Source organism: Microtus pennsylvanicus, chromosome 6, assembly GCF_037038515.1.
Source record: "Microtus pennsylvanicus isolate mMicPen1 chromosome 6, mMicPen1.hap1, whole genome shotgun sequence".
Classification (NCBI taxonomy): Eukaryota; Metazoa; Chordata; class Mammalia; order Rodentia; family Cricetidae; genus Microtus; species Microtus pennsylvanicus.
This window is the reverse complement of record NC_134584.1, coordinates 4,604,826-4,670,000: the sequence shown is the minus strand read 5'-3', so window position 1 is coordinate 4,670,000 and position 65,175 is coordinate 4,604,826. Positions and strand designations below refer to the sequence as shown.

The following is a 65,175-nucleotide window of genomic DNA, read 5'->3' as shown; positions in this document are numbered from 1 at the left end:
TCCCCTCATCAAAGAAACTTTGCAACTGACAGGTAGCATTACAGAGATCTCAACTAGATGGATACTGAAGACAAGTGATCATGGAGTACCCAAACCCAATAAATTCATCTCCAGCACAACCCCTGATGTAACCTAAGACTCAGGGAACAAATGCCATTCAACAGACAGCCCAAGGATAACACAGGGAGCCGGAAGACCAGCATAAAGGACATGAAGGCATAAATAACAGCCAGCCCGCCCCCATTTCCAAAGGGATTGGCTGAGCTGAATTCACTGATATCTCAGTCACAACCAATTAGCTTTGAGCAACTCTAGAGGCTTCTGGTGGGACCACAGAAACTGTTGCTTGGACAGGGCTCTCCATCTCAGTGCTGATGCAGCCCAATTGGTCTCAGCTGGCCTTATGGTGGTGCCTTGTTCATGCAGCTGCCTTTTAGTGCATCCAAGTGACTCAGCCCAAGACATATCCAGCAGAACCAAGTACAGGGGGTATATCATAAATACACCTAGGTTCCTGGAACTTCCATATGGAGGGTGTATGTTTGAGGCTCTGGCAGCCAGCCTTCTGGAACCAGTCCAGTCCCAGGGCAGAGGACACTCAGTAATGGGATCAAAATAAGGTTGGGAAATCCCAGGAACCAAAGTCACAGCTCTGCGGGAGATTGGAAATTTTCCACCCGGACTGGGCATACCCAGGTCTCTCTGGTGTGCAGTAACATCATGTCATCGGTCAACCCATTAGGTGCCAGAACCTTGTTTCTTAGTTCCAGCTCTCCTCAAGACCACTGGTATCCCTAACAAATTGTTACGCTCCCACTAAAAGGCTCATGTCCTGGCCCCAACTCATGAAGTTACTGAGTTCTTTCTTCAGTTGCCATGAAGACTGCCAGATCTGCCCCAGGTGAAACAGAAATGGTGAAGTTAAAAGGGCAGAGAGGAATCTAATTTAGGAGTTCTCCTAGATCTAAGCTGAAGCTTATGGGTCTGGTGGTAGTGGTGGCGTGTGTTCCCTTGCACGTGTAGAACCCGTGTGAGGAGGTCAGGTGTGATGGTGCATACTTGTAATCTCAGAACTGTCATGGTGGAGACCAATGGATGCCTAGCCTGAGTGGTGAGTTCTAGGCCAGTGAGAGAACCTGTCTAAAAACCAAATTAAGAATAATTCTTAAAATGGGCATGGCTCTTGAGGACGGACACTCTGACCTACACAGACACACACACACACAATCAGAGAAGAAAAGCTTGTGCTCAGGTCCTTTTTATTCCCATTCTTCTCTGATTCTGTGTGTATGTGTTTGTGGGGGTCCATATCTAGTTTAAAAGACGTAACTTCTCCATCTCTCCTCCTCTGGAAAGTGCTGAGTTTTTTTTCTTGTTTGTGTTATTTTTATCTCAAATTTCAAGAAAAAAACATTCTCAAGCTGCCTTCTGAGTCTATTTTTGATTATTTTACTAACAAGACAAAGAACCCAAAGGGAACCCCAATTTTCCTGACAGCAGAGCCACTTCTGTAGCCTGGCCAGAGCAGGTGCCCACAAAATTGGACAGTCTGTCTTATGCTTCCTGAATGCCAACCTCCCTAACCTCAGCAGGATATAGATGCTGATTGGATGATGGGGTGACCAAGCTCACAAACTCCCATGTGGCCCAGGCTGCTGGGTAGGGTCCTCAAACTGAGGGGTGGGTTGCAGCTCTTTAGGCTGATGTAGGAGGGTTTTTATCTATCTGTTGCTTTCATTGGTTAATTTATAAAGAAAACTTCTTGGCCTGATAGGGCAGAATTTAGGTAGGCTGAGTAGACCGAACAGAATGCTGGGAAGAAGGGAAGTCAAGCAGTCACCATACCTCTCCTCTCCAAGATGGATGCAGGTTAAGATCCTTCCTGGTAAGCCACCACCTCATGGTGCTACACAGATTATTAGAAATGTGTTAATCAAGATGTGACAATTAGCCAGTAAGAGGTTAGAGCTAATGGGCCAAGCAGGGTTTAAAAGAATACAGTTTCCGTGTAATTATTTTGGGTAAAGCTAGCCAGTGGCTGGGAGCCCTCCTGGGTGGCAGGAAGCATCCCACCGCTCCTACTACAGGCTGAATCCTGTTTACCAAGGCGGTAAACAGGAGGCACATCCAGGATTGGTAGAGTTTAGGTAATGTACCTATGCATGGCTGGGATACAGCTCTACCATGATGCCATAAGGAAGATGACTTCCATGGTCGGTTCTCCTGAAGCCAAAATGTAGCAGGGTCAGGTCCTTGCTTTACAGAAGCATGAAAGGAAAAACCCAGGTGGAACTTATCTTTGTGATGAGACAACGGCCTGGGATCATCTGTTTCATCTGCTTCAGGTTGTCCTCTCTGTAGACTCCCTAGCCATAAGAGTGGTGCCATTCACAATGAGTTTCATTTCCACCTTCTGTATGAGGGGCTTCTTCTCATACAGCAAGTTGGCTGGTCTGTCTGAGAATCTGTTCTCAGGATCACCTGGACTACAGAATTACTTTTCACCTTAGAGTGTAGAGGAACACCTCATCAATCCTAACCTTAGTTGTAGGATAGAGCTGGGCCGGAGAAAAACGCTGAGAGGAGAAGAGGCTCATACTATGGCTGAGGAAGACATGGACTCTGTTCGTCTCAGAGTTGACAGGCATTCATAGCAGCTTCATTTCCAGGTGGATACACTGGCCTGAGGAGTGGTGTGTTCCTTCAAGTTGGCAGGCCTAGCCTATGTTTTTCTCAAGGGAAGGGTCAACTTAAGGGTACCTTGCAGGTAGGTATGCTCCTGCAGGCTCAGGATGCTCACCTTTGCTCTGAAGTCCTGGCCCTTGTTCACCTCCTCCTGGACAGTGATTTGACGGCCACCCCAATGTTCCAGGCACTCATCGGAGGCTCCAAATAGTCAGCCTGTTTAACAGAGGCTGGCGTGCCTCTGATCTGTCTACCTGTCCATCTGTCAGCTGCCTATTTGGCATGCCTCCTGCCATCCTCCCTTTGGTGCAGATATCCTCATAGCTGCATCAAGAATGGACTGCTCTTGAAGAGATAAACACCCAAGCCCTTGTTGTCTGGAGTTAGACAGGACTCCATGTTCTGGGCTCTGGGATCAAGGGCACACGTGCTCTCATCTCAGCTCCTGGCAGAAAGCATATTCTTCCAAGGTGCCAGCAGAGCCTATGCTGCTATTATAATGTTCTACACCAAAAAAAAAAATCCCCTAACAATAGTCCCCTACAACACCCTAGTATTTTTGAAACACAATATGAACATGAAATACCCCTTGTATAAAGATAGGTAAACTCTTACATCCCCACTTATCAAGAGAATTTATCAATGGCAGAACGGGTGGGCATGGACAGTTTCCACAGTCCAGGATGCTTCACCAAGGTCAGGATTTAACCCTCCATAGGCTTGAGCACTTTGAGTTGGGCACCCTGGGGCTCATTCCGCATGTGGTGTTCAGCAAATCTGCAGGTGGGCATCTCCAGAAACCTGTGTTTACTTTTATCTGAGCTGGCCACGGCAAAAATGGCTTCCAGGAAGAGACATATATGCACACGTAAACCTTTCTTGCTTAAAATGTCAGCACCCTGGACAGTACCACATGACCCATTTCAACTTCAAGACACCAGTGTCTGTTGTGCCTGGGCAGTTACTGACATCACAAAGCCACTGGCTGGTGTAGATGGCTCTGTAGGGACTAATCAGAAGTGGACATTCTTGTCTAGGGCTCCAGGATTCCAATGACCTTGATTTCACAGTGTTGCTGCAAGGGGCAGAAAACAAGAGGATGGAAAAGGAGGGGAGAGGGGGATCTCAGCACCGAGAAACAGAGGGAAAGAGTCCTTCTGTGATTCTGAAGTCATGGCTATGCCTGAAGGCTTTGGAGGACTGGGTAGTAAAGAGTCACAGTGAGTGAACAGATGTGAGTTAAAAAAAATTATTATCATTCTCATGAGAGAGTAGAACTGACTGACCAGTAGCATTTTTGCACTTTCTTGACAAGCAAAAATTAGATGCTTGAAAGACAAAAAATGTAACATGTATGATGAGTCAGTGATACAGTCCTGGGCTTTTGAGCACCCCACCCCACCTCTGTGGCACTGGTTGTAGGCATGTGATACTGGGTTCTCTAATGATCTCTAATCTGTACTTGTGGGTCTCTTCATACATGTGGTGACTCCAGGCTGATATGGGACAAGGAAGAGGTTTTTTGCCTGTCAGGTTTTTCCCACTGATCTCAGCTTGCCTTTGAAGGCCAGCCATAGTACTGAATTCCTGGAATTAGTAATCTGGAGGTCATTCATAGAAAAGGGATTCCACAGTCCTGCCACTGCCAACCAAGCACACTCAGGACTACCCCACTCAGCATGGATTTCAGGGGAAGCCATGCACACACAGAGTGCACCCTAGGGAACTTGGAGAAATGGCATCACACAGATGCCCACTGGGCATCATGCAGCCCCCCTGAGCCTATAAGTTTCTGCCACGCAGAAAGCTGGGAACACAATAATCATGTGGTCTTGGTCATGGACGGAGTGTAATGAGGCTGGGTCTGAGTTGCACAGGTCTACTCCCCCACCCTGGTCTACTCTGGATTTGTTCTTCAGCAGTTTCTGCTCTCCTGTGGCTTCAGACCACTCTCTAGGTGTGCATCCTTCCACCTCCGTCTGTGCTGGTACAACAGATGACCCAGAGCAACTGCTGGAACCCACAGTGACGGCAGAAAGGACAGGAGCACACAGACAATCTGCACCCAGCCCGGGTAGAGCTTCTCCTCTCTTGAGGGGAAATGTTCCTGTGGAGACAGAAGGGCATGCTCAGATATATGTTCTGGCAGGGATCATACCACCCATCTCCAAGAGGAGCTAGGCTGATCCTTGGCCACCAACTTAAGTAAAATGGCAACTTCACTCCCCACTTCCTGAAACAGCGAGTACACAGATTCTTAAGAAAATGAAAGAAGTTTGGCCAGGACTACTTCTACCCCAACCTCTCCTGAGGGTGAGTACCCCCAAAAGGGCAGCTTTGCACAACCATCATTATGGGTCCCCATATTTCTCTTATGCAACATGGCAACACAGCTCACCCAACTTTCAGATGTTTCTTGTGTGCTTGCATGGGCAGGTATAAAATACATCTAACGGGACAGCTCTCATGCAAACTTCCCAAGTATATAGCCTTCTTTATAGCCCCTGCTGCTCTGGTCGGGTCTCTCTAGGATGGACTTAGAGAGGCTTGCTCTCATGATAATGAGAGACACAGATGCAGGTGAAGTTCTGAACCATGTGTGTGTGCCTCTGATGACCAGGCAGTTGGGTATAGGTCAAGAGTCACAGCTGGAAGTGACCCACAAAACTCAGGAGACTATGAAAAGCCTGGGGCCATATTGATAACTATACAACACCCTCTGCCCATCAATTATCTTGACATATATTAAAAAATGAGCAGTTTTCCATCTGCTTGTCCCAAAGTACACAGAGAAAGTGAAATGTCCCTAAGAAAGAGGCCAGTGGGACCTATGTCTCTAGAGCAGTGCTTCTGGATCTTCCTAATGCTTTGACCCCTTAATTTAATTCCTCATGCTTTGGTGACCCATCAACCATAAAATCATTTTCGTTGCTACTTCATAGCTGTAATTTTGCTACTGTTATGAATCATGATGTAAATATCTATGTTTTCCTATAGTCTTAGGTGACCCCTGTGAAAGATTGTTTGACCCCAAAAGGGGCTGCAAAGCACAGGTTGAGAACCACTGTCCTAGAGTCTAGAAACCACTGAAATCCACACTCTGCTCACGAAAGCCCTAGCCTTGGAATGTTAGTATCTGAGTATTATAGACAACCAACTATTTATACCCCTAATTTTCCAGTTACCAGAAGTGGTCAGACCACACTACCACAGATAGATCATCTAAGCCACGGGGAGCATCATGGATGCTAGGTAAAGCCTGAAGGATTCCCACAGCCTTGAGAAGGACCTACGTATTGGGGGTTCCAGGCCTTGTAGCTGGGCGGTCTCTGGGTCAGAAGGATGATGTAGGACAGGAAGATGCTGAGCAGCAGCATAGGGCTCACCACCTTCCATGTCACCTGCCAGTAGAGCCCGGGCCGCCGCCCAGTCATCCACTCAATGTCATCACAGAACCTGCAGAAGACACAGGAAGCACTTGCTCAGGTTCCCTTGTGTGGCCTCATTGGACAGCCCATCCTTTAAAGTCAGGAACTGTGGGCACCCGAGCCCACCCTGGATCTTAAGGTACCAGGGCAGAGCATTTCCCAGGATCCAGTACACCACCCATTCCATCCCCTACTTTGCCCTGAGAGGGGGCATGGGAGCAGCTTACCGCTTCATCCCATAAACATAGATGACCCCAACCACCTCCATGAAGGCAAAAAAGATCAGATTCAGAGAAGCTGCGAAGCTGTCAAAGATCTCCAGCCAGTAGTTTCCAGACTGCAGTGTGAAGCAGATGGCTGAGAGGAAACAGACAAGGCAGACCATCCCTGGGGACAAAGGTAAGCAGGATGAGAGGTGGTGTGGTGGAGCATCAGGAGGCCCTGGGCAGCAGGAGGCTTTTCAGGTTTCCTTGACCCCCATCCCTTGGTTCCTTTATCCCTATCTCTCCCAGTACTTTGCCAGGCAGCAGAGAGGACCTGCTAGAGATGGGGTTCTGTTTGCATAGGGGAAGGGAATCCCAACTGTTGCTCCTCCCTTCTCCCCACTCCTATCTACCTTCTCCCTATCCTTTCCTTCTTACTACTATTCCCCAAACAGAGGCCATTGGGGTTTTCCTGCTTCTAGAGGTGAGCCTGTCCCTGGCCTTCCCCAGGAACATGGACCCTGGACTTCTGCTTCCAAGTGTGTTGGTTGTTGAACAATGGGCAAGATGGACAAGAGCCCAGGGTGGACAGTGAGGACAGGCCCTCCACCCATCTACTTACCAGTCATGGCTTCTTTGGGGATGCTTCTGGGTAAGATCCCCATGTCAAATAGCGGTGTAATGACACTCTCCATGTTCCCGAACATGGAGGACAGACCCAGGGTAAACAACATCCCAAAAAAGAGCACGGACCACACAGAAGCGGCTGGCATGTGCAGGACAGCTTCTGTGAAAACGATGAAGGCCAGGCCTGGACCTGAGGCACTCTGCAACACAGAGGCTATGCTATGGTCATGTGCACAGCACACAACCCACATTATAACACATGCACACCCCATCCTGATACATGTGCATCCATACCTTTACCTGAATGTGCTAGCTGTAACATGTATACATATCACACAGTGACACGTGTATACACACCGACATGTGTGTACAGCACCATAATATGTACGCAACCCATACCATGACACATGTGCCCTGTACAGTGACATATCTGTGCTCCACACTGTAACACATACACACTCCCTCATTGTGGTACGTGTAATACACATGCACCCACACCATGACACATGCACAGCCTTACTATCTCACATGTGTACTCTACCCTATGATACATTCATGCCTCACATCGTGACATAGGCAAACCCTGCACTATGACATATACATCCCCAAACCTACCATGACATGTGTGTCCCATACTGTGATATGTACACACTCTACACCATGATCTATATACACACATGCTTTCTGGTGTCAGAAATGCTACACTGCTTTTCTGGGAAGACAGGCCACAGGCACACCTCTGAGGGAAGGGGGCACTTTTCCTTGAACATCAATCAGCTGAGCAGGAAATCTATGGCCTTGGGATCAGGGGTCAGGAACTACTGCCCTGAGGATCTTTCCCCCATCCCTAGTCTGGTACCTATGGGTCCCCAGCACCCACTGTCCTCTATGACAAGACTGTGGCCTCCATGTTCTGTGTCCCAGCAATGTTGTCATCCTAAATTTGTCCTGTCTGCTAGATGCAGGCAGACTGAGGTGCTTTTCTGGGGTTCCCTGTGGGATATGTCCCCAGCATTTTGCAGCTCAAAATTCTCTCTATGTGGCCCTGGTTTCCTAGGGACAGCCCTCCTGTCCTGTTCCTGTGGGTACCTTATCCAGAAAGTCTTCCAGATGGCAGGTCTTCAGTGGGAGCTGGGCCAACCTTTCAGCATGAGTGGCATTCAGGTGCATGAGGACAGCTGGGTACTCATCCCTAGAGATGCTAAGCTCTGGAAAGTCGAACTCATTGATGAGGCTCAAGATGTTTCTGCAGGAGCAGAAAGAGACTGGTGAGGAGAGGATTTGATGCTCTACAATGGCCAGCAAATGTTCCAATATCCCAGGGAAGTTCTGAAGCAAATAGCAGCACCCAGATGAGGACTCCAGCCTTTCTAGACCCTGTGGTGTCCCACGGATACCTGTGTCTGGCCAGCACTGGAAAGAGGAGGCTCTTTCTGCCTGTGGGCTAAGAATAGGAACACCTCTTCTGTGGGCATGAATGAGGAGGAGACAGATTCACCTGATACTGCTTTTGCAGACATGTAAAATATAGGAGTTATAGGACAGTTAAGACTGCCTGTTCCAGTACAGCTATGCTCACCCGTCCAGGCACCTCCCATAGTCATTGGTCGCCTTGAACCCCATGATGGAGAAGATGGTGATGGATGCATACAGGGACGTCATGCTGTTGACCAGCGCAATGGTCACGGCATCCTTCTCACAGTTGTTCCTGGACACAAGCACATGGCCATCATGGGACTTTCTGGGTCAGAACCAGCCTTCCTATGGGAGGAAACGGGAATGATTCCCTCCTTAGCACCTCTACAGCCTGAGGCAGGCTCACTCTAAACCTGGAGGTTATGGGGGTGATCTCATGCTCCCAGGATGACTTCAGCCTCTCCCCACACTCCTCCACTACAACCCAACTCAGAACCACCAAGAGTCTGGGATTCATGTAGTGGTGGGCATAGACGCAGGCTTTTGAGACTACTCTCCAAGGAGAATGCATACAAGTGCGCCTTGAGTGAATCCAGGCCAGTGAGTTACCACAAACACTCAGAGACCTCTGTCCTATAGAAAGGTGACTGGCCACATAAAGTTGGTTTGTTAGAGTCTGTCATGGTGTGGCCCGGTGGTTTAGATTAGTGGCACTGCACCCTGGTATCCGGCAGCAGCATCTGTATGTGTCAGCATCAGACCAGAAGATTTAACACTACATATATGCTTTTATGGTACATGTACACGTTATGCACATTTTGATCAGCATCCTGCCCAGCGTGAAAGACATGCGAACGCTGTCATCAAAAATGAAGTTTCTGGGGCTGGAGAGATAGTTCGGTGGTTAATAGTATTTGCTGCTCTTACAGAGGGCTGAAATTAAGTTCTCAGTATGTACAAACATCTGTAACTCCAGTCTCAGGAGATCTGGCCTCTTCTGGCCTTCTCAGGCACCAGACACATGGCAAAACACATGCATAGTAGGCAAAATACCCACACACATAAAAATAAATTAATAAAAATAAAAAATACCTACAGAAAAAGCTGACTGGAGCTGGTGAGAGCTCACTGACTCTTGACTGATAGTAGATGAACCTGCATAGGGCCAAATTAGGCCCACTAAATGTGGGGCACAGTTGTGAGGTTTGGACTATCTGTGGGGACACTGGCAGTGGGACCAGGATTTATCCCTAGGGCTTGAACTGGCATTTAGGAGCACATTCTTTTTGGAGGGATAGATATAGTGGGGAGGGCTTTAATCTTGCCTCGAAGTGAAGTGTCAGATTTTGCTGACTCCCCATGGGAAGCCTCACCCTTTCTGAAGAGTGGATGGGGAGATGGGGCAGGGAGAAGGTGAAGGAAGTGGGAGGAGGGGAGAGAGTGGGAACGGGGATAGCTACGTAAAATGAGAAAAGGTTGTGTTAAAAAAAACTCTTAATAAAAAAGGAAAAAGTAATTTAAAATAAGTCATAAAGAAAATGAAGCTACCTATGTCAGTCATAACAAAAAGCAAAACCAGAGGTCACGACAGAAAGGAGCTTGTGCACAATTGCCTAACAGTCAGTATTGCGGGGATTCTCCTGGACCACAACCTCACACAAGGTCCACCTTCTGCAAGAACAACTGTTAACCCTTTGCAATCAACTTCAGACTATTGGCCACTGCGCCAAGATAACCTGTAAAATTCTCGTATTCTTTGGGATCTGACCACAGTCTGCTGCGGCACTGGGCCCAGGCCTTTCCATTGCATTGCTCTGCTATTTCCAAATTTGGATGGATGCCAGGATTCTTCAAGCATCTTCAATTGTTTTTGTGGTATACCATTTCATCCCTGTTCGGCCTTGGGTGGGCTAGGTACTTGGTGGAGTCCAGATGCTGCCACCGAGGCCCAACCTGACCACCTTCAGAGGACACCCTGCATTATCTTCAGTAAAACAGTAATAGTTATGGAGGAGGGGGAAGGAAATGGGAGGTGGTGATGGGGAGGAGACAGAAATCTTTAATAAATAAATAAATAATAATAAAAACAAAAAAAGTAATAGTTATTCAGAAAGTCTTAAGAAGCTCCTATTCAGAATGAAATTTCCACTTGGAGTTCACAGGAGATTCCCCTTATCTGACAGCGTGATTCCAATTTGCTGTGTCTGTCTCGGGTTTGCTGACTCAGTGCTGACTGTAAAGGCATACACACACACACACACACACCCCACAAACAGTCTGCATACCTGGGCGGGTTGTAGCTTGCAAAAGCAATATGTCCTCCAAAGGCCAGAGACAGAGAGAAAAAAATCTGGGTGGCTGCATCCAGCCAGACCCGTGGGTTCTGGAGAATCTTCATCTGGAATGAACGGGGGTGGCTTCATTATGCAGTGGGCAGACCATACCCGCTTGTGCATCTGACTATTTCAGAACACTGGCACACTCATGAGCAGGAGTAACTCGTTCTAAAGTCTCAGAAGTGAGCAGCCTGGGGGTAGCAGCAGACCCAGTTCTGAGATGAGTCTGACAAGCCCCTGGCTCAAGAACTACAGACCTAGGGCTCTGAGTCTTTACCTCCTAGGCCTTAGTGTGACTTAAGGTGCTCTGAGGGGTATGAACTACCTTTATCCACTCTTTCTCTGATGCTCACACTAGGAGAAGTGTGCTGGAAAACTCCCAGGATCTTGGGGTTACCTAGAAGGGTCACAGGCTCTGGGTCTTGTATCTCACCGGTTATGGGGAGCATGGCAGAGGTTAGTACTTAATCCAGGGGTGGGTCACCTGATCCCCAGCCAGCCTCTCTCTGAACTACACTCAATTGCACCCCAACTTCCCTCATGTGTCTCCCCACTCAGTAATCTACTTGCCCCAAATGGAAGTCATGCATGCTTCGTCTAGCTACGATGCCCCTCCTGATCCCTGTGGTGGGTGTCTTCACTCCGCATTGACTTGGCAAGCTTTACTGACAATGTACCGTGGCCGTGACCCCTAGGTGCATAAGGTCTACTTACGTTGGGAGTGAACAGGTAGGTCAAGCCCTCTGTTGCTCCAGGCAGGGTCAAACCTCTGATGAGGAAGATGGTTAACACCAGGTAAGGGAACAGGGCTGTAAAGTAGATCACCTGAGGGCAACAAAGAACGACACACGGATAGGATTGTGCCACAAGAAAGCCTTTGTAGGAGCCGCTGAGAAGACGTCCAGGGCCCATGTCCCAGTACTCTTCTCAGACTAGGCCAGCAGGGGGTATTTGGGAATGTGGGGTCAGGGCAAGGTCAGACGCATGACTTTGGCTCATGGCCAACATCACACGAGCCTCCATTTTCACATCTGTGCCCTGTGGAGTCAGCTGAGGTAAGCCTTGAGGTCCTAGGATACACAGGTCTCTCTCAAGAACAAGGATTGGTTCCCATAAAGAGGTGTCCCCTCTTCAGGCTCTCTCTTCCTAGCCTTTGCTCCAGCCTTAACCTCTTACCCCTCGGCCTCTTCCTCTTTCATTTTTCAAGACAGGGTTTCCTCTGTGTAGCAGCAGCTCTGGCTGTCCTAGAACTCTTTCTCTGTAGACCAGGCTGGCCTCAGACTCATAGAGATCTGCCTGCCTCTGCCTCCAGAGTGTTGAGATTAAAGGTGTGCGCCACCACCACCCAGCCAGCCTCCTCTTTTTATCTTCTCCTCTCTCTGTCCCCATTCCCAGCCTTTGTCCTCATCCCCCAGGTTCCTCCTCATATCCTGGACTCCCTCCTTTAGCTTCCCCTCCCCTTCCACAGCCCACAGCCTCCCCCTCTCCAGATGCCTCTCCAGCCTCCTCCTGCTATGTCTCCCTTCTGCAAAAGCTATGATTGGACTCTACTCAGTCTTTCTTGGACAGCCTTGTTCCTGACCTTGTATCCTTCTGAGGCCCTCTTCAAACTCCTTCTAATCTTCATTCTGGGATCACTGGGTTCTTGCTATGTGGCCAGTGTCCTCTCTATACCATTCTCATTTCCCTGATACTCCAGCTGGCCACAGAGCTAGGCCCTGTCTACACTCTCCTACACTGCCTATAGTCTCCCCTCCTACACTGGGCCAGTACTGGTCCTCAGCTGGTGTTTCAGGCTTCTTCTCTCTAAGTGTCCACGTGAAAAGAATATGCAAGGGACAATAATCTCTGTGTGTGCCTAAACCCCATGAGACAGACCACAGGACCTGCTGGTACATTTTCAAGAGCTTGCTGAGAACATGAGAGGCTGTGTGGATTCTGTACAGATGCTCGGTACCCAGCAGTCAAAGGCAGAGCCAGGGTGTGAGGGTCCAAATGGCCACCTGAACAGAACCTGTGCATGATAACACGCGAGGCTTTCTCCTGTTCCAGAGAACCACAGTAACCAATAGTACCACTGTTCTCTGTCCCTGACAGACAATGACCTGTTCACAGCAGAGCCAGACAATGCTGGTGCTATTAACACTTTAGAAGCAAAAGCAGTGCCAAGCCAGGAAGGGAGAAGAGGGAAAGAGAAACAGGAGGAGGCTCTTAAAGTCACAGGTTATGTGGGGTCAGCTGCCGCTGAGTAGGAGAGGAGCAGTCAGTGCTCTTGGTGGCCCTGTAACAATCCAAGGAGGACATATAGGATGTGGCTTCCCAGAGAAAGAGTAACAGGATCAGAGGTTTGGGGACCCAGAGTAGACAACCCAATGGAAGAGTTAATCCCAGTCACACACACACCAGGTGTGAATGGTCTAAACACCCCAGTAAGGAGAAAGCATTCAGAGTGGGATGAAAGAAACCCAATGGGAGACTAGCAATAAGAGCTCACATTAAATAAATACACACAGAGGAGGGTGAACATGCTGTGTGAACACACAGAAGAAAGTCAGTCCCCATTAGATACATGTCAGTTCCAGGACAGGCAGGACCAGGAGAAGGAAACACTGAGAAGCCAAGAGGGGCCAGTTCTAGAAAGCATCTCGGGCACACAAGCTACCCACACAGTGTGCAGACAGCGCAACTCACCTTCCCTGTGCTCTCAATGCCTCTGATGACGCACAGGTACACAGTTGCCCAGCAGGCCACCAGGCAGAGGAACAGCTTCCACTGGATAGTGCCTGTGTTGTTGATGTCAGATGTGATGTTCAGAGTCTGCCGGTACCAGAAGTAGCTCACGGTGCCGCTGCCCTGGCACTCCTGCACAAATCCTGGAGCCAAGAGCACTGTTACAGGCTGGCCTCAGAGTCTGGAGACAGTCCATGCCATTCCCTAACCACTACCCATGAACTACAGGCGCCAGCATGGCAGACCTTTCACAGCCTGGAACTGCCCTGAAAGGGCTACTTGGGCTGTTTTTACCACCTCCCTTTTGGGCTCAGGATCCCCTTGTGTGTGTCTGTGTGCATTTGTGTATGTATGTGTATATATGTGTGGCTGTGGTGTGTGCACACACATGTGCATGTAGGGCAAAGGATAACTTCAGGTATCATTCTTAGAAATGCCATCCAACTTCTCTGAGACCAGGTCTTTTATTGTTCTGATATTCACCAACGAGGCTAGGCTGGCTGGTCAGTGAGCCCCTGAGATATTTCTTTCTCTGCCTCCCCAGGACTAGGATTATAAGCTCGCACCACATGCGGTCTGGGGATCAATGCTTGTGAGGCAAGCACTTTATCAACTCATCTCCTAAGTCCCCAGGATCCTTTTCTTGCTTCTCTTTGGTACCAAGGCCAAGATGAAGAACTCTGCAAGAGGCTATGTCCCTCTCTGGAAACAAAACTATCCAGGTGACTCTGACTGGATTTCAAATGTGCCCTTTAGGGAAGAGACCCGAGTGAGGTATGTGTTCTGTAGCTCTGCCTTCATCTGCTCCAGAGCCACACACAGAGCCTCCAAGTTCCCAGTGAAGTCTTACTGTTGGGAGCAGTGAGACCCAAGATCCTGAATTTCTTGTAATCCCCTGATCTGAGTGCCTACAGCTGCTCTGAGCATGAGACCTTCAGGAGTTTCTGATGGCAGGAGAGTGGTTTCTGGTGGGTTTGGCTGGGGCGTGGCTATCTCTATATAAGCTGCCCCTGAACACAATAAAGTGGCCGTTCTTGGGGAATTCAAGGATGATCTCTCTCTCTCTCTCTCTCTCTCTCTCTCTCTCTCTCTCTCTCTCTCTCTCTCTCTCTCTCTCTCTCTCTCTCTCTGTCTCTTCCTCCTCCTCCTCCTCCTCCTCCTCTCTCTTTCCCCTCTCTCCCCTCTCTCCTCTCACTCCCTCCCCCCTCTGTGTGTGTGTGTGTATTTTAACCTCCAGCCCCTTGCCCGAAGCTCATGAACTGTGTAATAGCACACCGAGCGCAGACACGGCTGCTCGGTGCACGGCATCTTACCTGTTCTGTTGAGATCCAATGGGCATGTACTCCAGGGCAGCGGGTGTTGGAAGGAGTTGAGGAAGAACCACAGGACCCACAGAAGAACTGTGTTGTAGTACAGGCTGATCAGGAAGGATACTGAGAAGCAGCCCAGGCCTGCAGACACAGTAACGCACCCAAAGTCAGGTAGAGAATAAAATGGAACCGTCCCGTTACACGTGGCCCGTCACAGCTGCTTCTGTATCTTTCCAACTATCTTTGTCCTGTTTTGTTATGCTTGCCCTGTCTCTTACCATAAAGTGCCCTGCTCCCCAGTTAAGAGGTCTCCAAGGGACCTGAGCGGGTGGCATGGTCTGGGAATGGGGCATACCTACTCCACCAAGGTAGGGAGAGATGGTCCGCCACACACCAATGCTGCCCCTTCGTAGGCGCTGGCCGATGGCGAGCTCAATGTAGAAGAGCGGGATCCCCTCAAAGACCAGGGCGATGAAATAGGGGATGAGGAAGGCCCCTGCAAGGACACAGAGTGAGCAGATAACCAGAGAGCCTCGGGTGCCCACGGCTGATCAGCGTAGTCGACAAAGTGATGGCATCATGAAGCCGTGCTCACGACAGTTTAAGCACAGTGTCTGTTCCCAGCATGTATTTGGGTCGTCCCACCAGAGTGAGGGACGGCAGAATGACAAGAAGATCCCACCCAGACCTTAGGGCCTTTGGTGCTTATTTTTTTTTTTAAGTAGTATCGTGGAAGCTAAGGACATAGCCTAGCGGTTAAAATGTTTGCTTTGCAAGCATGAGAATCTGAGTTCAAGCCCCAGAATCCTTGTAAAAAGCTGGGCATGGTTGTGCACACTTGTAATCTCAGCTCTGGAGGTGGGAGAGGTGGGCAGATCTCCGTAGCTTGTTAGACAGCGAGCCAAAGCCTACTTGGCAAATTCCAGGTCAGTGAGAGATCATGTATTAAAAAAATAAGGTAGATGGCTGATGTTGTGCTGTGGCCTACAAACACATACACACACATACACGCACATGCATGCACACACACACATATACAATATAGAAGCTAAGAAAATTTGGGGAACAAGTCAGCCTAATGTCCCAGCCAGGCCCCATAAGCTCACAACTGTCCTATTGGGAGCTGTTCCGTGTTAGCTCTCAAGACAGTATAGTCTATATTTGAAATCTCTCCTCCTGCACCCCCAGTATAGAGCTATCATCAGCGTGGCTTTTGTAGCTATGTGAAGGGAAACAGGTGTCTAAGGGAGAGAGGCTCTGTGAGTGTGTATGGGGGAGTGACTTTGCTCCTTTACTAAGTAATAGGCTGCCATGGGTAGAGTTTAATGATCAGTAAAATAGTGTCCATAGTCCTAGGTGTTCTGCAGAACCTCTTGACTCTCAGAACCCAAGCCTGTGCTGTGCCAAGGGTCGGCTGCCTTGGAGGTGGATCATTGATGAAGCCAAGCAGCTTGCTATAATATTATGCAAAGAACCAGGAAGAAACCAACCCTGAGTCTAGCGGGACACCAAGGTGGTGATGGGAGCCCAGAGTCCACTGCTTGCATCCAAGACCAAGACACACTGTGATTGGCAACAATGATGTCATATTCTACTCTTACTCAAGATCCCAGGAGGTTGGGTGCCAGGAGCGACTCAAAGGCACGAGGCTATTCTTTGGATAATGGCAAAATATAATTTCCAAGAAGAGACAGTTGCCACCTGAGGGCGGAAAAGGCTGGACAAGGAGCATGTTGGGAAGCAGGCGGCTTACCTCCCCCATAGGTCTGGCACAGGTAGGGGAACCTCCATATGTTACCCAGTCCCACGGCAAAGCCGATGCAGCTCAGGAGGTACTGAAGTTTGTTGTCCCACTTGGGCCTCTCATCCTCCATGTCCACAAGTGGGTCCATCCCCGAGCCCTGTGCCATGCCGAGCGGTCACCCTGGGTATGGCTGAGAGGTGTGGTTGTAGGATGGGCACCTTGCAGCACACTAGTCTGGCGAGCCTTCTGGAATCTGCTGAACTGAGGAAGCCAGAGCAGTCAGCCCCTCCTTACAATGTTTCTCCATTTATTTAAAGAAGCCCAGTTAATTGCTAACTGGAATCGAGTTCCTGCCTACTGCAGAGCCCATCTTTATACCTGAATCTACCAGCCTACCTGAGGTTTTCTTTATCATGTATTCGGTGAGTAGCACAACCTGCCAGCACCATACTCAATACAGACCAGGTGCTCCATAGGACCTGCAGAACTCCCAGAATGGCATGTCCAGTTGGCCATTAAACCTATTTATTCTGTAACTAAGCCTGTAGTGTAAGTAATACATGCTCGCTTTCCATAAAAGACAGCAGAGCAGACCCAAAGTGTTCTCTTACCCTAGGGTGACACCTTGAAGCTTATGGCGGTAAGTGAACAGAAGTACTGTGTTGGGAGCTATGAACCCCCAGACCCCGAATTTCTTGTAAACAACTTGTTTTCTCCTGATCTGAGTGCCTACAGCTGCTCTGAGCACGAGACCTTCAGGAGTTCCTGATGGCAGGAGAGTGGTTTCTGGTGCGTTTGGCTGGGGCATGGCTATCCCTACATAAGCTGTCCCTGGACCCAATAAAGGGGGCATTCTTGTGGCATTCTAGCATCAAGGATGACCTGTGTCTCTGTCTGTGAATCTTTGTGTGTTTCAATCTCCAGCCCCTTGCCTGGTTCATGAACCGTATGGTGGTGCATAGAGTGCAGATGGCGTGGTGTGTCACAGTGTTTGGTCAAAAACAATGTTCCAGGAGACAACCTGCTGCTCTTTCTATGATGCTCAGAGGCTCCCAGCAGCCCAAACTGCCCATAGTCTTTTCTTATGAAGGTTCTGTGAGTGGACTTGGAGCTCACAGCCTACACCTGCTGCCTTTCCCAAGTACAGGCCTGAATTCTTTGGATTCTCTTCCTGAGCAGTACATACTGATCACAATGCCCACCCCTGTCCAAACTACACATCCACTGCTCCAGCCCTATTGGGCTGTCCTGGGGCAGCTGCTACGAGGAGCTGACCTTGGCCTTGAGTGGGCATTGGGCATGGTCTTTATTTCCCTGGGATATGAAATCAAAAGAGTCCTACCAGGTATTGAGCCTTATTTCTGGTGTCAGTGGATTTGTGGCTAGTTCTAAACTGCCATGTTTTGAGTTTGTCGAGAAAACCCTGCCTGGACCCCCAGGCTGCACCTGCTGCAGGCCCGTGACACAGCCCAGAAGGCCCTGGCTGAGCATAGTCCACAGCTCTCTATGAACAAGAGTTTTGAGGGGTGAACACAGGACACTTCTTCTTCATGTGCTGGGGCTTGAAGGACTTCTTCCCACCTCCGTCCACCTCCATCCTCTGCAACAGTGGCCCCGATGTTGTCTTGGCAGAACAGAGTGATGCTACCATACATGTTTGTGACGCTCCCCAGATTCTCCGAGACTCCCCCTCATGACGCTTTCCCCTGAGGATGGGCTAAAGGCATCGTCGACTCTTGGGACCTGCAATCTTCATCCTCCTGGACATGATTTTGACGTCTATGCACCCACAATTCCAAATATGTAGGCTGCAGAAGCTCAGGCTCTAGGGGCTGCATTCCTAAGAGATCCTATTTTGAGCATGATGATAAAGGGAGTAAAAGCTTGAGAAGAGACAAGAAATAGAGGGAAGTGGAGGGTACAGAGGAGGGTCTCAAGTAGGGGATGCACCCCCTTGATGTCACCTCCACGCTGTGCTTGTTTCTGTGGTTCTCTCTCCCCCTGCTTTCCCCATCTTGCATCTTCTGTTTCCAGCTGACCTCATTCCCATGCAGCTCCATGTCCCAAGTCCAAAGACCTTCCGGTCACCTTCCAGTAAGCAATAAAGTGTGTAAGGCTACACTGTAGCCTTTGTCTGTCCCTCTGGGCTGTAGGAACGTCTTCAGAGAAATCCCCCAATCCAGAGCTGCCCGAGAGGTAGGACTGGGCTTACCGACCACATCATCCCTGCAAGTTCTTGGTGCCTGCCATGGGCCCTGCTCATCCCTCTATGCCTGAGTGACTTCTTTGCCCGAATAATGACTCTCAATCCAAGAACATAAAGTAGAAGTGCTTTATTGAGAAAGATGTAATGTAGACCCATTGACCAACCGGGATTTCTGTCACACTTACAAAGGCATGAGGCCCAAACACAAGGCATGGACCAGAGATAGCAGAAAATTTGGTTGGCCTCCAGCTGGGACACATGGGGCCACATCGGAATCCCCAGCATGCATACCACAGGACGTGTATTGATGAGCACCAGTCAGTATTTTTCCAGCTGAGGCTTCAGAGGTCCAGAGGTGGACCCACTGAAACGACTAGCCTGGGATCCTTCATATTCCCCCCCCTTCCCCAGGGCCACCCACCTTCCTCTGCCTCTGTATGGTTCTTTAAGTCATGGCACCCAGGTGACCAGTGTGTATATAAGGGTGCCTTGGAAGAGGATTCCATGTTTCATGTGGGTGACATGTGGCTGGTGTCACCAAGTAGGACGAACATGATATCAGGGCCCACCACAGTTTCTCACCTTTGTGAGAATTCTCAAAAAGTCCAGTTCTATGTGAATTTGGACTTTTCTGTAGAAAGAGGAGGGCAGTAGCTTGTTGTAATAAACACTACAAGTCCCAAGTACCTGTGACTCGGAGTAGATGAGAACCCAAAAACAACCAACCTGTTGGGGAAGGGGCAGGCATAGCCCTCTGTGACTTCACTGACTGCCACAAGACTGGGAATTTCTGGGCTTCACAGTCACTGGGGTGCCCAGGACTCTTGGAGTCTTCAACACAGTGGCCATAGCTGAGTTACCCTGTAACCCTCCTCCTCCAACATTTGGCTAAAGATTTACGGGCTCGTGCCCTCTTCAGAAGTGCACAGTGTGGCTCCCGCTTCAGCAGAGAAGGGAAAGTCAGCATGGCTGCTCAGCAGCCCATTCAGCAACCAAGGGTGTGCCAGGCCTGACCGAGACAAAGCTTCTGAACCTTGCAGCCCACCAGTTCCTGTGCTTCTCCTTAAGGAGCAGAAGGGCCCAGACTTCTAATTCAATGAACTTGGTCCAGCACTCACAGCAAGGGGCAGGGGATCAGCTGGGATTCAACAAGGACCACATGTCCAGGAGCCAAGCCAGCTTCATAGCCTCATCTCCTGCCCTCTACAGAGGGAAGGAGACCAGCCCAGGGCCTCCATATCTTCACTTTTGACCCTCTGCCAGGAATCTGCAGTGTAAGGTGGGTCCTGGGCTATGTGTTTCCCAGGCTGGAGTTCAAGCCCTACATTGAGGGCAAGAGGAGGACAACCAAGCCAGAGCACTTCCATGATGAGCATGTAAAAACATTTTTACATGTGTACCATGTGTGCAAAGATAGCATAGGTGTGTGCATATGCCTGTATGCAATGCACAAACATAAGTGTACATGTACATGCATGTGCATATGGAGCACGCAAATTTCACACATGAAGATATGCACATAAATATATGTACATAGGTTTATGCACGTATACAGATGTATATACATATCTATAGATGTGCATGTATGAACATATGTATCACATGTGTGCACACATGTTGGCACATGGGCATATATACATACAGATAACACTCATGTGGATATACACATGTATACACAAATATATGGGGACTTCCTAGTATATATGCACATATGCACAACATACACACACAAACTCACATTTATATATATACATATTTATGCGCACATATACCATATATGTACATACACCTCTATACATATATAGTGTGTGCAACTGCTATATACACATAAATATGCCTATTATTATGTGCCCCACATGTTTGTGTAGCATTTGTATACACTTCTGTATGATGTATGGATACATTCACACACATTACTGCCCACTTCCCCCAAGGGTCCTGTCTCTTGTTCTCCTCCGTGTATCATCGTCTGCCTTATACAGGCTAGACCCACTCAGTTCTTTAGGTCACCATTCACAGAGGCTGTGGACATTGTATTGACCAGCCCAAGGTGGTCCCCAGACTTCTGGCAACGGTTTCTGAGGAGCTTGTAGATGGCAAAGCCAGGGATGGCGAGGCAGGGTATCCCGGCCACAATGACCACCACCGCATACACCCAGTTGGGATATGCGATCTTCTGCATTTTGGGGAATTCCTCCTGGGGAGAGATTCACAGATAACGGAGAAAAGAGTCTACAGAGCCTATGATCTCACCTTCTGTTTTCTGAAATGGAGCCCTTCTACCACCCTCGTGCCCCACTGCTTGCCTCCTCCCCCTCAGCTCTCCTCCCTCTCCACACAGCCGCTGCCTGGGTACTTACATAGTCAGGGTCCCAGATGCTATACGTGAGTTGTTGGTTAACCTCAATAACAAAAAAGAAGAGGAAGATGACCAGCATGATCAGTGGACTGACCACTCTCCATGTAATTTGCCAGAAGATGTTGGGCTTGTGGCCAATCATGAATTCGATGTCCTTGTTGAACCTGCAGTAGAGGCCAGAGGGCAGGATCACTGGAAGCTCATGAAGGAAGATGACTGATCAGTTTTATATATGTGGACAATGGTTGTCATCTTGGGATACTGTAGTTGGGCAAAGATGTGCCGGCACTCAGAGGGGTCCTAGGCTGTCACTGTCAGCAGCTGCCACCAAGCTTCTTAGTGTCCCCACAGCACTGGGAGAGGAGTTTATCATCAGAGGTCTCGTACTCTCACCCACTTCCTGTTATACGACAATGAGGACAGCGGACCCTCAGACTCCCCTCCTAATGCACACAAGACTTGGCAGCTCTTGTGTGAGCAGCAGCCCCCTGAGTTCGGTGACACCCACAATTTCTTGACTTGCTCGAAGCCTGCTCTGTGGCAGCATCCCTTCAGTAGGCAGGGATTTGTGATCAGAATGAGACATACAGAACAAACCGACGAGTTATCCAGGGCCCCAGTAGACACTAGGACTTAGGTATAGGCTCAGTGAGGACCTCTGAGAAACCGGGCCATTTGAGCCCATCACTAGTCTGGTCTTTCTTTTTGGGCCTTTACCATGCTACTCACAGTTGTGTGGAATTCAGACCACTGTGCATGTCAGTTCATATGTTTCTTGTTGATGCTTCCAAACATCACAAAAGTCACGTGGCTGGCCCTGTGCTCCTCAGCCTGCTAGAGTCTGGTCTCCTCTCATGCTGATCTAACCTTGTCCATGTCCCCAGTGGACTTCACTTTACAGTGACTTCAGATAGGTTTCCCAGAACAGCACCTCCAGCAAATGTCATTGTAACGGATACTCACACTAAACCAGAGTGGTTGCAATACAGCTTCTCCTCAAGATGTAGCTTCCTGGATCCCTACCCAGCAATGATAACGATGCTCCGAGATGTTGGGTCAAGCTGACAGTTGGAAGTGGCTTTAATGGTGGTCTTCCCTGCCTTTTTGTGCATAAGTCTTAGATAGCTGCTGAGTCCCCCATTGTCTATGTGCAATTCCAGAAGTACCCCTGATGTAGACTCCAAGTAGACGAAAAGCATTGAGCTTCATCTTGCCTCAGGACATGTGAGGTCCATGTACTACAGAACCTGAGTCCCCTCCCTTTTCTTAGTTCCCACCTTTTCCCCTTCCTCACTTCCCACCTTCTCCCCTTCCTCACTTCCCACCTTCTCTCCTTCCTTACTCCCCACCTTCTCCCTACCTTTATTCTGGCCCCAGTGCTGCTTTTGGAGGTCCAGACTGGAAGTCATATTTAGAGTTAGATTATAGATTTTTTTAAGTTGCGTAGTCAGACGTGTCTGGGTGTTTCTTTTGCATTCTCTTTCTCTGGCACCCAAAGTTACTACATGTCAGTTTCTAGTACACCTGACTTTGGATAGGTAGCAGGGGCTATTGGGAGTTAGAGGTAATATTTAGATCACATCTAATAAGAAAGGAGGTACCATTTCAGCAAAGCCAACCATTCATCCTGTGGTCTCTCTCTACCTCTTGGACCAAGTGCCAGGATTAAGCCAATGCTAGCCCACTCCTAAGAAGGAACTCTGCACTCATTTGCACAATAGTGAAGGGTTTGTGCCGTGGCACACCTGCCTCCCTGATCCCTACCTGTCTGGCCCAGCTTAGCCTGGATTCTGTGACTCCGCTTTTCTGCTAAAGATGGTTTTTTGACACAAAGCCATCCCTCATACCTGTCCACTCCATACACGTAGACGACAGCGAACATCTCACAAAAGGCGATGATGAGCAGAGGGATGGAGCCAGCATAGTTGTCCAGAAGGGAGAGCCAGTACTGGCCCGAATTCAGTGTGAAAATGAAGGCAATGAGATACGTCCCCAAGCAGATGAGACCTGTGGCCAGACAGGAAGCAGAGCTGTGGCTACAAGGTTACACCCACCACTGCCATGTGGGGCATAAGCGGGTCTCCCTTAGACAGTAGGTGTCATACATACCTGTCATCAGTTCCTTGGGCCACTTCTTAGGGATGAGATTGAGGTCCTGAAGGGGCACAACCACCCCCTCCATGTTCCCAAACATGGAGGAGAGGCCCAGGCAGAAGAGCATGATAAAGAAGAGCACTGACCACAGCGGGGACACTGGCATCTTCGTGATGGCTTCAGTGAAGACAATGAAGGCCAGGCCTGTGCCCTCCACACCCTGCAGCGATCCACAAGGTCACCTAAGCTCTCTGCCCCTCTCCCTCCTCTTGTATCAGCTACTGCTGCTTCCCTTGATTGCCTCCCAGAAATTGAAAGTATGCCCCTATTGTTGAAGACACCATGCACTTTGGACACAGACTCAGAGGAGTCCAGCTGGATATGACCTGAAAATCTCCTCCACAAGGACCAACTTTCATAGCACCTAAAGGTACTGAGCAAGCTGCCAAGGGAGGAAAGCAAACAATCGTCCTCCTCGGCTTGTGAGCCACAGCAATGATCCCGAAAGGTTCAACAGTAGCATTCATCTCTTGTCATTAATCAACCACTGTTTCACTGGACTGAAGGCCCATTCAAGAGGAGGAAAATCATGGCTGGCATTGGACCAAGCCAACTCCCCCAGACTAGTGAAGGCTTGAATCTAAAAGAAGAACCTCTTCTACTTCACTAACCCTAACTTCCTAAGTACATGCTAAATAACTATCCTTATATCCACAGGTGAGTGTGGTCCTCACCCTTCATCAAAGAAACTTCTCTTTGCATCAGACAGAGACCACTACAAAAAACAATTGATCAAAATGCAGAAAACAACTGATCTTGGTGTGCCCATTCCCAGTGGATGCATTTACAACACAACTCTGTACCCAAGGTTCAGGGAACATCATGAAAGAAGGGACAGAAAGATGTAAGAGCCCAAAGACCAGGAAAACAGCTGTGGTATTCCCTTTTATGACAAGGAAGCAACACCCATAATACCTGTTTAAACAAGACCTGAACAAGAGTAACACCAATAGACATGTTAACGAGGTAGGGAGAAATCTAAATCTCACTTGAGAGGAGAGGGAAGGGAGGCAGGCACCCCCTAAACAAGAAATAACAGTCAACTAAGGGATGCTGAGAGCAAGAGACTTAGAAGTCCCCAGAGATAAGCCTCCTAGTTTGTTATACCATACCAAATGATCAACCCTGCAATAATATACATACAAGCAATAGTAAATGAACTCAACAGGTTGTATTAATATCTATATACATTAATATATACATGTATGTGTGTTATATACATGTTATATGTGTATATAGATTATGTACACATATAATACAGATAGATGTATATTATATATAATCAAAGAAAAAGAAGTCATGAATCTGAGGAGTGAGGAGAAGCATGGGATGGTTTGAAGGAAGAAGCAGGGGGTGTTTTATATAATTGTTTTGAGAGGCTGTAGGAGTCGAGTCCCAGCAGTGCCAGGAGGGTCATGATTATTGAACAGTGGCTCCTTTCTCCTGCCTGCTTTTTAACTTCCGCCACTTCTAAGGGTAGGATGCTAACTGTGAAAAGCCCCTGTGTATGACTCACAAAGACCAAAAGAGGATCCCTCCCCTTGCCCCCACATGAGGCTTTAACGGCCTGGACATCACCACACCTACCTCAGAAAGCAAGGCGTTCATGTCACAGGTCTGGAACTTCAGCTGTGCATAGACCTCAGGATTGGTGGCATTGTACCACTGCTGAAGGGCCTCAAAGTTCTCTGCAGTCACATTGCCCTCAGGCAGGTCGAACCCATTGATGAGAGTCAGGATGTTTCTGGTAGTGATGAAAAGGGCTGCTTGTGTGTGTTCTAGGTGGGAGCTTCCCAAAAGCTGAACCGGCAAGGGTTGGGCAAAGAGGACTGGGGTCTATGTGCATGCCCTCTGGATGCAGCCCGAAGTGCTAGGGTGGCAACTCACGTGTTGACACAGTTGTCAAAGCGCTCAGTGGCTCTGAAGCCGATGATGGAGTAGACCACGGTGGCTGCATACACAGATGTGAAGCCGTTGATGATGGACACAATCACAGAGTCCATCTCACAATTATTGCTGAGGACAAGAGTGGTGTCATCACAGGACAACATGGCTGAATCACAGATGAGGACATCCCCTGGCTGGGTGTCAGCATGCGGCACAGCAGAGCAAGTGTGATCAGGTCTAAGACGGGGTTCCTGAGCGCTCACCAGCGAACGGAAGGCTGATGTGATATAGGGAAACCCAGGTCCTATCATCTGGGCGCATGTGGGCGCTGAGGACTCAAGGTGACCAGAGGGCTGTGCTGTATCCTGACCCTGAACCAGGCTGCTGGCTTCTTTACTGTGTTCCAATCTTCCCACCCACACTGACCATGGTTATGCAGACCCTCTGAAAGCCCAGGATACCAAGAGTTGTAGATTCCTAGAATCAAATCCCACCTTAGGCCTGAGGTAAGCAGTCAGCTTCACAGAAGGGACAGGCCCTGACCTCTCACTACCAGGTACAGAGGTCCACAGGGGCTAAAGAAGGAGACCAAGACAGGTTCTCTATTGCTTGAAACTCTCTCCCAACCCAGGCCTCCCTAAAGATGGGGTTTTATTTATTTAAACTATTTGGTTTTGTTTATTAGAGCAATTATGTATTAGTATTTATAAAAGCAATTCAGTCTATAGCCCAATAGCTGAGAGAACCCAGGGCTGGGTGAGCTACCTGCCTGGAGTCAAAAGGATGAAAAGAGATTCTAGAATTTTCCGGATGGGACTTGACCATTCTGGCTGGTATTTGGGGCAAGGTAGAGCCACCCTGGCCATCTGGCCTTGCAGCATCTGTGCATCACAGCAGGGTGGATGCTCACCCCCAGAACAGGGTAGAATGTTCTAGGGTCAGGTCCCAGATGTATTTCTAACCATCTGAGAGTCCCGGGTTTATGCCCTGAGGCAGCACAGGGCTGTGCATTCCTTACTTCAGGGGCATGGAAGATGTGGCCACAGATCAGGGGCTGACACAAGGCTTTGGCCTTTACCCTCAGCCCTATTAGACCTCCCACTGACTTCCTGATTGGGTCATCTAGAGTACCATCTGGAGACACTCAGCACACCCTGAACATACCCTGATGTTCCAACCCCAACCCCCCAATACAACTGTCATTATGGTGTTCTATGCTATGTCAACAACAGAGTACACAAGCCATCAGAAAAGTGCATGTCAAACTACAACATGGCACCACCTCCCACCTGAAAGGAAGACTACCCCTGCAAACACAGATAACCACAAAGTTGACAAGAAAGGGAAACTGAGGCCACCCTGCACAGCTGAAGGAAACTTGTAGTGGTGCCATGCTTCGGAGAGCAGCCTGGTGAGTCCTTAGCTGGCCATCACGGGGTGGTATAAAGGCAGGTCTCCTCCCAGGTATACACCAGAACGCAGCAACGGTGCATCCTGCAAAGCACTCTTCACAACTACGAGAGTGGAAGCAGCCAATCCACAGAGACTGCTGACCCGAGCTAGTGGGAGCTCATGGACTCTGGACTGCAGTAAGGCCATTGGACTCATGTGGGTCAACTCACGCAGCCTAATGTGGGTGAACTGCACAGAATACAAGCTGAATAAAAATGTTATCAAAGCAATTCACCCACAGCTCTACTTGGGCTCCATCTACAAGTGACAGTTCCAGGGTTGCCTTCGAGGACATTCTACATGGCCCCAGAGGAGGCCTTCTGAAGTCTGGGACCCATCAGTCAGTAACTAAAAGGCCATGGTCTAGCTAGAACGCCTATCCATCTATCCAGCTCCAGCACATTCTCTGAAAGGCCTGCCCTCCCAGATCACAGAGACCATGGACCATGCCCTCCAAGAACAGACAACCCACAGTGTTTTAACTATTGCAGACCACACCCAGAACCTACCCTGCCTCTGTCTCTGTCTGCTGCCTGAGTCTCTCCACGGCCTTGCCTACCCTGAGCCTAGGAAGTTCTGTTTGATCTACCAGCAGCTTCCTCCCACTTCCTGCCCAGCCCTAGCAGTTCTCTCTTGGGCTTATCACCTCAAACAATCTGATTCGACTGCTATCCCTTACATCACTGGTCATGCCTGGCTGGTGCTCCCTGAGCCTTTGTGGAAGACAATAAATGCCACCTATATCCTCCCTGAATGTTAAAGGTGCCTGAGGAGGGGGCTCTTCATAGCTTAGGGTTCCAGAAGGTGCCAGGAAGAGATGCATGTCTGAAGTTGGCTAGGTCACAATCTTCAGGATCTGACCTGGGTTCAGGGTGGGCTTTGGGGGTACCAACATACCTGGGGCCTGGAGTGAGTTCTGAGGCAGGCTGGGAATAATGTGGGCATCAAGTTTGGAGTGGAGAAGGGAGCATACTAGACCCAGCAGCAAAGATCATTCAAGGACCCAGCAAAGGGAGATCCTCTCAAAGCCTGTACCTGCTTTTCCCGTCAGCCCTGTTCTGTGTTTGGACAGGACTGGTCAGAGGGCAGCTGCTGAGTCACACTGGCCAGCACTGGGGCTGGTGCTGTGCTTTAGAAAGCACCTTCCTTCTCCTTCTTAACCGCACAGCAGAATTCCTCATGGTCTGACAGGGAAGCTGAGACTCCAGAACCAAGGTGCTCCTGGGCCCCCCCCCCGGCCCCTATCCCCGAGGGCCCTCCCTCTAACTCCATACTCACTGCACAGAGTTGTAGCTGGAGAAGGAGATGAGGCCGCCGAAGGCCAGTGAGAAGGAGTAGAAGACCTGAGAACCGGCATCCAGCCACGTGTTGGGGTTGGTCAGTTCCGTAATCTGTCATACAGGGACTCAGCTGTGAGTGCAGGGACCGGGACTCCCCCTCCACTGAGGAAGAAGTTAGCTTCTTCCACAGCAATGGATACCATTTACACAGAGGAAAGAAGTCAAGCCACCCAACAGTCCCTATCCGGGACATGTATGTTAAAGGCCCATGAATAGGTTGAACATTTTCCAGACCCTTCTTAACTAGGGCCTGGCCTGGGCATCAGACAGTTAGCTGCCACCATATAGAAAAAAGCTGATCTTGAAGCCAAGAGAACCCAGCATGGACTTCTTCCATGGGATTTGAAGTCTGGGGTTAGTCAGCTGGCAGATGGCAGAGACTTATTTTGGATGTGAAAAGGAAGAGGTAGATGATAGAGACTCACATTGGGTGTGAAGAGGAAGACGATACCGTTGGTGGCACCCTTCAGAGTCAAGCCACGAATGAGAAAGATGGTTAGCACCACATAGGGCAAAGTGGAGGTGATGTACACAGCCTATGAGAGATGGTAGTGGGGTCATGAGGGGTAGACCATTGGTCAGGCAAGGAAAAGGGACTGGTTCAGGAGGCCACGTTCTTCCCTCTGCCAAGGTCACCCCAACTCAGTGCAGAGGAGATTGGACCTAACTCTTCCCTTTTCCAATTTCTTTTTTTTAATATTTTTATTTATTTATTATGTATACAATATCCTGCCTGCCTGTATGCCTGCAGGCCAGAAAAGGGCACCAGACCCCATTACAGATGACTGTGAGTCCCCATGTGGTTGCTGGGAATTGAACTCAGGACCTTTGGAAGAGCAAGCAATGCTCTTAACCTCTGAGCCATCTCTCCAGCCCCCCAATTTCTTTTACTGAGAAATTTCTCTGATTCATTTGGAGAAAGATCTTGGATTAATCTTATACAAAGCTTTATAGTGTGTGCTCAAAAGGCATCTTAGACACCACCAATCCAGCTAAGGCCTCACATGTGTGAGCCCAGGGACAGAGGACCCTCAAGATTGGTGACAAGAGGCTGCATGGTCAGCAGCACACCGTACCTTCCCAGTGGTCTCAATGCCGCGGATAACACACACATACAGCACACTCCAGGCACACGTCAGGCAGAGCAGGATCCACCACTGAATGGAGCCTGAATCATCTATGGACGTGGAGATGTTGAGAGTCTCCCGGTACCAGAAGTAGTCCACGGAAGAGCTCTTGGCACACTCTTCCACATAGCCTGCAGAAGCAGAGGAGCACACACATCAAGCTGTGGGTCAAGAGTAGGGACAAGCCAGGAATAATCCAGGGAAAACAGCAACATGAAACATTATAGCCAGGGTCTGAGGCATTCACGAGAGGAATACACTTGTGCACGTGCATATAGCCACGCATATACACATGGGCACTCATAAACACACTCACGCCCACTCATCTGTATCCACACACCACACACTCCCATGTGTATGCTTGTACACACCTCTTTGTACATAGGTTCAGGTCTAAGTGAAGTCTGCTAAGGTACACTGTTGGGCTCTGGTGTGAGCCCAGGCCTCTCTGAGCCCCAGCTCCTTCCTGAATCCTGGAAGAAGGCCCCTACCATCACTAAAACAGCAGATGGTCTTTGGGACTCTGTGGCCATTCGTGATCACTACAATTTAACTCCATGTTATCTCATGTTACCATAAGCATCTTGTCCTCAAAAAACCAGTTGGGGTTCTCCTACCAGAAGAGACCAATCAAGATCCTGGGGAGGACTTATCCTTTGACAAACAGGAACCCATCCTGAGGGTTCATGTGAAATCCTCAGAGCTACTCTATGGTAGTCAGGACAGTAGTTATGAATCAGGCTGCTCATGTCCCTCTACAGCTATATGATCTCTGTGAGCCAACGTGCCCCATAGGTCATGGGCAAAGACCTGTGCCTCTCTCTGTCCACAGGAGAGGGGCCTGAGAAGATAAGACTGGCAAAGGACACTTGAGGCAGAAGGGCCTCTTTGTACAGAGACCCAGGGAGCATGGAGAAGGGAAACAGGAAACATCCTACCAAGGACCTGTACCTCTAGTCTCACAATGCCTGATTAGTGACTTGGAGCCATCAGCACACTTCCCATGACTCCTCTCCTGATGGTCTCAGTCATGTGACCAGTGTGACATAGGAAGTCATCATGTTTAAGGTTTCCTTCTTGGACTGTGAATTTCAGTTTTGTTTTGTTGTGAGGGGGTCTCATACTGAAGCCCATACTAACCTGGAGCTCACAGTGTGGACCATGCTGGCCTCACACTGCCCTAATTCTTTCACCTCAGCTTCTCAAATGTTGAGGTAATAGGTATGCCTGTGGATCTGTGTGTGTGTGTTCTTGTGTGTGTAGGTTCATGAGTGGAGACCAGATATCATTTTTTGAGTATCATTCCTCAAGACTTATCTATCTTTTTATTTATTTATTTGTTTGTTTGTTTATTTATTTATTTATTTATTTATTGTGTATGCAGTGTTCTATCTGCATGTATGCCTGAACACCAGAAGAGGGCATCAGATTTCATTGTAGATGGTTGTGAACCTCCATGTAGTTGCTGGGAATTGAACTCAGGACCTCTGGAAGAGCAGCCACTGCTCTTAACTGTTGAGCCCCTTATCCATCTTATTTTTTGAAACAGGGTTTCCCACCAGGACCTGGGCTCACTAATTAGACTAGGCTGGATGACCAGCAAGGCCTTAGGATCCTCCTGCCTTTGCTTCCTAACTTACAGGTATCACAGATGACACATGCCTGACTCTTTATGTCAATGCTTGGGATTGAACTCGGGTCCTCATGCTTTTGTGGTAAACACTTTAAACTGACTGCACTATCTCCCTGGTTCCTACAACATGAATTTTTAAATGTTCTGTTTCCTTAAAGATGCTCTGGAATTTGCTAACCCTGGTCTCTAAGTGTCCAGTCCTTGCAAAATGAGAGGACATCTGATCACGAGGTAGGACTGTCTAAGAAGGGTGCCAGCAACCATTTCTTCCACTCTCCTGAAAGCTACAGTTTGTCAGATGGAACTGAGGCTGGGGGATGGCAACTCCACTCCACTGCCTAGGGCCAAGGGCTTACCTGTCTGGTTTCCGTTGAGTGGACACTCACTCCATGGCAGAGGATCTTGAAAGGAGTTGAAGAAATACCACATGACCCAGGCGATGATCGTGTTATAGTACAGGCCCACCATGAAGGATACAAACATGGAGGCGATGCCTGTGGGGAGAGACGTCACTCTGGAGGTGCACAAGCATCTCCAGCAGGTGAGTGTGTTGATGTCACTCTCTACTGTCCCATCCAGAAGGACAGATACAGCCAGACCTAGAAGTGTGGTACCACCTGTATGATCACCTGAATGAGTTCAAGGTCCCAGCACTCTGCACCCCCACCTGCTCCACCCATGGCCCCAAAAGATGTATCCCGGCCAGTGGTCACAGAGCCCTTGCAAAGAGCCTTTTGACAGTTTTGGGGGAGGCGGATCCGCCTCAGCGAGGCCCACTTGACAAGTCCCAAGACAGAGTGGATAGACTCAGGAAAATCTCTGCCAGGAACCAGTGAGAAAGTCAAGCAGAGATTGTGGTGGGCACTGGCTCCGTATCTGGGCTAACAGACTGACCAGTTAGTGGTTCGTGAACATGCTTTTTTGATTGTGAAACTAAAATTCAAATATGCGTGAAAAGAAGGAGAAGGAAGAGCAAACATGTAAGAGCCAGAGACTCAGGGGTGGGGTGACAAGGGCAGGAAGGGGCTTGATATCAGGGAGTGGCTATTGTGTGTGCATTGGGTTGTCCAGAATTGGATTTCTGGGATAAACACATCTGAACTCTCTGTCCGTGGACCCTGCCCTTCTCTTGCCTGGCTGGAGAGCCACACCACTTAGCTGCATTCTGACCTCTCAGTGAGCCATGTCCTTTTAGTGAGGCTGTCTCTAGGCCAGAGTTTGTAAATGAGTGACCACGTCTGGATGGGGGGCAGTACTGGGTGTCTTTGCCGAGAGTGTGGGAGTGGACAGAGCAGCTCCCCCTTCTGGCCGTGGAGGCTCTTGCTCTAGGAAGGAGTTAACTGTTCTCACCCAGCAGAGACGAGGGAGACCTCTGCTGGCCGACCATGAATAACTTGGCCTAGATGCTGCACCCCACGTTCTCATGGATTCTGGTGAAGGATTCCTGAGGGTCTCTGGTAGAACATGAGCCTGGAAGCGATTGTGAAAGCTAAGGCCCTGTAAACCTCAGGCCAGCTGGCAGCACTGACACATACCTACACCCTTTAGAGCTGGGTGGATGGAGCTCCACACACCCACACTGCCCTTGCGTAGCCGCTGGCCAATGGCAAATTCCAGGTGCAGCAAGGGAATGCCCTCCAGTACCAGAAGGATGAGAAATGGGATCATGAAGGCTCCTGGGTGGGAAGAAGCAGAATATGTCATTACAGGTGAGAACACCACCTGGGGACAGACACTTAAAAGCTTTGTTCTACTGACTAGATACCACAAACACCCTGATGGCACTTGAAGAGAGCTGATATGCAGTAGTAAGCCTCAGCAAACTTTACAGCTTAGAGGGTGTCTTAGGTGGACAGTCTTGCCACATGTGGTAGCACCCCCTGCTGGTTTGAAGAATGCTGTCATTTAACAGAGCCCTTAACCTTGCCTCCATGCTCACTGACAATAACACAAAAACACATAGGCACCTACTGACCAAGGATGAGTTGGCCCCAGGCCCCTCACTGGCCAGAGCCTTGGGAACAGAGGGGCAGAGTCACAGCTTCTGAGATTAGCTGCTCTGTGGACAGCGTGTCACTGCACAGTCAACTAATGCTAAATCTACTGTCAGGCAGCAGCCTGAGAAGGGATCTTTACTGGTGATGGTGGCAGCTAGGGGAGGAAGCGAGCACCCCTCGGGCTGGAGCAGCTTTGATCACTGGTATGTATTCTTCAAAGTGTAATCAGTACAATAATGGTCTCAGATAACTGGCCACGTTGCCCTCATCTGTGCAAACCCTTTGTACTATAGACCTATAAACCCCAATATTAGGAAGTGTGTCTCTCCTGTGTTTTAAGAATCTTCAGTGGTGTCCTGTGTATTAATTATGTTTCTAAAAAAAACACATTAATGAAAAAAGTTTAAATGTTGTATACCAAATAACATTGAAACTAGAGAGATGGCTCAAAGGAGGCTGAATACCTGCTCTTACAATAGGTTTCTTCAGGTTCTAGTATCCACATAGGGCTCACAACCATCTATAACTCCAGTTACAGGGAATCTTATCCCAGGTGTGCACATGATACACACATGCAGACAGAATGCCCTCCCTCTCTCTCTCTCTCTCTCTCTCTCTCTCTCTCTCTCTCTCTCACACACACACACACACACACACACACACACACACACACAACACACACACCAACTGAAAAAAACTGAGCATGGTGGCACATGCCTTTAATCATAACCGGAGGATCTCTGTGAGTTCTAGGCTATCTTGGTCTGCCTAGTGAGTTTCAGAACAGTCAGAGCTGTGTAGAGAGATCCTGCCTCAAAAAAGAAAGAAAGAAGGTAAGAAAGGGGGGAGGGAAGGAGGAGGGAGGGAGAGAGGGAGAGAGGGGAGAAGGAAGGAGGGACAGAGGAAGAAAGGAAGGAAGAAAGGAAGGAAGGAAGGAAGGAAGGAAGAAAAAAGGAAGAAAGAAAGAAAGAAAGAAAGAAAGAAAGAAAGAAAGAAAGAAAGAAAGAACGAACGAACGAACTACCATTATCAACATAGTTGAGAAGTCAACCTGTGGAAAAGAAAAATGTTTGCAAACTACAAGCCTGATGAGATATTAAATTTCTCAGGATGTTTAGAGGCAAAACTCAAACAAAATCCAGCTTAAAGATGATCACAGACCCCCAAGAGATGTTGACCCAGAAAAGAAACACAGATTCTAGTAACACTTGAGAAGATTTTCACATCACTGAGCAGAAAATGTAAGTCCGAATTATGAGGTATCACCTTATACCATAAAGATAGCAGCAAAAGCAGAAAATAAAATTGTAAGTTTATGCAGAGGGGAAAAATTAGACATAGAACCACCATGGGATCCAGCAATTCCATTTCTAGGTACCCAAGAGAACTGAAAGCAGAGCCTCAGAGAGACGCTTGACACCTATGTTCCCAGCAGCATCATTCCGTGGCTGAGTGGGTAAACACACCATGACTTATCCATACTGTGGGAATTCATACATGGGGAGGAAGGAGGAGAATTTTGTTGAATTATGCAAAAGCCAGTTACCGTAAACCCAAATGGAATGCCACGCAGGACCCTGGAGACAACATGCACACAGAAACTATAGAACAGAGGTTGCAGGGGTGGGAAGCAATGTGGGGTGGTGATAACAGTGACAGTTTCGATGGGAAAGGATGAGAGTTCCAGAGATAGATGGTGGTGATGCTGTACACTTAGACAGAAACACTTAAATCCATTAAACAGGACCTTAAAAATGGCCAAGAGGTGCATTTTAATAATCATGTTTTTCTTACACAGGGAAAACAGAAAATACATAAAGTCCTCTCTAAACCTACAGTGGCAATCTTCCCATCAAAATTCCCTCTCACCTGAGGGGACACTTTAGCTATCACGTTTGACCTCAGATTTTGAGCTGTTAGGAATGAACCACATGTTGTGTGGGCATTTGGAAACAGTGGTAGGCCAGTGCTGGAGCAGAACGAGACAGAAGGTGACCTATCTCCGAAGATGCCTCATGACAATGGACAGACTAAAAGGTTAAGTACTTGGGGACCATTAGAACAAGGACAGACAAGTGCTGCCCGATGGAAAGTTCTGCTTCCATGAAGGCCAGGTTTCATCTCTACACATATCTTGTAGGAAAGCCAGCAACAGACTACAGGTGACAGGGAAGAGGTGACAGGAGCTTTGGGGAAATCACAATGCTCAGGAGAATTTTCATATGCATTTACTCCCAACATCATCACATTCTGTCTTCTTAAGGAAGAGAATTGAAGCTGAGAATTGCCCCCGCTTCTATTGGAGGTCCCAGTGAGCCTCTGTGAAGACAAAGCTCAAGATGAAGCCATGACCCATGGACCCAGATTTGAGAGCCACATAGACTCCCTTCACCACTTAAGACTCTGACCTGAGACTCTGTCCTAGGACTCATAACAGTTCCTCGGGAATGGTCCAGAGAAAAAAAGCTGTGAACCTACCATGGTCCAATACATGTCATAGCCCTTCATACCCAGGTGTCTCTGGCACAGGCCCCCTGGGTCTGTCACAGAAGAACACAAAGACAACCCAGCTCTCAGCACCACTCAGGATGCAGCCTCATCTCTGCCAGGCCAGGGCTCCATCATCTTACGTTACAGAGACAGTAAGAGACACAGAAATAGAAAGTCAAGGAAAGAGACAGAAAGGGGCAGAGAGAGACGAGGGAAGAAGATAGATGAGAAGGGACAGAAACACAGACTAGAACAGAAAGGCAAGGAAAGTCTGAAAGAAACAAGAGGGATAGAGATATGAGAGACAGAGAGATACTAGGAATCAGAGACAGAAGAAGCAGACACAGGAAGAGACAAATGGGGATGGAGGAAGAAAGAGAAAGATGTTATCCTTTCTCTACAGACCTTGGGTCCCGGGGTTGGCCAAGTAAGTGAACCAAGGATGGTAGGCCAGGGCTTGTTTTCTCTGTGCCCCACACAGGGGAGCCAGACATGTTGGAGTGGGTCAGATGCTAACAGTCTTGAGGTTCCTTGGGTGGAGCCCAGATGCTGTTTCCAACTCAGAGCAGGGAGCTTGTTGCAAGACCTGGGCTTCTGTGGAAGGTGATAGAATTCCAGTCCTGAATGGGATCTTCCTCTCTGAGCTACTGTACCACCTCTCCATGAGTATGAGGGCAGAGGAAGAGGGTATAGGTATTGGCCCTGGGGAAGCTGGGGCTCCAGGCTGGAGCACCAAGGATTAATGTCCAAAGGTCTCCAGAGATAAAGCCTTTTGTGCTGCCCGGAATCCTTGGCGTTTGCTGTTTACACAGAGAAAAATCATAGCAAAGTGGGGCTAAAGGGAAATGAAATTGTTCAGCTTGAAGAAGACCCAGTTCTGTCTTTGAGTCATGAGTGGGAACGTAGGAGTAGGGGGAGAGGAAACAGGAAAGGAGTGGAGGAGGTCGGAGGAAGAAGGCGAGTGCTGCAAGTGGCGTCTACCCTATTTTCTTTATCCAGCACAGGTGTGTGCTGCACACAATTGCACGTGGTTGTGCACAAGGTCACCAGGACTGGACCAAGTGGTGGTAGGCTTGCCAGAGGAGGATGTACAGGAAAGTCTGGGAACATCCTGTGGGGGCCGACCTGGTCCTTGGAAGGAAGGCAGCAACTGCACCAGCACCACGCCAGCACCCACGGCACCCAATGTGGACACAGAGCAAGAGTGACCTAAGGCTTGTCGCCAGGGCCAGGATAAGGATGGACCACCATGTCCAGGGTACCCTGGGTAGATATAGTAACTTCATACATATCAAAAACAAGTAGTGTTAAGGCCCAGTTCACAAAGGCTAGCCCATTCTTCTGCATGTGACTGGCCCAATAAGCTCCTTGTGTTTGCCAAGTACAGCCCCCAAGTAGGCTCAGTGTTGAAGACAGCCTTACTATCCCCATTTTACAGATGAGTACACCAGGACCAGGATGCAGTGACAATGACCTAGGAGCCTGATCATGGACTTGCTATGTGTTTATACTACCTTTGAGTACAGTCCTCAGGAAAAGGTCCGAGAGCAAGCCCAGCTCACTCAGGTTCACTAAGGAAGTTGGTGACTGGCCTGTGTGATTTTTGGTGGACAGTCTGAGCTGCAGAGAAGCCAAGGCTACCTGCTTCTCTTGTCTGCTCAGCTTCAGTGGCCCATGCTGCACTGGGAGTTTGTGTAGCTGACAAACCTGAGAACTCTCAGGAGACCGGATATCAGGGTATACAGTCTAAGAGTATTGGATCCCCCCAGTATTGGACACTACCCAGCTCCATTATCCCCTTGTCTACTAATACCTGCCATGGTCTCTTGTCCCCCAAGGGCCTGTAGGGGACTCTCAGTCTTCTCAGTCTATTGAAATTTCCTCTGGAGGCTAGATTAGGCTAGCCTCACCTGCAGACTTTCTCTGCCAGGGTCCAGAGTTTCAGGTCAGAAGAAAAATCCACCATGTAATAGTACTGTGTGAGAGAAGTCATAAGAACAGGAAGCCAACCCTCAGGTCAGGAGGACCATCTCTGGGTCCTGCTCTTCTGAGTACACCTGGCCCAAACACAGACTTCTCTCCCTTTTGGAGGATTGTCTGCCTGATGGGGAATGTGGGCAACATAGGCCAGAGTGACCCAAAGACATATGGCTCCTCAAGGAGGTATTCTTCCCATTTTACCTGGGTTGTCTCTCTGGGACCTAAGCCCAGACCCTCTCGGGAAGTCAAAGTTCAGAACAGTGTGATCAAGGGACCGAGGCTGTGGCCAGAGCCTTCACAACTCGTCCCCTTCTGTCTTCCCAGGGTTGGCACAGAAGTCTACAGTACCGCTTTGATCCAGAGCAATGCACCACACCGGGCAGCACCGCAGCCCCATGGTCCCCAGGGCATTGCGAACTCAGAGAAGAGATGATCTCAGGTGTTGGGAATCCCCATTAAATTCCCACTGAAACCTGGACCTTAGACACAGCTCTTTTGTGGAAATCTTGAACGATTCCTTGTGGGGCAGGCTTGTCTCGGCCCTTCTCTCCTAGGCACAGAACTGACAAATCTGTATCTTGTCTCATACCCCCCGTTCATGCGGCACCTCCACATCCCTTCAGAGTCCTTTCATGGCAGGGAAATTCAGGGGAGTCTGACGGTGCCCTGCCTGGGTGGAAGTTGGAGAAAGGACTGAGTCTGTTTTTCTGAAGTGAAATTGCTTGTTGTGGCTGGGGGTCTTTACATCTAAATGCTGGAAAAGTAGAGGGATCCAAGGACAGGCGGTTGGAATGCCTTGGACCAGTTCTGTTTAGGTCAGCTGGACAGCAAAACCTTAGACTGTCAGCTCTCTGATTTGCTATGGTGCCTGCCCGAGAGCAAGGTACTGGCAGAGTCATAAACAGCCAACCTACACATCTACACAGCAGCACAGTGGGCATTTCAGCGCTGCTGAGATAATATCCCATCCCAATGCCAGCCTGTGTCTGCACAAACTGGAAGTAAAGAAAACTCCTGAGTCAGAGAATCCCATCGAAGAGGAGGATGTCTGGAACCCCACCTGTGGCACACCCCAGGCTCAGCAGAGCCGGTTTCTACAGCAGCCAAGCCTGCCCAGACCTCCACTGACAGCACCACATTAGGAAGGCAGAGCGTGGGCTCCAGGTGAGAAGCAGAAACAGAAGCTCTCTCCAGCCCAAGGCTGGTTGGTGTGTGTGTCTGTCTGTCTGTCTGTGTGCTTCCTGGATGCACAACCCTTGTGGGGCTGGGGGTAAGAAAAGCTGGCATACCAATTGACAGAAGTTTCTGTGACTGTGGAGCAGCTATGCCTGTGAGTTGTGCCCTTCTGAGCCACTGGACGTGTGCTATGGACACCTTCAGTAGAACAAAAGTCAGAGTCTGGGTCTCTCTGAAAGGGAGGTGCAACTGGAGAATCGTAGGGCCTCACTGGGGACGACAGGGTTCTCCTAAAGTCTGTCACACAAGCTGAGGCATGTGAGGCACCGAGTGTGGCAGCTCTGCCCAGTGCATGCTAGTCCAGGACCAGCCAGGGATCCAAAAGACAGGCTCCATTCATACTGGCTGTCCTCTGAGGGTCACCCTTTGCCTCCCAACTCTCCCTCTTCCAACTGGATCGTCCAGTAACCTCCTGGAAAGTGGGTGAGTGTTCTACCCTCTTGGAGGGGTGTCAACTCAGGGAATTAGCTGTATCATCCTCATCTCCAGGGGGAGATTGTTCTTCAGCCCCACATAAACCACCCGATTCACAGGATGAAGGAGAAGCATATCTCTCTCACTAACAACTTGAGATCATTGCCCTACCTCTTCCTTCCCTGTCTGTGACCCTCTTGGGTGCTGAATTTTGGGAAATAGCCATCCTGTGTCCTTGGTCCATGTTTCTCCTGGGCTCCTAGTTTACCACACCCAAGCCCCATCCTGGGTCCCGATTCCTACCTCCTCCATGGCTCTGGCATAGGTAGGGGAAACGCCACACGTTGCCCAGCCCCACACAGAAGCCCACACAAGTGAGCATGTACTGGGCCTTGTTGTCCCATTTGGGCCTGGAGCTGGCTTCTTCCTTTTCAATGACCTCTAATTCATCCAGAGATGGAATTCGGTCCTCTAGGCCAGGGTTGGGCAGCACAAGCCTCACCATGGGGGTCGCTGGGTTGGGCCTGGCACACACAGGCGGTTCAGCAGCCAGAGGGCAAGTGGTGGCGGCCAGGAGCCCTGGCTCTTTATAGAGAACCTTTGGCACCTCACCCCAAGCACCTGGGCCGAAAGGAGGCGTCAGCAGATCCACAGGGCGCGTCCACAGCGCTGTTAATGCCTTATCTGCAGAGGCACCCAGCCCAACCAGCTAAGCCGCCCCCTCCATATACTGACAGGAGGTCCTGCTGCAGGCCTGGCCACCCCTCCCCCTGTACAAACCCAGACGTCGGCCAAGGTTGAGTGTGGATGGGGACAGTGACAAGCCCACTCCCCAGGAAAGAGGAGGGACCTCCACAAGATGTCCTGGGACAGCCAGCAGGATGCTGGTTCTCCCCAGACCATTGGAGCTCCCAGAAATCAGTTTCACCTATAGGAAGCTAAGCAGGGGCTTGCCAATCCCATCTTTTTTTCTGAAGGTGGTTGAAGGCCTGTTCCCTAGTTGCTGCTCACATGACCTGCCACACCGTTCTGAGCTCTAAATGCTCCTCAGAAGACTGATTAGCTATCCCCAGCACCTGGAGCCCTGCAGGATTTCTGTTCTTCCAGGGAGCGCTTAGAGGATGAGGAGATTGCTTGTGCCGATGCCAGGCAACCGTGGCAATAGGCCTTGCCCCCAGCAGCGTGACCAGCTGAGGAGATACAGAGAAGCCAATATTGCATCAGGAATGACCACCGGGTGCCAGGAAAGGTTGAGAGTAACGAGCCTTACTTGCCTTTGAGGCTGGAAAGCCAAAGAAAAGTTCTTAAGGGTTATGTCTAAACTAAGGCCAGAGACAGAGATAGGGCCCTTGTCATTATGCAAGCTTTGAGGGTAGGATTTGGATGGGGCACACCCTCTGTTTTGAATACCTCCCCTCTATCTCTTCTGCCAACCCCATGTCTCCCTCACCCCTGGGAACTATCCTGAGCTTCCCGAGGGCAAAGTATAAAGCCACCCTATGCCCCCTGCAGGCCTCCCTTCTCAAATGCCCCTCCCACCTTCTTCGGTCCAGCCTCAAGGGTCAGCTCTCCAGGGCAGCCCTTCCGGGACTCTACTGATCCACCCTCCCCCACATCGTGTCCTTGCCATCCATGACCTTCCTAGAATTCACAGGGCTTTTTATTTTGTTTTCTTTCTTCCTTTTCATGGCTCTCTTTTAAGAAAAGGATGATAGAACTTTTTTTATTTTTTAATTTATTTATTTATTAAAGATTTCTGCCTCCTCCCCGCCACCGCCTCCCATTTCTCTCCCCCTCCCCCGATCAAGTCCTCCTCCCTCATCAGCCCGAAGAGCAACCAGGGTTCCCTGACCTGTGGGAAGTCCAAGGACCACCCACCTCCATCCAGGTCTAGTAAGGTCAGCATCCAAACTGCCTAGGCTCCCATAAAGCCAGTACGTGCAGTAGGATCAAAAACCCATTGCCATTGTTCTTGAGTTCTCAGTAGTCCTCATTGTCCACTACGTTCAACAAGTCCGGTTTTATCCCATGCTTTTTCAAACCCAGGCCAGCTGGCCTTGGTGAGTTCCCGATAGAACATCCCCATTCTCTCAGTGTGTGGGTGCACCCCTCGCGGTCCTGAGTTCCTTGCTCATGCTTTCTCTCCTTCTGCTCCTGATTTGGACCTTGGGATTTCAGTCTGGTGCTCCAATGTGGGTCTCTGTCTCTGTCTCCTTTCATCGCCTGATGAAGGTTAATATTCAGGAGGATGCCTATATGTTTTTCTTTGGGTTCACCTTCTTATTTAGCTTCTCTGGGATCACGAATTATAGGCTCACCGGCGCGCAGACGCACACGGCGGACATTTGATGATAGAACTTTTAAATTCCCTCTCTGCTTATCTATTTCATCAGTGATCAGCACCACAAGACGATGAAGCCCCAAAGCTCAGCTTTATCCACTTCCCCAGCCGTAGCTCCCGCTGAGGTCCCTGAAGAGCAGAAATGAAAAAAGGGCATCACCCAGGGTGGAGCAAGTTCAGGGGCCTGACCTTTGACCGAACACACTGGGAAACTGATAGGATAGAGGCCAGAGACGAGACAAAGTTTACATTTGGAAGGGAAGGGTGAAGAAAGAGATGGAGGCAGAGACACAGAAAGATAAGAGATAGAGAAAGAGACAGAAATAAAAACAAAGAAACCAAAAAATAAAAACAAAGAAACTTAGATGCAGAGAGACAGACAGAGAGAGGGGGAGGGGGAAGGGAAGGAGGGAGGGAGGGAGGGAGGGAGGGAGGGAGAGAGAGAGAGAGAGAGAGAGAGAGAGAGAGAGAGAGAGAGAGAGAGAGAGAGAGAGAGAGAATGGAATATCCAGGCCAGGGGTGGGACCTGAGGACAGGGAAGGAAGGACAGGGTGTAGTCCGGCCCAAAAGACCAACAAGGAGGCTAAGTGAGGACTCAGGCCTGTCCTGGATATGCAGTGTGAGGCCTATGGGAGTGGCAGGAAGGACCCTGTCCACGAAAGCCTCTCTGAACAGGCCAGACTTTTTCCTCCCCTCAAGTCCTCCTCTAGAGGTTCCACAAAATAAATGAGATAAAAGACCCATGTCACCCGGGCAACAGCCTGCATGATCTGTGCAGAGGCCTTACATCCTGTGGGTGAGTTACACAAGCTGCCTAATGCCGGTCATTTCCTGAGAAAATGGCGGAAATGACCCTGACAGCAAGGCTGGTGCCCAGGCTGAGCGGACAGGCGAGGCACTGTGCCAGGACTGGGTTCCAGATGGGGACTCTTCTGCGAGCCCTGTGGGACTCTATCATTTCCACCCATGTTTTCTTAGCACCTCCTCCTCCTCGACCCTGCATGTGTCTTATCCACTGAAGGTGTGAAGCCAGATGTCCCTCCTGCCTCAACCTGAGTGGGCAAAAGGAAGTCAGGGGCAGCTGTCTGGGGTCAGGGCCAAGATTTTTTCAGTCTGGGGATCTGGCTTGTGGCTGGGCATGGAGTGAGACTCAGGGAGATGCTGCCTTCTGTGATGCCACTATGAAGGGTCTCATGATATCCTACTGTTTTGTACAGTCCAGAGGCGGCCTTCTATGACCTCAGCTCCTCAGCTGTGTAGAGCAACCCAGAACAGCGTTTTCATTGCCCAGATGTTGTTAGAGGAGCCTGCTTCCTGCTCAGAATGCTCCAGCGTCACTTTCAGCAGAGACGACCAGCCTCCGGGTGGCCAGCAAGGTGCTACCCTCCTGGCTCTCAGTCAGCTCTGTAGCTTGTTCTCAGTCCTCACTGCCTTGAAGCCCCATCTAAGTCTTTCTTTTTGCATAGTGCGGTTTCTTTTCCAGGCTATACAGCTTACTGGTTCTAGGCAAACTGATCATACATACAGTGTGCCTAAGTGCTGCGCTGATGCCTAAGGCTGCTAAACCCAGGAACTCTGTGACTCTCTTCACAGCGTAGCCAGAGACTTGTATATTCAGCCACAAATAACCTATCCAGTTTTTCCTCTCCTTTCTCAGTGTGTCCCTACGGCCAGCTCAGCAGGACTGCAGGAGACTGGCCACACAGGGCCTTCCAGACAGGCAAGTTCCTTCCCTGAATCTGGGACAGTTTAGGATTACAACTGAGAGGGTGGGGTGGCCGTGTGAGCCTTTTGCTTTTACTAGAACAGCATTTGAAAACAATAATTAAAAATTACTAAAATCTACAGGAAAATATTGTCACCCCAGTCCTCAAATCTCAATCTCCAGAAAAGGTGAATGTTTCTCTCAGCATCTGAGCTGAGGAGATGATCTGAGGCCATCAGGACAGGGTCCTAGGGTCCCACAGAATGTCCTCCATTCACACAGTCCATCCCCTGGTGGTCTTATGCCATCTCTTGGGAGCAGACTGCTAGCTAGTTCATGTTCTCAGTAACACTTTATACTATCAACACAATGACCAGTCCATTAAGCAGACAGGTGTTTCCAACTCCAGGAGAAGACACGGTGAGTCCTCTTCGTCCCTTAGTTCACTGTTAAGTGTGAAGGACACTCTGTCCCTCCATCCTTCCCTGCTTTCCTCCTGTGTCCCAGTATAGATACTTGATTTTCACTTAACACTGTATCTTGACGCCTTTCCTTCCATGAATTTTTCAAATAGTTTAAATAACTTTTAATTCTTAGTTTTAAAATTAAACTTTTATTCATGTCTTCTCCCACATACCATTTCTGAGTTGTGACATGGTGAGATTTTAGTGTACTAGGTACGCATAATTCTTCACCCAAAACTTCCTGAGTACAGCCCTTCTGATTTCCGCCTCCCATGTGTATCCACACTCTGGAGTGCCGTGTCGCTCCTGTTGCTACCGTTTGTGTCCAGAGTGTCTCCTGCAGGTCACACTCTGCAGCTGGGTCCTCGGGTGGCAGTGTTGAAAGTGACAGGACCTGTGAGAACAGGGTGTAAGTAGGCCTTAGGTCACTGGGAATGTGACCTCAAAGGGGGAAGATAGGAGTCTCTTTGTTACTTTCTTAGCCATATGAGCTTGTCATGATATGATTCATGGCTTGGCTTAAGAGCAACAGGCGAGTCATGGACTTAAACCTCCAAAACTATGAGACTAAACAAGCCTTTCCTCCTTGTAAGTGGATGATCTGAGGTATTTGTTATGGAACGGAAAGCTGGTTGGTTCAAGCATTTCTTTCCAGATGGATGACTTTTCATGATGCTAATAAATTTTTTGTAACTACCACACATTCCATAATTCCAAAGCCCCTCCTGTCTCCCAGGCATTTGCCCCTCCTTCTGAGACTGTGAGTTTCTTTTGAGGACTCTTGAGCATCCTGAAGGGCCCATGCAGTCTCTTGTCACCCAGTGCTATGATGAAGTCAGATGAGTGTATAGTAACCACTTCCTAAATATAAGACCAGTAGCATAGACACTGAGAGCAACAATAAATACAGAGGACCTTCTGAAACTGAGAAGTTCTGTAAGGCAAAGAACACAGTCAATAAGATAAAATGGAAGCCTACAGAATGGGAAAAGATCTTCACCAACCCCACATCAGACAGAGGACTGATCTCCAAAATATATAAAGAATTCAAGAAACTAGACATCAAAATACTAAATAATCCAATAAAATGAGTAGAAATATAAACAGAGAATTCTCAACAGAAGAATCTCAAATGGCTGAAAGTCATTTAAGGAACTGCTCAACATCCTTAGCCATCAGGGAAATGCAAATCGAAACAACTCTGAGGTTCCATCTTACACCAATAAGAATGGCTAAGATCAAAAACAACAATGATAACTTATGCTAGAGAGGATGCAGAGTAAGGGAAACACTCCTCCATTGCTGATGGGAAAACAAACTTGCATAGTCATTTTGGAAATCAATGTGATGGTTCCTCAGAAAATTTGAAATCAGCCTACCTCAAGTCCCAGCAATACCACTCTTGGGCATATACTCAAAGTATGCTCAATCATACTGCAAGGACATATGCTCAACTATGCTCATAGCAGCATTATTTGTAATAGCCAGAACGTGGAAACAACCTAGATACCCCTCAACCAAAGAATGAATAAAGAAAATGTGTTACACAATGGAGTACTACTCAGCGATAAAAAAAAAATGACATCTTGAAATTTGCATGCAAATGGATGAAACTAGAAAAAAAAAACCATCCTGAGTGAGGCAACCCAGACCCAGAAAGACAAACATGGCATGTAGTCACTCATAAGTGGGGAATATTAGATATAAAGCAAAGGATAACCAGCCTGTAGTCCACAACCCCAGAGAAGCTAGGTAACAAGGAGAACCCTAAGAGAAACATATACGGATCTCCCGCTGGGAAGGAGAATAGAAAATTGCCTGAGAAAACTGGGAGTGTGGGAGTGGGAGGAGAAGGGAAGGTGGAAAGGGGAAAGGAGGGGAAAGGAGGGGAGAGGAGAACTTGAAAAATCAGGATGGTTGAGATGGATGAAGTACAGAGAGGGAGAGCAAGGAAAGAGATACCTTGATTGAGGGAGCCATTGCGGGGCTAGCAAGAAACCTGGCACTAGGGAAATTTCCAGGAATCCACAAGGATGACCCCAGCTAAGCCCCTAAGAAATAGGAGCCTTCCCTTGTAATCAGATTGATGACTACCTTAACTGTCATCATAGAACCTTCATCCAGCAACAGATGGAAGCAGACACAGAGATCCACAGCTAAGCACTGGGCTGAGCTCCCAAAGTCCACTCGAAGAGAGGGCAGAGCAATAATCTGAGCAAAGGAGTCCAGACCTTGATGGGGAACCCACAGAAACAGCTGACCTGAGCTAATGGGAGCTCATTGACTCTGGACTGACAGTGGGGAAACCAGCATAGGACCAAACTAAGCCTTCTAGATGTGGGTGACAGTTGTGTGGCTGGGGCACTCTGTGGAACCACTGGTAGTGGGACTAGGATTTTTCCCTAGTGCTTGAACTGGCTTTTTGGAGCCTACCTCTAGTACTGACATACTTTCCCCAGCAAGGCCACACCTCTTCATCCTATCCAAACAACTACACCCACTAGATAGCAAGTATTTAAACATCTGAGCCTGGGGGGGCACTCATTAAAACCACTAAGGGAACTGGGAAATGGTGACCCATGCCTTTAATCCCAGCACTCAGGATGCAAAGGCAGACAGATCTCTGTGGGTTTTAGGTTAGCCTGGTCTTTGAAAAGAGTTTTAGGGCAGACAAGGCTACACAGAGAAACCCTGTCTTTTTTTTTTAATTTATTTATTTATTAAAGATTTCTGCCTCCTCCCCGCCACCGCCTCCCATTTCCCTCCCCCTCCCCTGATCAAGTCCCCCTCCCTCGTCAGCCCGAAGAGCAACCAGGGTTCCCTGACCTGTGGGAAGTCCAAGGACCACCCACCTCCATCCAGGTCTAGTAAGGTCAGCATCCAAACTGCCTAGGCTCCCATAAAGCCAGTACGTGCAGTAGGATCAGAACCCAGTGCCATTGAGAAACCCTGTCTTAAAAGAACTACAAAACAAAACAAACAACAAAAAACCCACTACAGGAAAAAGTAAGGTCTCCAGGGGGAGGACCTAGAGGGGATATGGAACCCTGTCCATACACTTCTTGGCAGCCATTAGGTAATAACTATGCTCCATGAAAGGCTCCCATCATGATATACTGCCTCACCACAGGTGTAGTCTAGTGACCATGAAGCAAAACCCCTGAAACCTTTCCTCCTGTAAGCTGATTATCACAGGGGTTTGTCCCAGCAATGGAAAGCTGGCCAGCATGGATCCTTTACCCTTTAGTACTGTAAACATCGGCTGTTCAATTCATGAAGACAAGGTAGCAATTTATTCAATGTAAGCTAGGCTACACTGCAATTACAAACACTCCCAACTGTACAGGACAACAAGTATTAATGAGTCACAGAAAGTGTCCTGAAGGCTGAGATGACCCTAGAACAGCTGTATCTCCATATCTACCTGACTATCCATGACTGAGGAGAAAGGTCAAGGATGAACCATTCTGCTGACTAAAGGAATCACATAGCTACCAGCTCTTTTAAGGGGTGAGGAGGGTGGGCCCGTGAGGTTGCAATGGAGGATGGGAAGTGGTAATGACAGGTACTCACGGCTGCCAGAGTGGATGATGGTTGATTAGACACAATGCGGTTTCCCGAGCCCATGCTCTCAGCCACAGTCCTTGCAGTTTGTTCTGCTTGCTGGGCAGCCGTACTCAGACTCCAGGAACTTGTTTCTGAGCATCCTGACAGGGCAAGTAGTTTCTGTATCCAAAGGATGATGCCCTTTCAGACAATGTGTCCACCCTGTTCTGTCTTCAGGACCCTGAAGTCTGTAACAACTGCTTGGTTGCCATAGCTTGAGAAGTGGTCAGCCACCTGGCTTAGTTCTCACCAATGGGCAGTGTTTCTGCATCACTAGGCCCAAGATCTGGTCCCCAAGTGGCCAGCAGCATGGACATTCCTGGTCCTTAGGAACACTTGTGTTGGCAATTCCTACCATGGGAATCACTCTGGCTGCTAACCGGATGCTGGGGGGGGGGCAGATGAGCCGATAGTGAAGCTACATGTCCATGACCTGCCTGTGTCTGAAGGCTCCTCCTCAGCTGCCCTCTTCTTTGCCCTCCTCCCAGAAGAATGACTTCCCTATTGGGTGGGTACAGCTGCAGAGAGTTTGCTCTTTCAGCAAGAGGAGAATGTCATGGAAGCCAAGCTTGGCCATCGGTTGCTTTGCCACTCACTATCCATGCTCCACCAAAGCAGGTCTCAAGGCCACCAGCCCAAAGCCTAAATGTCCCTAAAGGTCCAGCATTCTGCAGACTCTACCCGGATCTGAAGAGCGGGGGCAGTTGTGGGAGGGCATTTGGCATGCTCAGGTGTCCTTCTGGGGGAGGACCAAAGCTCACACTGTTGAGGGACAGTCATTCATAGTAACACTCCATCTTCTGTGGCTGATAGACTGCATCAGAGCAGCCACCCCAGGCATGCACTGACTGAAGTGAATTGCTGGGGTCTGGATTATTCTTAACTGCATTGAGGAGCCAACTGAGAGAGGAGTGTGAAGCCCAGTCATGATGCCCTCATCAGTGTCTACCTTGTGTTTTTCTTATAAGAGCAAAGGCAAGAATTGGGGAAGGACCTGGAGCAAGGTGCCCAGCACAAAGACTGAGAAGTGATATCTGAAAACCCTGATGCCCATCTAGTGAGGCCCAGAGGAGAATCCACTCTGCTGGCTCTCCTGAGCCCTCCTGCGTGGGGCCTCCAGGAAGGGCTAATTGGTAAAAGGCCATGGAGGAAAGCCATCAGGAGAAAGCTCGTGATGGGCAGTCATTAACCTTTGTCTGGAGCAGTTTGTTTACAGGGGAGCTATGTTGGGAGGCCAGAGTTGCTGAGCAGCAGCCTCAGAAGTCACGAGACTCCGGATGCAGCAGCTTCTGCTAAGCCTCAGTATTGACTCTGAGCCTTCAGTTAAGCCCACAAGATTAGCCTCACCCCTTAAAGTCATCTCTGCACATTTGTCTGTGTGCTCCTGCCTTTGTCTTCCTCGGAGACAACGCTAGAAGGAAACACAGAGCGACTTCTCTGTGGCAGGAGTGTGTGTACGTACATAAACGGGGGAGATAGCGGAGAAACAGAAACGAGGGAGGGAGTAGCGCTTGGTGCTGAGACATCGGAAATGTACTGTGGGCCTCTGAGCTCTGGCTACAAGGAGGGGACCTCCCCACATCCCTGCCTCAGACAGAACTTGGGATGCAGCTGTCTGAGATGTTGGCCCAGCTCCTCACCCCTCAGGCCTGGCAAGGCAGCCTTCAACCTAAGAGTGATTACTGCTAGCCAGATGCTGTCTACTGGAGATCTCGGTAAAAAACAATCCAGGATATGGCTTGGTTTTGTCTTTGAGTTAAAGTGACAGCTGACCCTGGCATTGTGCAGACAAAAAGGTTAGCCAGAATGGCCAGCACCTCCCTGAGCACATCCACAGGCTCAGTCTTCAGAGCCACCTTCCACTTCGCTGCTAGTAGCTGGGGCACCACTGCAATCCTTAGCAATCCAGACATCTCTGTTCAGAAGCCTTCCCTATTCTTTGCATACAGAATTTCTCAAAAAGTGGCTGATGATTAACAGAGATGAAGGGTACTTCCAGGAAGAGTCCCTCAACCCTCTGAAAGCATCGGTCAGGTATTACTTCAATTGTCCAGTTGAAGAAATTGAAAATCATATCTTATGGAATTGGTTATGTCTCTTTAACTTTTAGCTAGCTTGGCATTTTTCATATTCCCTGGCTTCTGTAGGTTTTCTATGGCAAATTGCTCTGTCTATTTCCATAGGTTGGCAGTCTAAGCAAAGCCTCTTGAGCCTTTGCATGTCACAACTGTCAAGCCCATAACAGCCTCCACGGGCCTATGTATCCCAGGCCCCTGGGCTGAGGCACTGAGAAAGTGGAGAGGATGAGAATTGTGTAGACAGACTCTGGGGTGAGACTTTCCTGCCCCCAGAGCAACGTGCCCCTACTAGAAGGCCCTGGTGAGTGACCTTCAGGGGTTTCTTGGCAGCTATCAACCTGTTAGATGTTTCACTGGGGACTAGTCCAGCCCACAGTTTCAGGGAAGATTCAGTGTTTTAGGAAGGAAGAGAAGGGAGGAATTCCTGACTGTCTCTAACTAGAGGAGCTTGGCAGATCCCCACCCTCCAGGATCCATTGCCAAGACAACTCCAAGAGGTCCTGCAGCGGGGAGTCTAGTGGGAAGGTGAGAGCTGGGCTGAACTCTGAGGAATCTGAGGGTTTGAAGGTCCCACACAAGAGTCAAATGGCCTTGGGGGAAAAGGCTGGGGCCAAGAGCTGCTTAAAAAGATGACTCATGGGGAAGGAGTCTTTGGTCTGTCCACCTGATCCTAGAGACTGAAAAGGGAAAGGGAGCCATAATGTGAGCTAGAATTCCACCTTCTCAGGCTTCCATCCTACGAACAGGACAAGGGTGGCACCCAAGGTCGTGACATGACTCAATCCCACTCTGAGTTATCACTTGGCTGCAGTTCAAGCCGTGTTTAGGAACTCTCAAATGGTCTTTAGGTAAATGGCCCATGCAGGATTAACCATCAACCAAGGATCTGTCTTCTAGGCATGCTCTCTGGTCAGTACTTTTCCAAGATGGACCCATGCCTTGCAGATGTCATTGAGAGAAGCCAGGAAAAATGTGGAGCCTAAGCCTTGCACTTCCCTTGAATTTGTGGTCCTGAAGTCCTGCAACAACTGCCCTAGAGTGAATTGTGCTCCCTAAATCCAACCAGCTTCTGTTCTCAGGGCAGACACTCTGCTCCTGGTGGTCTGAACCCTGATCCCAAACCTCCTGAGTTGTTCTCTGGGTCTCCTCGCACTCCCAGCATTATTTATCATTATGGCCAATCCGATCCTTTAACCCTCGTGCCTTTCCACCTTCATTTACTAGCTCAAGTCCATGATGTGCAGAGCCCCGCCTTTGACTTCCCAGAGAGTACCAGCTCCTTGTTTGTCCCCAGACTGCCCTGCCCACTGTGCCCCCAGTGGCTGTCCTTGGGAATCCCAAGAGTCCTGCATCTCAGCATTGAGATCTTGCCCTGACCTGGGAGTTGGCTTCCAAGTAATTATGACTCTGGTCATGTGTAATTGCAGTGTAATTGACTTGTGTAAAAAGGAACTGCTATTAAAGAAGACACTGGGCTTGGCCCTTTTCACTAGTTTACTAATCCTTCTGCAGACAAAGAGGGGCCACATGCAGCTGTGTTTTCAAACTAGAAGGAAGCATAGTGGAGGGGACAATTCAGAAACAGAATCACAGCTCATGAGTAGCCAGCCTTCAGAAATACCTCTGGATGTGCCCAACCTTCCTATGGAGTCTTCCACCCTCTACAGTCGATCTCACTGGATGGACTCTGAGCTCACCGTGAGCCAATGCAACCAAATTCTTCAGAGCTCTCTCTGGTTCATATATTGTGAGGTTCCAGGAGCAACACATACTTAGCAGGAAACTCCCCTTCTCTTTTCTCTTAAACAGTGTAAGGCTGAACAAAGGTGAGCTTCTCTAAATTCCTATTGCATCATACTCAGGACCTTCCCACAGGTAGCCAGCTGTGGGAGCCTGTCTGGGGCACTGAACCCTTTCCCATGAGAGTGCAAGGCTATGCCTAAGGGGCGTTCTGCCCCTGGGAATCTTGGAAGGTTTCCATTAAGTCTGGAGCACAGGAAAGGGATTTTCCTAGGTTGGGGAGACAGGAGACTTTTAATGTCACCAGGGCTTACTACAAGATTACATCAGAAACTCTGAAACAGTCTGTTGGTTATGACCAGGAAGTTTCTGAAGAAAAAAAAGCTAGACCTCTGTTCTAACAGTTAGTTTGGTTGGAGTGAGCAAGGCCTGGCCCTTACATCTTAGGACAAGGACTTCCTGAGGACCCCTGTATGCAGGGTCGCAACAGGATTGTTCTATGCTCTAAGAGTTTAGAATATAGAAGAGAAGAAACACACTCAGGTACAGTGGTGAAGAAGGGCACTCACCTGAATCCTCAGGTGAAACAATCAGGCGTAATCAGACAATGCAGAGCTCAGGGAGGCAGAAAGGGTAGGCAGAAGCAGAGAGGGAGGACCAAGGGACTAGGCATGGTGATAGAGGTGGGGCTGGTGACAGGGAACTAGAGAAACCAGCAGAGTCCAGATGAACAGGATGGAAGACTCACTGTCTCATCTGGGATGCAAACTGGGCTTGAAGACGCCAGCCCATGTTTCAAAAAGAGGGCTGACTGACATAGGAGAGAACCCGAGGGACCAAGGAGAAGAACAAAGTACCAGGAATCCAATGGAGAGACCTAGCTTCAATGACCAAGACTCGGGAGAATAAGATGAAGCCTGGGAAGCCAGGGAGAAAACCCAAGCGGGAAGAGTAAGAAGAGGAGGAAGGAGGGTAGAGGGGCAGTGGCTATCAGGGGTCAGCTTGGAACTGTCTAGGACAAGGTGTGGCCTCAAGATTGGCAGCCAGAGTTCAGAGGACAAAGCTGAGGAAGGGATTACTCTGGGAGGGGGGGTGCAATGAGTCACGTTAGAACTTTGAAGAATGAGCCAGGTGCTGAGTGGAGCAGAGAGGCAGGTGCTAAGGTCACCAGAAGCCAAAGGAAGGACTGGAAGTCCTAGTGGCAGGGGAGTTCTGGAGGATCTTCTGTGGGGGTCAGGATCCTTGCCATGTATTCTGGCAAGCATATGACATTTCACTCCAAGAGGCCACTTAAAAGGAGAACTAAATCCTCTCTCTTCCTTATTCCCTCTCCCTGCCCCTCCATCTTCTTCCCTATTCTTTTCCCTCTTCTTCCCTTTCTTTCTCTCATCTTCTCCACTATCTTCCCCTTTCCCTTGCTTTCCCCTTATCCCCCCCCCTCACTCAGAGCAGGTGTGGCCTGTTGTTCCTAGGACTTTGCCTGGGCCACTCCCATCTCCCACCCACTCTTCTAGCTTACCTTGGCCTTGGGTAAAGCTTTACTCCTCACGGTTCATTAGTCACTGTATCCCAGAACCTAGCTCTGCCCTTGGTGCCCAGCTCAGGAAAACAGCAAAGACTTCCTGAAAGGCTATAAACCCTGAAGTGTACAGCGAGATGCAGCCAAGCTGGCAGATTCCACGTGACTCCCTCCAGTGGTCATGGTGCAGTACTACCTTACCTGAAGTATCAAATGACAAAGTCACCTCCTTGAAAAGAACCTGAGAGAGAATAGAAGTACAGACAGCAAGCAATACCAAAGGTAGAGAACTTAGAATTTGAGCTACCAAGGCGAGACCGTATGGAAAGAATGCCATGAAAATAAGGGGGCCTAGAGGGCATTCCTATACTCCCTAGAAACCTTGAAAGTACAAGAAAGGCCTTAAAGGGCTTCTTGCTGAGCACCGGGGTAAAGTGCTGGAGAATCTCAATTCTGGACACTATCTCCTGTGTATCAGTGTAATCTGATCCTGGCCTCTGGTCATAAAAAAGTTCCACCATGTATGACTGAATGATTCGACAGAAGGATGGAGGATGGATGGATGGATGGATGGATGGATGGATGGATGGATGGATGAATGGATAGATGGATGGGTGGGTGGATGGATGGATGGGTGGATGGATGGATGGATGGATGGATGGATGGATGGATGGATGGGTGGGTGGATGGGTGGATGGATGGATGGATGGGTGGATGGATGGGTGGATGGATGGATGGATGGGTGGATGGATGGATGGATAGGTGGGTGGGTGGATGGATGGATGGATGGATGGGTGGGTGGGTGGATGTGGGGGCAGATGAATGGTAGTGGATAAATTATTTAATAAGTAGATGTTATATGAATGGATTGTAGACAGATGGCTCAATGGTGCTGTATAGATGGTGAACGGACATTTGTGATGGGTAGCTGGGTGGAACTACAAAGGTGGTCAGTGGCTGGATGATAGATGGATGAGTAGATGGATAGATGGTGAGCATTCAGAGCCATTCAGGCATGAGGAGTCTGTCAGACTTAAATACTCCGAGTGTGCACTTAACAAAGTGCAGGGGAAGCTGGTGGCAGGGTCTCGGGCACAAACAGGTTTGTGAAATCATCATCCCATTGCAGTAAGTGTAGCATTCTCTTACTGATTCAGATTCTGCACATACATAGAAATACCTATCTTTAAAAACAACTCTCCTTTCTACATGCAAGACAACCAGGTTCAATTGTAGACATTCTAATAAAAGCAACAAGAGGAGTATATGGAATCTTCAGATATTTTGGAAATAGAGGAAAGAAATCACATGCACCAAGTTTCTTCATTTCTTTGTACTTCACATCTGATTCAGGGTTTGAGGATGCCAGCGTAAACCCTCATGAGATTCCAGCCAGCCATGCAGGTTCTCAGAGCCAGGGCACCTGGAAGTTTATCGCAAGGGCTTGGCTGATAGAACATCACCAACACCGGTGCCAGGCCCTACTCCTGAGTCCTGAATGAGGGAGAAGCCCCTGAGAACTGTCCTACAGCCTCCTTTGCTGCACACAGAGAGTCCTGGAAGTGGCTAGTGAGCCCTTTCTGCAGCTGTCTGTGTCCACAAACTCCAGTGAATGGTTCTAGAGAGAGGGAAAAGCCAAGGGGCTAAGCACTGTGGCCCTGTCCATCAGCCCATGAGACACCCGCTCAAGAAGAACATCAAGTGGCCTGCTAGCTTGAGGTTTTTTTGAGTCCAAGACTCTGAAGGCATCAAAGGGAAAAGGTGCTGCCTCTGCCCTTCTCAAAATAGGTTAGGACCACCTGAGAGAGTACATGGGTATGTTAAAAACATATCGGAAAAAAAAAAAGCCTTGAGAACTTACTAAACATTGCAGTCCAAAAAACAAGGTGATACCCAAACTTGGACCCTAACATTGTGATGCTGGAAATCCCCCACACCTATTATCCGACCACCTGCAAAAGATGAAGGGTGTGCATACAACAGCCAGATCGCATGCCACCTGAAGCAACGTGGGCACTTGAGGCTCAGGTCACTTCTGCAGGTCAAGGGGTGAGAATTTATCTTCCGTGAGGTTTGCTTGCCCCAGGAGAGAATGTGTCAGTGTATACATAGGAAGGTCCGAGAAATACATTCTCCAGACCTCACTCACTCTTCTACATTATGGGTTTTACTGACAAGCGAGTTTTTTCTAGACTCCAAGGGCCCTAGTTCAGAATGCTGTCAGGAGAGCCAGGCACTCTTTTTTATTTTTTTAAAAGAAAATATACTATCTTTTTTCATTATACATATCAATTTCAGTTCCCACTCCCTCCCCTCCTCCCATTCCCTCCACCCACACCCACCCATCCCCCATCCACTCCTTAGAGAGGGAAGACACATTACTTTGGGGAAGGTCCAAGGCCCTCCCTACTATATCTAGGCTGAACAAGGTATCCATCCAAAGAGAATGAATTCCAAAAAAGTCTTAAGGGAGGGTGAGTGAAGGCACGCTGGACTGTGGGGCAGGGAACTGACCACTCTCAAACCAGTTCTCATGGGAAATGTTTTATACACCTAAGCACATTAGTGTCCAAGTGTCTGTTCCATTAGTAATATCACAGCATAATATTACATTTACTCCAAATTCTGTCCCACATGGGAAAATTAGATGGTTTCCAATACTTTCTTCAGCTCCACAATAAGCTGCCTGTTGCTCTTCTGTATTTCGTCTCTGAACCAGTCTTTGAGGGCATCAGCGGACTGCCAGCTGATCTTGCTCACAAGAATGTCCATGGTGAAGCAGAGGTCTTTGAGGAACACTGCTTCCTGGCTTGTTCTTCATGGCTTTCTCAGTCTTCTTACTCATATAGCCCAAGGGTAGCATCACCCACAAAGAACTGGGCTCTTCCATATCAATTATTAGCAAAGAAAATGTTCCACAGACTTGCCTACAGGCCAATCTGATGGAGGTATTTTTTCAATTGAGAGTCCCTCTTACTAAATAACTTATGTCAAGTTGGTAATATATATTATATTATATATGTATATAATATATATGTGTATGTATGTATATATGTGTGTATATATATTGTGTATGTTAGGGTTTTTATTGCTGTGGAGAGACACCATGACCATGAAAACTCTTATAAAGGAAAACATTTAATTGGGGTACTTACAGTTTCAGAGGTGTAGTCCATTAACATCATGGTGGGACATAGTGGCATACAGGCAGACATGATGCTGGAGAATGAGCTAAGAGTGTTACATCTAGTCTGCAGGCAACAGGAAGTGAACTGTCTACCATACTGAGCAAGCCTGAGCAAAGGAGACCTCAAAGCCCACACAGCCACACCTTCCAACAGTGCCCCTCTGTGTGAGCTTATGGGGGCCAATTACATTCAAACTTACACAATTACCATATCTATGATATATCATATTATCTATATCTATCAGGACAGATGCCCAGGACAGTGGATTGCAGAGAGATAAGTGAACAGATGGGCTGCATCCAGAAACCTAAGAATATTTTGAAATGGTTTATAGAAGTCCCAGTTGCAGTTAGGAGGCCTCTTTCTTTCCAGATGGTTATGTTGGCATGGAAGGTGAGACCGGCACCTTTACAGTCTATATGATATCAACTCTGTTCCCTTGGGACAGTCAAGAGCTCCAGAGAGACCTATCAGCTCTAAAAACTGAGCACTTGAGTTCCTAGATATTAGTCCTGGGAGCAAGTACATCCAAGCCTTTATTGTTGTATAATTGGGATATCAGATCGCTTCTTTCACAAAGAAATTACCATCTGGATAGGCTCAAGCTGGGGTGTTTTAATGATTGATCTGAGAGGTTAAGATAGCTGTGTGCTGTCCATGACTTCTTCACAAGAGTAGGCAGCCTCTTCCTCCTCTGGAAGATAGGTGACTGGATTTAGTTTTTGTCAAGTCTCAAAGGCAATTTCAGGTTCCTCCCACAAAGAGGACTGATATTTTAGGAGTCTGCTGTCAGTCAGCTGAAGGTCTCCCTTGGACATTACAATATCCCTTTATCATAAGGTTTATAGACCATGAGGAGGTATAAGGATACATTGTGGAGTTCAGGAGTCAGAATTCTAACAACAGCAACTACGCCTAAGCCTCCAGGCCAGACCTTTGCCACCTGATCTAATTCCTTAATTAGGTGTTTTTCAGGTTGGGGAGAGGGGCCTATGAGCTGGGTAATCATCCTCAAATCTATGCCTTGTCTTTCAGCTGCATGCAGGTGAAACTCAGACTCGGTGGGCAATCCTAGGGCAGAGTCCTTGGCTAACGTCTCCTGAAGTTCTGAAAAGCCTTCTAGAACTCAGAAACCCATTTACATTTTGTTAGTCCTCAAGCCTGGTCTTCCTTGAGGGCTGGGTATAGAGGTTTAGCTATTTCTGAATAACCAGGGACCCAGTTTCTAGAATAGCCTGTCATACTTAGAAATGCTCTCACCAGTTTAATGGTTGGCTGTTTTGAATGAATGGTTAAGTTGGCTTGGATCTATCCAGATTCTAAGACTCTGGCTTGTTTGGACAAAACAAGCCCCTATCCCGGACAAAAGCAAATTCAAAGTAAGTAACTTTGGTTTTACAATAGCTGGGACTTTCTTCAAGACATTCTGTAGTTTCTGTCAGCTAAGACTTCTTTGAGAATAAATTTTGTTCCTCAGGAAGTAAGTTCTTCAGTTGGCCTGCATAGAAAGAGGTTTTCTGTACATTGGATGAGTGTGGTCTCTGTAGTAAAGTATTCCTTCAAGTCTTGGGAAAATGCTAAGTCAACGAAATGAGGACTGAGGACAATGCAAGTGATTTGCCCTGCCCTCTGAGTGGCTTCCTCACAAGCAAATAAAAGTGACTAACTGGATTCAGCATCCTTAACATCCCACAGTGAATAATGGGTCGTATGAAAGGGACTCTGGGTGAGGAGTACAAGGGTTAGGGACCACAGTGTGGGCTGGACCCACAACCTCATGGGTCAAATCGAAACTGCAGAGTGGCCTCCGTTTATTGGGTCCTTTTATTTCTGAGATAAGGTTTCTCTGTGACACAGTCCTGCTGTCCTGGACTCATTCTGTAGACCAGACTGGCCTCGAACTCACAGAGATCCATCTGCCTCTACCTCCTGAGTGCTGAGATTAAAGGTGTGAGCCACCACCACCTGGCTTGGGTCCTTTCTTAACAACAGGGATAAGAGTATGATATGGGTTAGAACTTTTAATTAGGAATCCTTGTTTTTTCAGTCTTTTATTATGGGAATCAATATCACTTTCCCTTTAGGCTTAAGGAGATATTGATTTTGATAGAGGAAATGGGTAATGTTCTTAAAATGTATGCCAAGCAGTGGTCATTTTAATCCATCCTGATTATCTCCATCTGTCCATACTGAGATCTTGACATTGCTCTCTAATAGAGGAAAGCAAGGATACTGCCCTGGAGAGAGAAATAGTTTAATCTTGAGTTTAAACAAGAGGTATCTTTCCAATAGAAGAGACAGGGTATGGGTGACAACCAAAAAGGAATGACAGAAATGGAGGGCCATCCGTGGAGCTAACCCAGTACATCCTGAATAGTTGTACACTTTCAAGATTGGAGAGCAGGGAGGAGGATGAAGGAAGAGCACCTCCCTCTGGAGTCTATCATAAACCAAAGTTCACAATCACCCACACTCAAAATTGTCCAGGGCTCCTCTAGATCAGTGGGTATAACAGAGCCAGCCTATTTCAGAGGTGTGAGAAGCACAAAAGGAAAAGGTAGGTTCAGACAAAATCCTGTGGCTAGTCAGAGAAAACTATGCTTAACCAAACTCAATCTCATCCGAGGTAAGTCCCTCCTGCACCTTGGCCATGGTATCCCTTACAAGTCCTGAATGGTCTATACAGAAACAGCATTCTCCTTCCGGGGCTGCACACAATCCTCCCTGTTGTAGGTCCAGTCCCCTTCTGTTTTGTAAAACCATTTCAGCCAGTGAGGAGAGGGAGCCCTGCAAGTGGGAGACTGAGGTCTCTAGTTGTTCCATGTCAACATCTATAGCTTCTCTCAAAGCAAAGTTCATTTTGGGACAGAGAGAGGCAGTTCCTGTCCCCAACCCTGCGAGGCTCATCCCCAGGAGGATGCTGAGTGTGAGGGTGCTCATGGGCTCTCTTTTTATTCTAATTAGACCTGCATCCTGCTCCGTTCTATCTAGGAGACCTTGGTAGTCATGGTAAAGGAGCCAGGTACCAGTCTGATGAGGACACAATATCCTTTGACATCCTTTAGAGCTGTAGTGTGTGCACAAGGAGTTAACCCCGAGGAGCACGCCCACCAGGTGTCATTGTGGGGGATTAGGTGCTCTGCAGTGGTTGTGAGGGATAAGTTGAATTGCAAAGAAAAGCCTCAGCAACGGGAACTTCATGTATGCAATGGCCCTGTCCTGTTACTTGTTCCAGGGTTAGAGGGTGTGGTGAATACTAGCGACATTCATCAGATTTAGCTGCTTCTCGAATAAGACCCTGGGTAACAAATCCCTCCTGATTTATGGCAGGACAAGAAGAAGCCCGAGCTCCTATCAAACGAGAGGAAAGGGAAGGAAGACATCATCCATCTCAGAATAAATAGAAAGTTCAGTTCTCTATGGAACTGATTTCAGCAAGCTGCACTCTGACCTCCACACTCGAACACATGCCTACGCACACAAAATAAAAAAAAAATTAAAGTGCACTTTTTATTACACATATTCTCTCCTCCCATCTTGTGTATCCTGGGGGTTCTCTGTGGTGCAGGCTGAGGTATCTGATTGTCACGCATAGTTAATGTGAACGGCACGGCTTCAACCTCCCACTAGATCCCTCCTACCCCTTCTCTAGTTGACCTAAGTGAGGCTTCCAACCATGGCCACAAGATGGCAGCATAGCTGCAGCTCTGTTCCCTAAGAACTCCCTGAACCTGAGCACATCAGACAGCCTGTTACGACTAAGGAAAAGCCACAAAGGAGGTGAACGGGCTGACTTCCTCCTCCCATTAGGTCACAGACCAGAGGCAAGTTATAAACATGTATAGTTAGAACTGGAAGACCCTTTAGAGAAGCGCTTGACAAATGTGCTTGCAGATTGCCCAAATGACTAGCTTTTAAATTTTTTTAAAAGATGTATTAGTAGTACTACTTTTAAAAAATGTTTGCATGTGTATAATATTTTCTCTGAAAATACCTTTGCCTTTGAGGAGACTAGACATTTTTCAGACCTTGAAACCAAGTTGATAATAGACCTTGAGATAATTTAAAATTATGAATTCTCTCTGCTGTCCTAGTATGTACTTAACCAGTTTAAACTTAACATGTCTTCAGGAAGGCAATGGAACCCACCTTACTGTGCCTTAGATTGCTCATGTAGTCAACTTTCACAACCAAAACTGAATGCATAGCATTACTGTCAGATAATGTACTGTTTCATGTCTTGACCCAGAATAAGTGCACATGTGTGTGTATGTGTGTGTGGTACGAAAACAATGTGTGGATAATAATATCTAATAATACCTGATAATAATATCTGTGGGAGGTTTTGAGTGCTATCTGAGGTCAGTAAAGATATTTCTTCTCTTGTAAAACTCTGTTAAAGATTTCCTTCTTTTTATTTATTTATTTTGACTTTTTGAGACAGGGTTTCTCTGTGTAATTGTCCTAACTGTCCTGGAACTCACTTTGTAGACCAGGCTGGACTCGAACTCACAGAGATCTGCCTGCCTCTGCCTCTCAGATGCTGGGATTAAAGGAGTGTGCCTCTCCTGCCCGGATCATTTCTAATGTTTTAAAAAAGTGTTCCTTATTTCTTTCCCATAGCAAGTCTTCTGTGATGATCAACAAATATAGGTCAAGGCATATTTTACAGACGAACAACAGGGTCAAACAAACAAAAGACAAACTAGAGATTGGTCACAGACTACACAGACTATGGACAGACAGACAGAAGATGCAGGAAGAAAAGTGGAAAATTCAAATCGGAAGTATCTGTTCTCATTCCTTCATGTAATATCAACACACATGTTCACGTGCTCATACGTGCCAGAGGTGTTATGTCTTCTAGAGCTGGAGTTACAGGAAATTGAAAAATACCTGAGGTGGGTCCTGGAAATCAAACTGTGGTCTTCTGCAGGAGCAGGAAGTGTCTTGAACCCTTGAGCCATCGGTCTAGTACCCCAAGGTTGTTTTTGAAACGTGGAATGGATTCTTCTGATAGAACCTGAGAGCCTCTCTTCCTCTAAGTTACCACTACCCATAGTGAGAGGTATCAACATCCTGGGCTCTCTGGGGCACTGGACTGAGGAGACAGATCACTTCTGTGGCATCTGGGGGAAAAAATGCAGATCTTGAATTTTGTGGAAAAAAATTAGATAAGTTCAAATCGAAGTTTATTCTTTTCAAAATGTAGTTAAAACTCCCCCAAAATGTTAAAGTCAGCCAAGTATTGTGTTAGTATTTGTCATTCTAGCAACTGGGAGCCTTAGGCTCATAAACTCTAGACCAGCTTGAGCTACCTGGCAAGACTCTTTTTGTTATTGCAATAACAACAACAAAACACAATGCTAATTGAACATGGTATCACAACCATGTGACTCTACTGTTGCAGGGTATTTGATAACGCTGTCAACACCGAGATCATATTATCTACTGGAACAACTTGCTTTCAGTTGTGGTGGAACTCAGCCCTTCAGGGCAAGCTCTCAACCTCCCAAAAACGGTTTCAGGGAGTTCAGCACTGAAAATTAAGTGACGCCCTCTCTGAACAGTGACACCATTAGGCTCATCCCCAAAGTGAGCACAAAAGGGTCACCTGGAAGGATTAGAACCCTTCTGGAGTTGAGCAGATCCAGGTACAAGGACCCCTCATAGCAGTGGGTCAGGAAAAAACTCTGCTGGCTCCAGAAGCCCTCCTGGGGACCCTCTCAACCTCAGCTCCCCACAAGTGACCCTCTCCAGACAGGCAACCAAACCACTTGATACTCAGGCCCCCATCACCCTGCCCTCCCCCCACGATTGTTTTTTTTTTTTTTAAGAGAGGGTCTCATAGCCCAGGTTGGTCTCAAATTTCAATATATAGCCAAAGATTACTTTAGATTTCTAATCATCTTGCCTCTACCTCTCAAGTGCTAGCACACACCTTTAATCCAGAGCTTTCTGATTGAATGTTGTAAACAGGATTATGTAAAGTCAACCTTAGGTCAGAGGCAGAGCAAGAAACCAGTTGGCAGGAAGTGAAAAGAGTAAAAGGGAGACAGGAGATGGATAGAGAGGCACTGGAAGTAGAAAGGGGGGACATTCAGTTTAAGGAGGTCTGGTTTGAGATGGCACAGGAGAAAGGAGGCTTCTGGAATAACGGCAGAGGAGGAAGGTCATCTTAGTGCTTTCTCTGCTTCTGAGATAGCAGGTTTTCGCCCCAGCATCTGGCTTCTGAGCCTTTATTGGTAAAACCAGATGATTGATATTTTGTTAAAAACAGCATTCAACCACTTGGCAGTTGGAGGCAGAACGATCAAGAGTTCAAGGCTCCACCATGCAATAAAATCAAGAAGCAGGCTACAAGATGAGATGCACCTGGTCTTAAAAAGGCCAAAAAGAGTACCAGACCAGCCTGCCCTTTGGCCCCAATGATGCTCCATGGGAAGGTTCTTGGCCTTTAGCAATGACTACTCTTTCTGCTTATCACAAAGCACCTACTGCCCTTGAAGCTTGCCTAGCCTATTACTGGGTTTCATGGAATGTCTAGCTTTTTTTTTTTTGGTCAGCTTCTAGACAGAAGAATTAAATTTTAATTTAATTTAATTCTAGAAGAATTAAAACTGTTTGGATAACCTCAAGCAGTTCTAAACATAGAGCAAACAGAATAACGAATTTACATTTATTCATGTCTTAGTTTTTTCCCTATGATAACATACTGAGAAAGCAATTGGAGTAAAACGAAATCGTTTATTCTGGCTCAAGGACACAGTCCATCCTGGTGGGCAAGCCACAATGTCATCTGGTCGCACTATTAACAATCAGAGAGCCGCTCAGCACACTTTCTCCATCTTACACACTTCAGGATATCCTGCCCAGGAAACGGCTCTGCCCACAAATCTGAGTCTTTCCAAGTCAATTAACATAATCAAGATTACCCCTTACAGATATGAGACTAACATTTTTACAAAGGTGTGCCTGGAGGCTTGTCTCCTGGGTGAGTCTAGAGTCTCTCAGATCGGCAGGACTAACCATCACAACTAACATTGACAGCATCTGAGAAATTCTAAAATTACCAATGCTTGAATTCCCTTCTAGACAAATTAAACTAGAATTTGTGAATGAGACCTAAGCATGATTTCTTTTCATAAATATCTCTATTCCAAGGTATAGCTAGCCATATGTTTTATTATCCACCAGATGTTTCCATGTCTCCTTCACCAAAAAGGAGGCTCTTGCCCTGCGTAGTGACTTGAGCCTTTAATCCAAGCACTAGGGAGGCAGAGGCAGGCAGATCTCTGTGGGACCTGCCGAGTCTTCACAGCAAATTCCAGGCCAGTCAGGAGCACACAGTGATAGCCTTGTCTCCACAGCTTCCTAGATGAGGGATGGAGAAGAGGAGTTAGGCACAGAGGTCAGAAAGCAGCCATAGGGCACATAAACAGCTGCGTGGGGAGAGAGGAGAAAAAGTGTCAGAGAAAGAGCAAGCAAGCCCAGAATATCAGAAAAAGCATGCCCAACCTCTTTCCAGTATCTGAAGGGAAGAGAACGAGAAGAAGAAGAAGAAGAAGAAGAAGAAGAAGAAGAAGAAGAAGAAGAAGAAGAAGAAGAAGAAGAAGAAGAAGAAGAAGAAAGAAGCCAGGCATTGTGGCACACAACTTTAATCCCAGCACTCAAGAAGCAAAGGCAGGCAGAGCTCTGTGAGTTCCAGGCCAGCCTGGTCTACAAAATGAGTTCCAGGAATGTAGAGAGATCCTGTCTCAAAAAACAATAAAAATGAAAGTTAACTGGAGGTTCCTAAAGGAAAAATAAAGCTTCAGGCTGTTCTCCTACTGCCAGCATCCTCGGGCCAGTGCAACTTTGGGCAGAGCCTGGCTGAAATAAGACGGCAGGTGATTCTATGCCTGTGGAGACCTGGGAGGCCTGTTTACCAGAACCTCTAACCTTGAATCACCCAGGAGCCAGGTCAGACGATAGTGATAGCGACAACCTAGCCAACCACAAGGCAGTAGTGTAGGAAAGTAACAACTTGGCAAGCAATCTTACCTCCAGCAGTGTTATTCAAGAGAGGACATGTTCCTCCTCCTCCAGGCTCCTTCCTGTTGGTGAGAGTCTGAGCAGCCACCTTGGACCATAGGGACAATGCTCACTTGCTAGTGACAAGCTTGTATTCCTGACCCTAGAGAACCCTACTCCAGCTCTGACCCTCGTACTGTCTTGGGGGTGGTTCATAGAGCTGAGCTGGGAATGAGGAAGAGTCCTGCGACTTTGTGCTGAAGGAGCTCAGGAAACAGCTAGCTGCACCACACGACTGTGCCAGCAGAGGGCACTAGCACAGAGCAAATTTACACAAAGTGTGTGCTAAGATTGGGTTTGTAGTACAGGGAGTGGAGGATTGAGGGTGCGGGTAGGGGAGATGTGCTGATCAGGCTGGGCAGGGCTGGAGTGAGAATAAGTTTGACCAAAATTTCGCTAGGTCCCTGGGGGATGGTGCTGCCTTAGCATGGGAGTGGAGACAGGATTGTCCCACACTCGTCAGACTGAGTACCCCTTCTACAACATGTTACTTGAGACAATGGGTTATGAATAAAGCTTACATGGAGAAACGCTCTCAGGGAGGGGTGAGCCCAAGTTGGGATCTTCAGACTCATTCAGCTCCCTGGATCTGACACGTGCATGCGAATCCATAGAAACCCTGTGTGACTGCTGAGCAGTGTTACCCCAGCCAGCTCAAGTTACCTCATCCTCATAGGTCTTGAGGACTCTATTCTCGGGACTCCCAGGTCTCTCCTGCTGCTCTGGCTGCCCCATGGTCCCCACTTCTCTACTACAGTTGCTGCTCCAGGCACAGGGCCTCGTCATCCACTCACCTAGAAGCCCAAGGAACTGCCTCTGGGGTTGTCCCCGAGTGTCCTTGAATTGGCATGCAGTGATCAGCTTCAGCTGTCAACTTGACTACGGGGAAGGGTGAACCTCAACTCATAAATTGCTTCCGTGGAATTGACCTGTGGACATGTCTGTGGGGTCCATTTTCGTAACTGCTAACTGATGGAAGAGGGCCAAACCCCCTGGGGGCAGTGCCAACCCTGGGCAGGTGGTGCTGTTATAGAAGGAAGACAACTGACTAGCCAGAGGGAACACGCCAGCAAGCAGCATTTCTCCATCATCTCCAGTTCCTGTCTTCAGGTTCCTAACTTGAGTTCCTGCTTTCTCGTCTCTCAGTGATGTACTGTATTGCATAGACTGGATAAACACCTTCCAACCCCACGTTGGTTTGGTCAATGTTTATCACAGCAATAGAGAAATAAATGAAGGCAGGTATAAGGACCCTGGGTGTGATGGCCACAACCACAGAGGTCAGCCTAGGAATCATACCTCAGTTTTCTGAGGCAGAGTCCTAGCTTGGCTTGCTGGCTGAATATCTACCTCATATCCTGACTCCTACACTCAGGACCCAGGGACAGGAGAAAAAAATGAGGATGGTACCTAGCTGGATGGTGTAGTAATAAGGGCAGCGGGGCTGTGTCCCCAACACCCCAGCCGCCTGCTCGGCTAGCTTACGCCCTGAAATAATTACACAGACACTGTATTCTTTTAATCACTGCTTGGCCCTTAGCTCTAGCCCTTACTGGTTAATTCTGATATCCCAATCAACCCATCTCTAATAATCTGTGAGCACCGGTCTTACCGGGAAGATTCTAGGTCAGAGCTTCATTGCGTGTGTCTGCCCGGGATCGGGGCATGGCGTCTCTCTTCTGCTCCCGAGAGGAGCGCTGTCGAGTC

At 48.3% G+C, this 65,175-nt stretch overlaps 2 protein-coding genes across 3 annotated transcripts; both read right to left on the bottom strand.

Moving 5' to 3' along the window:
- Positions 1-4,600: 4,600 nt before the first annotated feature.
- Slc6a18 (solute carrier family 6 member 18) lies at positions 4,601-16,645 on the bottom strand. 2 transcript variants are annotated; one of them, XM_075977790.1, is made up of 12 exons: positions 16,489-16,645; positions 15,091-15,231; positions 14,739-14,876; positions 13,387-13,568; positions 11,410-11,520; positions 10,645-10,757; positions 8,523-8,651; positions 8,033-8,189; positions 6,939-7,143; positions 6,341-6,500; positions 5,979-6,141; positions 4,601-4,792 (listed from the first exon to the last, which is right to left on the bottom strand). In XM_075977790.1, the coding sequence occupies exons 1-12, from the start codon at positions 16,643-16,645 to the stop codon at positions 4,601-4,603; spliced, it is 1,848 nt and encodes a 615-aa protein (XP_075833905.1). The 2 variants fall into 2 exon arrangements, with proteins under 2 accessions (XP_075833905.1, XP_075833907.1); XM_075977792.1 differs by having other exon boundaries at positions 6,341-6,470.
- Positions 16,646-18,807: 2,162 nt separating this feature from the next.
- Positions 18,808-39,295, bottom strand: Slc6a19 (solute carrier family 6 member 19). The gene is made up of 12 exons (XM_075977789.1): positions 39,058-39,295; positions 32,173-32,313; positions 30,994-31,131; positions 28,954-29,135; positions 28,303-28,413; positions 27,816-27,928; positions 25,086-25,214; positions 24,786-24,942; positions 23,154-23,358; positions 22,892-23,051; positions 21,046-21,208; positions 18,808-20,882 (listed from the first exon to the last, which is right to left on the bottom strand). The coding sequence occupies exons 1-12, from the start codon at positions 39,257-39,259 to the stop codon at positions 20,679-20,681; spliced, it is 1,905 nt and encodes a 634-aa protein (XP_075833904.1). The 5' UTR covers positions 39,260-39,295; the 3' UTR covers positions 18,808-20,678.
- Positions 39,296-65,175: the final 25,880 nt, after the last annotated feature.

Bases quoted from the DNA above. Each gene is read 5' to 3' on its own strand.
- Slc6a18 (XM_075977790.1), bottom strand. From the start codon at position 16,645: ATGGCACAGGGCTCGGGGATGGACCCACTTGTGGACATGGAGGATGAG. The intron at 15,232-16,488 runs GTAAGCCGCCTG...GTGTCCTTGCAG, and splicing joins GTGCCAGACCTATGGGGGAG to GGGCCTTCCTCATCCCCTAT. The intron at 8,652-10,644 runs GTATGCAGACTG...GCTTGTGTCCAG, and splicing joins GCAAGCTACAACCCGCCCAG to GAACAACTGTGAGAAGGATG.
- Slc6a19 (XM_075977789.1), bottom strand. From the start codon at position 39,259: ATGGTGAGGCTTGTGCTGCCCAACCCTGGCCTAGAGGACCGAATTCCA. The intron at 23,052-23,153 runs GTATGTATGACA...GTCTGGCCACAG, and splicing joins GCCCAAGGAACTGATGACAG to GTCTCATCTGCTTGGGGACG. The intron at 21,209-22,891 runs GTATGAGGGATG...CCTCTACTGCAG, and splicing joins TACGTGTATGGAGTGGACAG to GTTCAACAAGGACATCGAAT.